A 72,089-nucleotide genomic window follows, 5' to 3' on the forward strand; every position below is an offset into this window, starting at 1 on the left:
TCCCCGGGAAGAAGGTTGAATTGCTGGTGTCAGTTGTTAAGATCACATCTAATTCTCACTAATGTAGTCTACAGCATAGAAACACAGATAAAGGCATGGAATGGTTTCTGTAGAGCACAAAACAAATTCCAATAAGCAACAATAACTACCAAAAAAACAATAACAACAAAAAAACAACACTAACCCCGAGACCTGGTGTAGTAAGGGCTAGATAATGCTATTACAATACAAAGTGTAACCCACACTAAAAAGAATGCCATATACTCAGCAGTCAGACAGGTGGTTGTAGTTCATGCAGCCTACTTAATTATTCCCTTTTACTGTCCGACACTCTCACATAAGACAAAACAGCTGATGGTCCACCACCCAGTACTATACCAGTCTACAGCAACCCACCCAACACTAACAGAACAAATGCCGAATAACTGAAGAGATTTACCACATACCTCTGGCCAACGGAGGACTCTAATAGAGCAGTGTCCTAGTCAGGACACTGCACGTCCTGACTAGCAGAACCCCTGTCACTTCTTGGTATCTCGCAATGGCAGTGAGATCTGGGATGACATTAACAAAGCTCATCCCTCCAGATCTCTGCACCGCTTCTCCCTTTAACCTACGCCTGCTCAGGATCATAAACGCAAACAAAATATCTCAGAACGGACAGCCCAGTACAGTAAACAGCGAAGTGGACTATGAGCAGAAGAGGTGCCGTAGAGTGACCTGCAGAGCTGCTCAAAGCTGACAGCTTACTGAAAACCATAACCTGAGTGCCTGCCACTCACGCTTCTTCATCCATCACACTGCTAACTGCTGCGTCCTATAACACGATCATCGCACCTCGGTGGTCATCACACACAACATGGAAACGCTTCCCACACAGGATCAAAAGAAACACTTCCAACCAAACACCTTACAAGGTGTAGCGACTACCCATGTAGGCAAGTGCATCAGCTCCCACATAGGGGTAATAAGCGCTATTTAAATGTTGCAACGCAATACAGTACCCAATGGTTGCTCAGGATCTGTGTTGCACGTCTGCTCTGAGATGTGTAAATCAACAAGGCTCTCCTAGCATGCTCCATTGGGGGTGTCTGGCCATTAAAGGATTGCTATTGGCTTTCGTGGCAGACGCCATAGCTGGTGTCTTTCCTGAGACATTTGATGTCTGATGGAAAACATCTCCCTGCTGATGGCCATTCTGGAAACGGTGCCCTGCAGATGTGGGTTAGGGAGCGTTAATACCTGATGTCTGTTCCAGACTTCTCAATTGTGAATGTCAGGTGGAGATTCTGGCATTGCTGATGGCTGTTCGATCAAATCTGCTTCCGATGTCTGTCCTGAGACATTTAAACCTAGTTGTCTCTTCCAGCAAGTATCATTGCATGTGGCATACATGTCTCAAGCGGCACACGACAGTGGCAGTGCCCTTACTGTGACGTCAGTGCCAGATGTCTATTCCAAAATGCCTGGGTTCCATCCAGATGTCTGAGCTGTAATATCTCAGCGGTGATGTCAGTGAAATGATATTACATTCCTGGTGTCTGTGCCACAATGTTAAACTGCGGGGTCTGATGGGGTGCACTGGATTAGTAAGGGCAGTTTTGGCTGCAGCCTTCGGTTCTGTGGCCTTTAGTGTCTGACATCGGCTCCAGGAGCACGTCTAGAGTTGGGTACGTTACGTTAGACAATTACGTTGCTATCTGGTGCACGGATAAAGGGTTTATCATAAATGCATGCGCAATAATTGAGCGCTGGTGCAGGCTGAAAAAGCCTCGTGGTGGGTGTGTGATTCGAAGGTTGAGTTGCTGGTGTCTGTTGTTAAACATTTCGCCCTTTAATGCACTCTTCGCCGATCTGATTTCTGTTAGGGACACCTGTGCCACAGAGCCCGTTGTGATAAGTGTCAGATAAGGGGTGTGTTGTAAACTCTCACTGTAACGTGCTGTCACAACCAGCCTCCATACCATTGTCCTAACCACTTTCATCAGCTGTCAGGATGGCCGAGCGGTCTAAGGCGCCAGACTCAAGAGCTGACTCTTCCCACCAGCTGGGTGTTCTGGTCTCCAATTGGAGGCGTGGGTTCAAATCCCACTTCTGACACAATTATTTTTAGTTATACCTATTTTAATTATAATCCCAGCGGATTACGGCCTTTAACACTGTACATGAAGTAAACGGGCACTGAGACCTCACTAAAAGTACAGCTGTCTGTGTGTGATATAGAACGCTTTTTTAGGAGGCGGAGCTAAATCCGGTTCGTAGGTGCTTCAGGTTGGAAGGCAGTGAGATCCGAGCGAGATATATTGGGCAAAGAGCAGGAGGTGTATTTTCTTTAGCCTCACTAATAAAGGTAACAAGCATTTACAATGCAACGGTCTCGCCTTTGCAAAAGTTAGAGCTATTGCCATTGTAAATGACAAACTTTTTATTTATGTGTTGGTTTTGAAAACAGAGAAATAAATGGCATTGTCATTTACAATGGCAATAGCTTAATCTTTCGCAAATGCGAGACCTATTGCATTTGCACACACACACACAGAGCCACACACATACACACACAGAGGGCCACACACATAGAGCCACACACACACACACAAAGAGCCACACACACACACAGAGCCACACACACACACAGAGCCACACACACAGAGCCACAAACCAGGCTGCTTTTGGTGGGTCCTATCTGCGTTGGCAATTATCACCCCACTCTCGGTATTCTTCCCCCGGGTGTTGTTTACTTTGCAGCAAATTCGGAAGAAGACGCAGGATGTGACTGTAGCCTTCATACTCCTCTTCACTTCCTATGTACATATGTGCAGCTACTTTTACCACGTTAGGAACACCCCTCTAAACTTCTTATAACACCAAAAGTCTTTTCACCCATAGGCCATTGCCTACCAATCACTCCCAACAAATAAAGTGGCCTCCTACTCGTTCTACCAAAAGTGCTTTGAGGTCATGCTGGGGTATGAGGCGCTATGCAAATGCTACAATTCAATACACCATTGAAGGGTTGACACAGAAGAAGATATAATGAAAAGGGGATGAACAGTGAAGGATAAAAGCAAGAAAGTACAAAATGGAGCGAGATAAGTAAGGACGGTGAGAAACAAGGACAGGAACCATGGGTGCGTACAAAAAAATAAGAAATCGAGAAAAAAGTGAGAAAGAAAAATAAACACTCGAAAGATAGATTGAAGAGGGTTGGGTCATGTTTTTTTTAAAAGTTGTGATCAGGGTGATAGAGTAGCTGAGAGGCGCAGGGTGGGATTAAGGAAAGGAGCTGGGGCAGCTGGAGGGTAAACCAGGCAGGAGCAAGTATGTCAGAGACTAATAGAGACCATTGGAGGAACGAGAAAGGATCAGAAAAGGGGCAGATAAAGGAGGTATTCGAGTCAGAGGGCAACAGGACAGGGGCGTAAATATGTCAGATTGATGGTGTGTGTAAGGGCAGATGGAGAGGCAGGAGAAGGGCAATTAGAGGAACAGATATGGGGCAGTGGGGATAGAGTGTAAAGAAATTATGCTTAATGGAGTGGATGAGTTTCGTGGTCAAGGGTGGGCTGGGGCAGGTACAGATGCAAGAGAAGGGGCAGTTAGAGGAACAGATTGGGCAGAGAGTGGAGAGACTGACACTGGGGTAGATGAGGGCAGGCACTGCCGGGGTCAAAGGCAGACCGTAGGGTTGGGACCGGTACGGATGCAAGAGAAGGGGCAGTTTGAGGGAATTTAAGGAAGAGATCGGGCAGAAAGTGATGCAGCACATAGTAGAGAGAACTGACACTCACTGGGGTAGATGCAGGCAGTTACTGGCGGACTCAAGGGCAAACCGAAAGGCTGGTGCAGGTACAGATTCATGAGAAGGGGCAGTTAGTGGAACAAATGGGGCAGAGAGTGGAGAGACTGACACTGGAGTAGATGAGGGCAGGCACTTGGGGGGTCCAGGGCAGAGCGGTGGTTGGGGCAGGTAGGGATGCAAGAGAAGGGGCAGTTAGAGGGAACTTTAGTGAGCAGATGGAGCACAGAGTGTAGAGAACTGACACTCACTGGGGTAGATGCAGGCAGGCACTGGCCGAGTCAAGGGCAGACAGTAGGGTTGGGGCAGGTTCTCCCCCTCTCACAACCCTCGTCTCAACTCCCAAAATACCTTCAACTCTGAAGAAACACAGCTCTTAGTAGGCCACCCTCCTGTGATCCTAGCCTTAGCCTCTGCCAACACCAGATCGTCTTCCTACGCTTGACTCCATTCTTCTGGTGGAATTACACTTGTTCCCTCACCCAAACAGGCCCCACTGAATAGTTCAAATATCCCTATCTTGTACTTTTGTCCAAGGAAGAGGCAATCTGTTAAAAAAAATCGACCACCTTATTACGAACTCCAGTCATGTACTGGACACTCACCACTACGCAATTAAGGTGTCATGCATTTAGGTTGGCGAGGACAGAGGTGACTCGGGGTAAGCAGATCTCTTTGGAGGAAGGTCGTGCTCCTCTCCACATGGGATGGGTGACCCAAAATAGAAAAAACCTCTTGCACTTTTGCCCTGTGTGTGGTGAAGTCGAAGCGCCCTGCCGGCAAGGTCGCAGGGATTTCTAGATGCGCACTTGTATCTCTCGCAACTTTGATTCCAGCCGCCATGATCACCGCTGTTGTGACGTCAACGCCTGCTAGCACCAACTAGATCTGGGAGCCATTGCACACCAATAGCTTCTTCAGTTCTAACGTCCCTGGGGAAGCGCCAGACACCTGTGCCTCCTGCTCTCTCCACGTCTCGGGAACAACATTCCCCGGTCTGTAAGCACCGACCCCGCTCACTCACCCCCTGTACAGCCAGAGAGGGACTGCGGTTGGTTGCAAAAGAGTGTAAGTTCCGTGCAGTGGCCTGTTATTGGCTGGAGCTTCTTACTCGCGCCCCTCCTCCTCCGAGCTCTGCCTCTCGCAGTGTCAATGGCTCCTCCTGCCACAGAAAATTGGGGCTGAGAGCGGAGATTGAGGCGAGCTGCTCCCGTGTTCGCGGCAGGTAGGGCAGAGGGAAGGGGGGAGGCGAGAGCGGGAAGAGGAGAGCTGCGGCAGAGGGAAGGGGGGAGGCGAGAGCGGGAAGAGGAGAGCTGCGGCAGAGGGAAGGGGGGAGGCGAGAGCGGGAAAAGGAGAGCTGCGGCAGAGGGAAGGGGGGGAGGCGAGCGGAGCCGAGCAACTCCGGAAACACCACCATGTTTCTCCGTGGTCCAGCAGAAATGCCTCAGACGCAGCGACCCAGGCGGTGCAGATTACTCGCCTCCTTTTATTGAATACTGTTGAGCTGATTAACAGCTTTTAAAGCGGTTTTCCGCATCTTTTGCATTTAGCGCTGTGTGCTTTTAAATGAGACAGTAATTTTCTTACTCTATGGTGCTTCATTATTTCACGTTCAGCGAGTGTTTCCTACCTGCCTCCTCACGCTCCAGACCCCGGTCTGCCCCGGCTGAGTGCCGTTTGCGCGGAGGGTCGCCTGCAGAGCGCCATTCACCCGCCTCCTTTCCCCACTTCCGCCCTGCCTCACACAGTGCAGGTCAGCGTGCTAGTGGTTGTTGACCGTTTTGCATAAATTCCTGTGTCTTGCGGGTCACCATTGACAGACGCAGCGACCCAGGCGGTGCAGATTACTCGCCTCCTTTTATTGAATACTGTTGAGCTGATTAACAGCTTTTAAAGCGGTTTTCCGCATCTTTTGCATTTAGCGCTGTGTGCTTTTAAATGAGACAGTAATTTTCTTACTCTATGGTGCTTCATTATTTCGCGTTCAGCGAGTGTTTCCTATCTGCCTCCTCACGCTCCAGACCCCGGTCCGCCCCGGCTGAGTGCCGTTTGCGCGGAGGGTCGCCTGCAGAGCGCCATTCACCCGCCTCCTTTCCCCACTTCCGCCCTGCCTCACACAGTGCAGGTCAGCGTGCTAGTGGTTAAACGCCCCCTCCACATAAAATGGCGGATTGGCGGAAGCGCAGCGGACGAGCGCAGCGGGAGCGCCGACGTCGCGCCGAAGCCAAGCCAAAGTCCTGCCCGTCTGCGCCCGTCCGCGCCGGGCCGCGCTTAGCTGCCTCCCACCTTGCCCCTACGCTCCGCTACTCATCAGTGGACCTATGTTCTCTACAACACCCTGTCCCGCTGCCCCCTGAGGCCTTCAGGAGGGCTCAGGATTGCGGTATTTCCAACTTCCCTTGCACGGCGTTCCCTTCCTCGCCTGGCCCTGTTCCCTTTCCCGCCTCCGCTGACTCCCCTTCTCCCACTCCTACCATTGCTACCCTTAAGATCCTCTACCTCAATACGCGCTCCATGGTGAGACACCAACTTGAGATCTTCCACCTATTAGATGACACCAACGCAGACATTCTCTTTCTGTCAGAGACTTGGCTGACAGAAGACTCTGTACCCGATATCCTAGCCGCTCTTCCCAACGGCTACTATATCCTGCATGTAAATCGGCCCGGAGGGCACGTTGGCGGTGGGGTCGCAGACATTATCCGCAAAGAACACGCCTTTTCCATCCTAGACTGCACCCCTATCCCTCACTCTCAAACCCTTGTTATTCTGCTTCGCTCATCCTCCACCTCCCTTGTCTGTGTCCTTATGTACAGACCCCCTACCTATATGCCCTCCTTTGCTCTCTCAGTTGGGGAACTCCTTTCCCAGCTTCTTATTAATCACTCCAGAATTCTTTTTCTGGGTGATTTTAATTATTGGCCTTCTGATCCCCAAGAGAGCCGACTGTCAGAACTGTTTACGGAAACTCTTACCAGCCTGAATTATCAGCAGTTGATCTTCACTCCCACTCATTGCAAGGGCCATATACTCGACCAGGTCTGGTTGGTCAATATTGACTCTTCGCCTCCACTGATCACCCCTTGTACCTGGTCCGACCATTATCTTGTCTCCTTTTCTGTCGACCTGCACAGTTTTCACTGTCCTCCGCGCCCTGTTGGCATTATGGCCCGTAACTGGAAAAACGCCAATATGACTACTTTCCATTCTCTCTTGGCAGCCTCAACTCCCCCTGCTCTTGAATCCGTATCCCACCAAGCCTCCTCTCTTGAGCTCTGGTTGAAAGCAGCTGCCGATGTCGTAGCCCCTCTAAAGTCCATTAAAATCTCTCGCCCCCATGACGCCCAGCGATAGGTCAAGGACCAGCTGAAACTTGATAAACTGGCCCTTCGCCAGGCTGAACGTCGCTGGCGCCAGAAGTACGACCCTGTACTCAAGACTGAATTTACTACTTTACTAAGTAAATATAAATCTTCTATTCTTGAGGCTAAGACTTCTTACTTTTCAGGCAAGATTCTGGAGTCGGCTTCAAAAGCTAAGGACATCTTTTCAATCGTCAATGAGCTCTCCCTCCCTGATCGCATCACCCTTCCGCCTGCTCCCACCCAGGCACTGTGTGATGAGCTCAATTCCTTTTTCCAAGACAAGATCTCCACAATTAAAAACAATATCTCCCCACCCTCTCCCTCCAATTCTTTCCCTCTCCCTTCCGAAAATGTCCAGAACTTCTACACCTTCCCTCCCATTTCTATCACTGAATTTCACAGTATCCTCCATAAAGTTAGCTCTGGCTTCCCCAGGGACTGCTGCCCTCCTCACATCTTTAAAGAAATCTTTAGGCTCTGCCCCGATCCTGCCCTGGCCCTTCTCAACTCCTCGTTGACATCAGGGGTTGTTCCTGAGGCTTTCAAGCAGGCCATTGTGTTACCCATCTTGAAGAAGCCTAGCGCAGACCCTCTTGTGATGAGTAATTATAGACCTATCTCTCTCCTCCCCTTTCTGGGAAAGATCTTGGAGACATATGTAACCAAGTGCCTCAGCTCCTTTATGGAAACTTCCTCTTTCCTTGACCCTCATCAGGCTGGCTTTCGCCCACTACATTCCACAGAGACGGTGATTGCGGCAGTAATGGACACTCTCCAAACTGGTGCCGACAATAACATCCCCCAGGCTCTTGTCTTGTTAGATCTGTCGGCGGCTTTTGACACGGTCGATCACACTATCTTGATCGACCGTGTCAGCAACGCCGGGATCCGTGGGGTCGCCCTTGATTGGGTTCGATCCTTCTTGCAAGGCCGCTCTCAGGCTGTCCACCTCTCCACCTTCTCCGCCCCTTTCACCCCCCTCACCTGTGGTGTTCCCCAAGGCTCAGCCCTTTCCCCGCTTCTCTTCAACTTATATATGCAACCACTCCTGGCATCCCTTCGTCACTCCCCAGCCACCATATATAACTATGCAGATGATCTGCAACTGATTTTCCCCCTGGACACTTCCCCCACCTCCCGTCTTAACATCCAAACCACAATGCTACTAATCTCTGACTGGATGGCTCATAGCCAACTCAAGTTGAATCCGTCCAAAACGGAACTCGTCCTGGTGGGCGGCCCCACCAACCCTTGGGATGACAACTTTTGGCCCCCTTCCCTTGGCGCCCCCCCTCGCCCGGTCAGTACCGTGAAAAGCCTAGGAGTGATCATCTCGGAGGATCTATCTATGAAACCTCAGATCTCTGCAGTTACATCATCCTACTTTTTCCAGCTGCGCAGGATTCGCAAGATCTGTAGATTCTTAACCAGAGAGGCACTCATTCTAACCATCTTGGCCTTGGTCATCTCCAGGGTTGACTTCTCTAACATCCTGTATGCGGGGATCCCCGCCTACCAGCTTCAAAAACTCCAGTTAATTCAGAACCAGGCTGCTCGCCTGGTGTTTCGTCAACCCAAACACCAGCATGTTTCCCCCCTTTTGAAGAGCCTTCATTGGCTCCCTGTGGCCAAACGGTGCTCCTTTAAACTCGGTTGCACCTTATTCAAATCCCTTCACAACCACGCCCCTGAGTTCATTTCTTCTAAACTCAAGCGATACCTCCCATCCTGCAACCTTCGATCTTCTGCCGATAATCTTCTCTGCATTCCACTGATCCGCCGAAAAAAACACGGCGGCCTCCGGTTTTCTTTTCTAGGTCCCACTTTTTGGAATTCCCTCCCTTCTTCCTTTCGCCATTGCCCCACCTACGAATTGTTCCGCAAAACCCTGAAAACTCACCTTTTTAAGTTAGCCTTTGAGTAATGCTCCCTGCCTTAGTTTGTTATGTCTGTTATGAGCGCCAAGAAACCGTCTCGGTGTACGTGCGCGGTATAAATTTTTTAACATAACATTTAACATAACAAACACAGCGTCATTTATTTTTGGATTCGGGGGCGTGTTTTTCTTTCTCTCCTATTCCCATTGGCTGGAAGATAAAAATCCAGCCAATGGGAAGAGGAGAGAAAGAAAGTAAAACCCCCCCCCACCCGAATCCCAAAAAGACGGGGCTTAAACGGAGTGATGCCCCTCTCCTCCAATGGCTGGCCTTCATTTAGGAAGCCAGCCAATGGAGAAGAGGGGCGGGTTCAAACCCCACTCTGCAAAACATCAGTTCTCCCCAGCGAGACTGCGCAAGCGCAGCCTTCGCTAGGCGGAGACCTAACCAGCGAGACTGCGCAAGCGCAGCCTTTGCCAGGCGGAGACCTAATAACCAGCGAGACTGCGCAAGCGCAGCCTTCTCAAGGCGGAGACCTAAAAAGGAGGAGTGTTTATGAAAAATGTTAAAAAAATCTACACGCCCAACGTCTAGGACGTTCTTTGCTTCTGCCTCCTCATGTTCCTCCCTGCTCAGTCTCCTGGACACACCGCCCTGGCTCTGGATAGACGCCTCTGCCTCTGCTGGGTACAGATCTCGCTACTTCCGCTTGCCTCTGTGTGCCTTCCTTAACATCAGTGGCGGCTGGTCCATAGGGGCGTTGGGGCAGCGCCCCTCTAGGCAACCGGGCAGCAAGAAATGTAAGCAGACAAATTGACAGCTTTGACAATTCATCTGTTTACATTTCCGGCCTGACCTGCGCTGGCAGCTGCTTCACAGCCTAAAATGCGCATTAGTCAACAACACATGAACAGCGCACGCAGGCGAGTTGAGCAGCAGGAGTTCAGACTTCAACTGCGCATCTGCGAGGGGTGCTTTTTATTTCAGCACCCCCATTCCATTGACATTACATTAGGCATGATGCGCATGCCTAGTGTAGTGCAGGAGTATGCAGATAGGCTTTTGCTCGGGCGGTGACGTACAGTCGCCCCATGGCCTGTAAAATGCCAGTATACAGCCCAGTAGCCGTCCACAGTCCATCCAGTCTTCTGATTTGCCACTTGCAAGTCAAGCAAAAGAGCACGGAGAAGTTAGTTCCACGTCTTTGAGAGGAGACGTGATGACATGCGAGACCGGCGGAGGAGATGCCTGGTAAGTATGTTTTTATGTTATTTATTCATTTAATTACGCCTCTCCCCCCTCCCCCCCCCCCCCCCCCAGTCATGCAGGCCGCGGCTGGTTAGGTGAGCTGGCCGGAGTTAGTAGGAGACTGATCTAAGCTATCCTGCAGCCGGTCCCATCAGACACCCGAGCCTGGGGCGATGGTGACAGGAAAGGAATCTGTGCAAGACAGGGGTGAAGAACAGCTGTGCATGGAACTAGTGGGGAATGGGGTCATACGCAGCCACTTGCTTGCTCGGAGCCGGGTCCACATCTGAGCTCCGGCCATGCTGGCATCTCCTCTCCCACGAACAATCAGCAGTGCTCTAACTGGGCGCTATTGCACCAGTGCACTGACACCAGCAACTGTGCGCCAGCACAACTCTGTACTATTATTCATACAGCACACTACCACAGCTGTGCACTATGTGTGCGGTGTACCTCTTCGTACACAAGTGACAGTGCGCTAACAAATATGTGCATGTCACACCTACCAGTACACTGCATCCGATCACTGTCACAAGGAAAGGTTCTCTGCACCGATTGTGTACTACCAACAACTCTTTATTATTCAAACTATGCACTACCACAAATGTGCTACGATTCCCACAGTGTGCCCCCACAGCTGTGCACCACTACAACTCTGCACTATTCAAACACCGTACTATAACAAAAACACACTATTCCGATGTTCTACCTCTCCAACTGTTCACTAGCATTGATCAATTGTTAGTGTGCTGCAAAACCGGTGCACTGCCTACCACAACTTAACATGCACCATCACCTTTGAGCACTCCCACAAGCAAGCGTCCACAGCTCCAACTGTTCACTACCAAAATTCAGTGTGACTGCAACTGTGCACTGACATCGTTGTGCACTAGTCCATGCCAGTGAAAGTTATCACTTCTTTAAGCAACTGTACACTAGTAATTAAGCAAACCTTCACTAGTAACTGTGTGACAGTATTGCACCAGAGGATTAACACAAGTAAGTTCTAGTCCAACTGTGCATGACCACGACTGCACACTATTCTAACAAAGTGCCACTGCAGCAGTGCACTGTGCGAGTGACAGTGCTCGAGGAAGATGCACTACCACAAGTAACGGTGTGTCACCACATCTTGGACGTTTCGAAACGTAATGTCTATTACTTTGTGCATCACTACAGATGCACCAGCCCAACTATATCCTGCCCCAACTTTGCACTACTCTAAGTAACTGTGTACTGTGCACTGCCCCATTGGGACACCACAATAAGTAACTCTTTCTACTGGCATCTGGGCATTGTACACCACTATGCACTACCACGAGCTACTGTGAACTACTTCACCTGTGCGCTATGATTAGCACATGCATATAACATGCAGTTCCTCAAGTAACTGTGCACTGCCAAAACAACCCATTGTAACACTTCTCAGGTCACTTTTAAAGCGTGTGTGCCTTTTTCATTTCTAAGCTGGAGCTGTTGCAGGCAGCGCCTCTTTCAGACAGCCTTTCGGCTGCGGGTGTCCACGGTGGAAGAGTCACGAAAATGGTTGACAGCCAAGGAGTTATGCTCTTTTGAATGTGGGATGTCCTTTATTGGAATAGACATAGACACCCCTGGCCGTCGCTGCACATTGCTCGTTCCTTTAGAAGTGGAGCTGCGGCATTTGCTCCCTTGTGAAATGGATCCAAATATCCGAGTCAGGCCCAAAGCGATAGATATGTGCTTACTATGTACAGTCAGGCAACAGCAGCACAAGCTTTACACACACATAGCAGGTACAGTACAGCAGCTCATGCTTCATAAACACTACATGTACAGTACTGCCACAGCAGTGCAAGGTTCACACACACACAGAATGGTCACAGAATTGTCTCAGTAAAAGAAGCGGCAATGCAACCTACACATACACACAATCACAATTACATATACACATTATAAAAGGTACAGTTGTGCACGCAAGTCGGTCACTTTAAGGAGGCAATTGATAGAACTTTTTTAAATTTGTGACCCCATGTCTAATTGTATGTAAAATAATTTTGTATTAAAGTGCACTCTTTTTAAACATTTTCACAGAGGGGACAACCCCCAAACCTCCTTTTGTTGATCGGGCTTGCTTGCTTTACTTGGCTCCGATGTAACTCTCAGCCCCAACTTTTACGTCCCGCTACTTAAAAGTAACCATCCGCCACTGCTTAACATACCGGGCCTTCAAAACTGACCTCAAAGTTCTCCTTCTTCAAAGACACTTACAAATGTAATTCACACCCTCTCTATTATCTGAAGGAAGACCCTCCATTATGGAGAATCGTTTTCTCCAAGACTATGGAAGTGCCTTCCCAGTGTGTTCTGCCATTTATTGCAGTATTATCCTTCTACCTTTGTTTGGTACTCGTTTGTAACATGCACACATCACTTTTCTCTTGTGACACACTGTTTGCTACCTCTTACATTTTGTTTGCTTTAGATACTTGCACAAGTGCCACCACTGCCTTCATAACGTTTGCTCTTGTGTTTGAGTGTCTGCCATATATTGCAGCACAATACCTCTACTTGTACTTTGTACGCTTTTTGAAACCTGCACACATGTCACTATTTCCTCCTGTAATGCACCGTTTGCCACCTCTTGTATTTTGTTTGCTCACAATTGTCATTTTTGCCTCATGTAACTTAACGTTTGCTTTTGTAATTTGTTCACTTGTAATGTTCTCCTCATACATCAGTTGTGTTCCTATTGTGAAGCGCTCTGAAACCTTCGGGTAAAGTCCGCGCCAAACAAAAACGCATAAAATTAATAAATTAAAAAAAAAAAACAGGGGCGCCCGCTCAGGATAGCAGCAGTCGGGGGTAGAGATCCCGAGTTGGGCAGACTTCTAAACCTGGGATCAAGTCACCAAGTTCACAAGCTGCAGGAGGATGAGGTTCATCCCTGCAGTTTTATTCACTGTTTGAGATTGTAGCGCCCAGAAGACTATTGAGTACGTGCAGCAGAAGACGCAGCAGATTGAAAACGCAAGGCCTGTGTTACTCCGTTGTGTATCGCGAGGATTAGAGTTAAAGTTAAACGGTGCGAAATTCAGCCCTGGCCCCTTTCAGATCGTTGGAAAGCGAAGGTCTGGGCGGAAGTAAAGTTGAAGAACACACACAAATCGCCCAATAACAATCTGCATCTCAACGAGCTGATGACATCACCCGCCTCCCTGCCTATCAGCTGTCAGGATGGCCGAGTGGTCTAAGGCGCCAGACTCAAGAGCTAACTCTTCCCACCAGCTGGGTGTTCTGGTCTCCAACTGGAGGCGTGGGTTCAAATCCCACTTCTGACACATTAACATTTTAATCTACTTCAATCGTGATCCCCCGGTATCACCCTCCCAATCCCCTCCCCCTTTGAAGTTAAGGTGTCGATCCCGGGGAATATGTGCTGAAAGTATGGGGGTGTGTTTGTTGTATGTGACTGATGAATTAAAAATTTGCAAACATTCGTGACAAGAATTTTCAATTCTATTAAGGAGGCGAGGATTATGCTTTCTCCATTTCTTTACTACAGACAGCAGCCAATAGTAATACAGTAAAGAAAAACAGGAACTACAACACCTATGAACACCTGGGCTACCATAGAGACTGTATCACTATATAAACCGGATAGAGGATATCACTTCCTCTTTCTTTGCGTAACAGTTAATCAGAAAAAAGTCAAAAGTCAACTCAAGTGATCCGGAGCCATCCAGCAGGAAACATCCCAAATCCAAAGGAAGGCGAAACAGGTGAAGAAAAATCCAAGGCACCAAGCATTCGGAAGACTCAGCATGCCGCTACAAGTCTGGAAACCAACAGCGAAGGCCGAAGAAAAGCAGAATGGACTGCAGAACATCCTCACTTCTGATCAGATCCTGAAAGAAAGGCAGAGCCGTAATACACCATCCCAAAACCAAGGAACTCCAAGGTATAAAGGGTAGGGAAGAAACATTGCAGTAAAAGAAACCAGAACAATGTCATAACATATACAAGCATTACAGTAAAATATGCACATAAAACATATGGGTGGGATAATCCTCGCCTCCGTGTCCTTAATAGAATTGAAAATTCTTGTCACAAATGTTTGCACATTTTTAATTCTATGGCAGGACAGGAGGCTCTGATTATGCTTGTTCAAAGCTGAGCCACCACAACAGAAGCAATATCAACAATTGGCTTGAAAGAAAATGTTTTGAAAACAGAATCGGAAGACCAATCAGCGGCCTTCATAATATCAGTCAAAGTCACTCCAACAGAAAAGGCTTTAGATGCCATGGCTCCCCGAGCGGAATGGGCTCCGAAAATGGAGACATCAATTCCAGCTTCAGACATGAGCCAACGCACCCAGCGCGCCAAGGTAGCAGGCGCCACAGGCTTAAGGGGCTTTTGTAAAGCAATTAAAAACTGACCAGACAAGTTCTGCAAATCCTTCATGCATTGTACAACACATATTATTGAATTCTGCGGAAAAGCAGGATACGTGACAGAGGAGGTATTGCATTTAATATGCCTAGAGATGGTGAAAGTGACTCCGTCCGGAGAGAATGATCGACCCGCCAAGTCTAATGCCCGAACATCCGAAACCCGTTTGCAGGATACCAAACATAAAAGCATTGTCAACTTCGCTGATATTTGTTTCCGGGACAAGGAAGCGTTAGCAGGCCAAGACTCCAGAAAATCGTAAAACAATAGAGACATCCCAGAGAGTCACATACTTAGGACAAGGCGGTGTTACCAGCCTGATACCCCGTAGAAGTTTAGAAATTAAGGGATGTTCACCCACAGGTTTCCCATCTACCATGTCATGGCCCGCAGAAATCGCAGAGCGAAAAGAATTGACCGTCCTGTAAGCAAGACCTGAAGAAGCCAGAGAAGTGAGAAAATTCACCACTACAGTAACATCTGCTGAAGCGGGATCCAAATCCCGTTCAGAACACCAGTTACCCCATCGTCGCAAAGCGGAGACATAACACTTGTGGGTATTGGGGCCCAGGCCTCCCCGATAAACTTTGCAGCGTCTCCAGATAATCCTGAGACCTGCCAGCGTTCCCCGAAATCCGCTACGCGACCAACCGGAGCTGTCCTGACAGAATTAGAGGATGAGGGTTGAGCAGGGGATCCAACAACAGGGTCCTCTTCTGAGGAAGAAGGAGCGGCGTCGAGCAACTCATCTCCATCAGATCCGGAAACCAAGCTCGAGCCCTCCACAGAAGAGTTATCAGAATGATTTCCGACAGAAAGTGCTTTGTCCGAGCCAACACCCTCGGAATCATTGCGAACGGAGGAAACGCATAACAGAGGTGATGAGGCCAGTGCTGCAGAAACGCATCCGTGGCCAGAGCCTCCGATCCGGACGCCAACTGTAAAACTTGGGCAGTTGAGCACAGAGGCGAGAAGCGAACAGATCTATCAACGGACGACCCCAAATGCGGGAGCGAGTCCGAAACACCCTGAGGTGAAGCCTCCAGTCGCTGAAATCCAGCAGATGGTGTGAGTACCAACCGGCCACCTGATTGTCGTGACCCGGGAGATACTCTGCAATAAGAGTGATCTTCCGCTGGAGGCAATAATGCCAGAAATCTTTGGCGATCTCCGCCAAGAGTCTCGATCTCGTCCCCCCTAGTTTGTTGACGTACCGAACCGCAGAAATGTTGTCCATGCGGAGAAGTATGCAACAATTTGTCGCTTGCGGGGCAAGACAACGGATCACAAATGAGCCCGCCAGGAGCTCCAGACAATTGATATTAAGATCCAATTCCTCGCGAGACAAACGACCTCCCGTCGTCACTGACCCGCAACGGGCTCCACAGCCCCGAAGACTGGCATCCGATTCCAGAACGACATCCGGGGTAGACCCGAAGAGGGCTTTCCCGTTCCAAGCTTCCATGTGTTGAAGCCACCATAGCATCTCTGATTTGGCTTCCTCCAAAAGAGGAACCAGGTCGGAATAACGCAGTCCCTTCTGTAAATGTCTGATCTTGAGCCGTTGAAGGGCCCGGTAATGCAATGGACCCGGAAAGAGTGCCTGAATGGATGATGCCAAAAGGCCGACAATCCGAGCAATCGATCTCAACGACACACTCTGTTCGGAAAAGAGTGATTTGAACTCCCTCTTGATGGACCTGATCTTCTGGGATGGCAGAAGGAGCTGACAAGAGAATGAATCCACTAGAAATCCCAAGAACTCGATCGACAGAGTGGGAAGCAAAAGAGATTTTTGAGGATTCACTAGAAATCCGAGAAATTGCAAACGGTCTACCGTCCAATTCAAGTGTGTTTGCAACTGAATCGGACATTGTGCCATCAAAAGAATGTCGTCGAGGTAAATTATTAGACGAACACCGCGCGCCCTCAGAGATTCCACAACCGGCCGTAGAAGCTTCGTGAAGCACCAAGGTGCTGACGAGAGGCCGAATGGGAGTACCGTGTACTCGTACCATGTCCCAAACCACTGAAACTGGAGATACCTGCGATGTGGTTGAAACATTGGGACCGACAAGTACGCGTCTTTCAAATCCAGGCGAACCATCCAGTCGCCCTCGTGAAGAAGATCCCTGAGTAGATGGATGCCTTCCATCTTGAAGTGGCGATAGACCACCCCGCCGTTGAAGTCCCGGAGATTGAGAACTAATCGTGCTCCGCCCCCTCTCTTCTGCACTAGGAAGATGTTGCTCACAAACCTGAGTTGGAAGAGGACTGATTACCTCCCTGTTGGGACTGGTTGCCACGCTGCTGGCCGGAACCTCGGCCGAACGAACGTCCCCTAGAACGTCCGGCCCGCCCAAAAACCGGGCGGAAAGCCCTGCAAAGAGAATTCTGCGCCTTATCCAGGCCACTGAAAGTTGCTACGAACTTTGTCAGCTCTTTAAGAAAAGGTTGTCCGAACAGCAGACCCTGAGCCAAATGACCCGATTCCGAAGAGGCCAATTCTGTCAACTTCGGATCCATCTTCAAAAGAATGGACCGCCGACGCTCCGTGGACAGAGCACAAGTGGCGTTTCCCAACATGCATACTGCTCGCGGAGCCCAACCAATCAAATCATCAGGGTCAATAGAAGAAATAGACTCCTTTGCGAGATACCCCAGATCCAGCAATTTGGTCAGAGGACCAAGTAAATCCAGAAGCTTATCCTGGCATATACGCCAGGAACGGTCAATACCCTTAGAGGGATCTTTGGTAAACTTCTTGAGGTAAGTCAGAATTGTGGGATTCACCTCTGGAGTACAAGCTAGCTTGTCTGCCAAATCTGGTCGGGGACATTCTGAGCGCAGACGAGTGCGCACCTCTTGATCAAATGGTTCTCAGATATGATCCTGAACATATTCAGCAACTGCAATGGAAGGGAGCCAAGATTTAGAGTTAGGGTGGACAATGTCCGCCGGTTCAAAAGTTAACACTTGAGGTCTGGACGGAGCGTCCACATAGTGCTCCTTTTGGGCTTTTTTGGCAGGGGGAGGTGCATAAGGGTCTGAAGAAGAAGAAGATGAATCATCCATGTCATCAGGAGTATGAGACGCCTCAGAAGATTTTTTAGAAATACGGGTCGATTGCAGAGTCTTTGCCAATTTTGAAAAACCTTGAGTATGTGGATTTTTTGGTGATTTATTGGTTTTCTTAGATGAGATGGAAGGTAGCCAACCCTGCTGGGTGGCATAATCCGTCAAATGACGTTTGAGAGGTCCTATAGCACGAACCAGCACCGTTTTAACTGATTGTTGCACCCCCTGGTCAAGGGCGGTCACCAACGTGTCCTCAAAGGACTCCTGGTCATTGTCGACCACACAATAGTCATCCTCCTCTTCACCATACTCAGCCATGGTGAAATATGCACAAAATATACAGCAAAAATGACAAAGAATCAATAAAGAATATTAAATTCTCTCTGAAAGCCCACAGAGGAGAACGCTAGTGGCCAAAATATAATGCAACCTGTGTTATGGGAAGCACTATTCACTGACTCACTACACGTGATAATTTCTTCTTTCGTCTTAGTACATTAATAGTCAAATTTCAACATATGAAATCTATCCCAAAGCAAATTCATGCGAATCTTCTATCCGCAGTCTCAAAAATCAGACTGCTGATGTGACCATCATACAAAACATACAAAGCAAAGTGTGAAAATAACATATGAATAACTCTCATCAAACCAATGGGTGTACTTCTTTTCTTCAGAATTGCTTTTATTCTTCTTAATTATCAGAAGAAGTGCCAATCAGAATTCTTCAATCAACTCTCCATCATTACACAAGTGAAGTCATATCCCAATGCATTTCGGTATGCACCTTCATCAGGGGAATGTACTACAAATAACAAAGAATTCATCAAATCATAACCACAAGATATATTACTATTTACAATCACAATTATGTTTGATTAAAGTATTACACAGAAACAAAAGATCTCATGATATTTAAAACACACTCTGTGCGTGATTGACCCTCATGCTCTCAAAAGTCCATCAAATATTCTCCATTAACCTTATAATCGAAACAAAAAACCGAGTGAGCAACCCCATGTGACCTACACCTCTTGCTAGGTGCCTGCATGCAAACCCAAACCATCAGAATATACATAATCTGCCTTGTGTCTAAGAATACCATGTCCATGTCCGCTTACCTTCATAAACTACAATAGAAGCGGCATTAATCAAAGTTCATGTTCTTCTTTTCTGTAACAACATGCAAACCAAACACTGAACTTGCTGCTAAGGTAGGAAAATTGATAGAGTAAGATATATCTCAGCACGACTCCACTTACTTATATATATCTCTCTCCTGCTCCCCCTCTCAACACGATGCTACTTATACGCTGTTAATAGGTCTGTGCGATGAAGGAGGAAAACCTCCTCAACACGAAGCCACTTTATCGCTGTTAATCTGTAAAACGAAAGAGGAAAACCTCCTCAGTCTCCTCGTGTGTGACATACAAATAGCCACAATTACTTTGTTAAACAGAGATTCTTTCCTACCTCGCTCGAACTTGGTAATAGCTTCTCCACCCGTGTCTTGCTCTCCCGCTCCATCATTAGACCGGCATATTTGCGCCCGCCATCTTGGATAGGTAGGCGCAGGTTAGGGTCCGTTCTCTATGTCTATTGACGTTGACGTCAGACGCCATATACCAGCTCCGTGTAAACGAGCCGGTCTAATGATAGAGCGGGAGAGCAAGACACGGGTGGAGAAGCTATTACCAAGTTCGAGCGAGGTAGGAAAGCATCTCTGTTTAACAAAGTAATTGTGGCTATTTGTATGTCACACACGAGGAGACTGAGGAGGTTTTCCTCTTTCGTTTTACAGATTAACAGCGATAAAGTGGCTTCGTGTTGAGGAGGTTTTCCTCCTTCATCGCACAGACCTATTAACAGCGTATAAGTAGCATCGTGTTGAGAGGGGGAGCAGGAGAGAGATATATATAAGTAAGTGGAGTCGTGCTGAGATATATCTTACTCTATCAATTTTCCTACCTTAGCAGCAAGTTCAGTGTTTGGTTTGCATGTTGTTACAGAAAAGAAGAACATGAACTTTGATTAATGCCGCTTCTATTGTAGTTTATGAAGGTAAGCGGACATGGACATGGTATTCTTAGACACAAGGCAGATTATGTATATTCTGATGGTTTGGGTTTGCATGCAGGCACCTAGCAAGAGGTGTAGGTCACATGGGGTTGCTCACTCGGTTTTTTGTTTCGATTATAAGGTTAATGGAGAATATTTGATGGACTTTTGAGAGCATGAGGGTCAATCACGCACAGAGTGTGTTTTAAATATCATGAGATCTTTTGTTTCTGTGTAATACTTTAATCAAACATAATTGTGATTGTAAATAGTAATATATCTTGTGGTTATGATTTGATGAATTCTTTGTTATTTGTAGTACATTCCCCTGATGAAGGTGCATACCGAAATGCATTGGGATATGACTTCACTTGTGTAATGATGGAGAGTTGATTGAAGAATTCTGATTGGCACTTCTTCTGATAATTAAGAAGAATAAAAGCAATTCTGAAGAAAAGAAGTACACCCATTGGTTTGATGAGAGTTATTCATATGTTATTTTCACACTTTGCTTTGTATGTTTTGTATGATGGTCACATCAGCAGTCTGATTTTTGAGACTGCGGATAGAAGATTCGCATGAATTTGCTTTGGGATAGATTTCATATGTTGAAATTTGACTATTAATGTACTAAGACGAAAGAAGAAATTATCACGTGTAGTGAGTCAGTGAATAGTGCTTCCCATAACACAGGTTGCTGTGAATTATGTTCATTTTGTACTAACTTGACTGGGGCTAGTCAAGATATGGGTAAGCACCGGTTTTAAATAATGAAAAAAGGACACAAACTTGTTTAAATAAGGAGTGCATATTACATATTATTGTTTGCAAAATATAATGCAACCACACAGGGGGAGTGACAGAAAAACCCCAAGCAAGCCCTGAAGCAATTAGATAATGATTAAAATGTGGAGGGAACCGGCTTGCAAAAGAATATGCCACTCTAGGCCAAAAGCCTCTAAAAATTTTACAACCCCCACTCTTAACTGGGCAGGGGCGTCAGTTTGGGGCTCCCTGGCAGGCTGTGGGCGAAAGGCTTCTTCAAAACGTTGCCTCAGGCGTGTCTGTCACCGCACTACAAGCGGAGCGTCATAGAGGGCTTCTGCGCATGCGCAGAAGCCCGTCTGCACACATTCAGGAAGGAGCGTCGCGCGACTGAAGCACGCGACCTCCAGAGCCCCGTTCCCACTCCACCGGCAGCAAAACACAGGCACAGAGCGCCCGAGTATAATGAGAGGCGACCCGCGCTCTCAGAACCATAAGCGCCGCAAGCCGGAGCGGCGGAACAGAAGAGTAAACAGTCCCGGCAAAATACAATCAACACAACAGGTGAGCGCCGAACGAGCGCAAGTGAAAAACAGTGACAAAGCGAGCAATGAAGCAAGCGCTAAAACAGTACAGTTATTAAATGCCATAAACAGTAACAGAGCATACATAAAGCATGAAATAGAGAGAAAAACTTAACTCGGCTGCGAAGCAGCAAAGAAAGAGGAAGTGATATCCTCTATCCGGTTTATATAGTGATAGTCAAGTCAAGTCATAAAATTTGTATAGCGCACTACATACCCAGAGGGTTTCAAGGCGCTTAGGAAGGGGAGGAGGATTATTTGTCAAATATCCACGTTTTAAGCTGCTTTCTGAACGCTAGGTGATTCTGGGTGAGGCGAAGGTAAGCGGGGAGTGAGTTCCATGTTTTGGCAGCCAGGTAAGAAAAGGATCTGCCTCCCATGGTGGTCTTGTTGATGCGAGGTACAGTGGCGAAGGCTTGGCTGGAAGAGCGAAGTTGGCGGGAGGGGGTGTAGAAGGACATTCGAGAGTTGAGGCAATCTGGTCCGATGTCGTAGAGTGATTTGTGTGCGTGGGTAAGCAGTCGGAAAGTGATCCTCTTATTGACGGGTAGCCAGTGGAGGTCTTTAAGGTGACCAGAGATGTGTTCATTGCGTGGGATGTCTAATATGAGCCTGGCTGAGGCGTTTTGGATTTGTTGTAGTTTCTTCTGGAGTTTAGCGGTGGTACCTGCGTAGAGGGTGTTTCCGTAGTCCAGTCGGCTCGTGACTAGAGCGTGGGTGACTGTTTTCCTTGTTTCGGAGGGGATCCAGCGAAATGTTTTTCTGAGCATGCGAAGAATGTTGAAGCAGGAAGAGGATACGGCGCTGACTTGTCTGTTCATTGAGAGTGAAGAATCCAGGATGACGCCAAGGTTCCGTGCGTGGTCTGTCGGGGTGGGTGCTTTTCCGAGGGCTTCCGGCCACCAGGAGTCGTCCCATGCAGAGGGGGATGTACCTAAGATGAGGACTTCTGTTTTGTCTGAGTTCAGTTTCAGACGGCTTTGTTTCATCCATTCGGCGACTTCTTTCATTCCTTCGTGTAGGTTAGTTTTGGCGGTGCTGGGGTCCTTGGTGAGAGAAAGGATCAGTTGAGTGTCATCCGCGTAAGAGATGATGTTGAGGTTGTGTTGGCGGGCGATGGCCGCGAGGGGGCTCATGTATACGTTGAAGAGGGTGGGACTGAGTGAGGATCCTTGAGGTACGCCGCAGATGATTTCAGAGGCCTCGGACTTGAATGGTGGGAGGCGGACTCTCTGGGTTCTTCCGGGGAGGAACGAGGTGATCCATTCCAGTGCTTTTCCTTGGATTCCGATGTTTCTGAGGCGTTGTAAAAGGGTGCTGTGGCAGACTGTGTCGAAGGCTGCAGAGAGGTCGAGGAGGATGAGGGCGACTGTGTCTCCATTGTCCAGTAGAGTTCGAATGTCGTCTGTTGCTGCGATGAGGGCGGTCTCAGTGCTCAGTGATACAGTCTCTATGGTAGCCCAGGTGTTCATGGGTATTGTAGTTCCTGTTTTTTCTTTACTGTATTACTATTGGCTGCTGTCTGTAGTAAAGAAATGGAGAAAGCATAATCAGAGCCTCCTGTCCTGCCATAGAATCCCCATTGGAGGCGGATCGGCAACCAAACCCCTCCCAGGAGCGTGTGGAAGAGGCGTGTGAGCTGCTGCTGGAGAACAAGCATTGGAAATGCAATAGGTCTCGCATTAGGAAAGTTTGAGCGATTGGTATTGTAAATGACACTTTTTTTATTTGTGTGTTGGTTTTGAAAATAGCAAAATTAATAGCTTTGTCAGTTACAATGTCAATAGTTTTAACTTTCGCAAATGTGACACCTATAGCATTTGTAATGCAATGTGTGTTGTATTTACGTGACTTAGATGTATTGATATTACAAATAACAATGGCTTTTAATTTTGTAAATAATTAATACTTAAATAAAATGTATTGTAATTTATAATGGCAATAGCTTAAACGTTTGTAAATAACTTTTGTGAAGATTATGTTCAGTGTATTTTATTGTGACGAAAATTCAAGAACATTGCATTTGCACCTACACACACACACAGAGCCACACACACACACACACACACACATAGATGTGGTGGTGGTGGATCTAGGGGATATGGTGGTGGTGGATGTGGTGGTGGATGTGGTGGTGGTGGTGATGGTGGATGTGGCGGTGGTGGATGTGGGAGTGGATGTGGGGGTGGATGTGGTGGTGGATGTGGTGGTGGATGTGGTGAAAGTGGTGGTGGATGTGGTGGATGTGGTGGTGGAAGTGATGGTGGGTGTGGTGGATGTGGTGGTGGATGCGGTGGTGGATGCGGTGGTGGATGAGGTGGTGGATGTGAGGGTGGTGGTGGATGTGGTGGTGGTGGATGCGGTGGTGGTGGTGGATGTGGTGGTGGTGGTGGATGTGGTTGTGGTGGATGTGGTGGTGGTGGATGCGGTGGTGGTGGTGCATGCGGTGGTGGTGGAAGTGGTGGTGGATGTGTTGGATGTGGTGGTGGATGTGGTGGATGCGGTGGTGGTGGATGCGGTGGATGTGGTGGTGGTGGATGTGGTGGATGTGGTGGTGGATGCGGTGATGGTGCATGTGGTGGATGTGGTGGTGGTGGAAGTGGCGGTGGATGTCATGGTGGATGTGGATGTCATGGTGGATGTGGTGGTGGATGTGTTGGATGTGGTGGTGGATGTGGTGGTGGATGTGGTGGATGCGGTGGTGGTGGATGCGGTGGATGTGGTGGTGGTGGGTGTGGTGGATGTGGTGGTGGATGCGGTGGTGGTGCATGTGGTGGATGTGGTGGTGGTGGATGTGGCGATGGATGTCATGGTGGATGTGGATGTCATGGTGGATGTGGAGGTGATGGATGTGGTGGTGGATGTGGTGGTGGATGCAGTGGATGTGGTGGTGGCGGATGCGGTGGATGTGGTGGTGGTGGATGTGGTGGTGGTGGATGCGGTGGTGGTGGTGGTGGATGCGGTGGTGGTGGAAGTGGTGGTGGATGTGTTGGATGTGGTCGTGGATGTGGTGGTGGTGGATGTGGTGGTGGTGTTGGGTGTGGTGGATGTGGTGGTGGATGCGGTGGTGGTGCATGTGGTGGATGTGGTGGATATGGTTGTGGATGTGGCGGTGGATGTGGCAATGGATGTGGCGGTGGATGTGGTGGTGGATGGTGGATGTGGTGGTGGATGTGGTGGTGGATGTGGAGGTGATGGTGGATGTGGTGGCGGATGTTGTGGTGGATGCAGTGGAGGTGGATGCGGTGGATGTGGTGGTGGTGGATGCGGCGGTGGTGGTGGAAGTGGTGGTGGATGTGTTGGATGTGTTGGATGTGGTGGATGTGGTGGATATGGTGGATGCGGTGGTGGATGTGGTGGTGTTGGGTGTGGTGGATGTGGTGGTGGATGCGGTGGTGGTGGATGTGGTGGTGGATGTGGTGGTGGATGTGTTGGATGTGGTGGTGGATGTGGTGGTGGATGTGGTGGTGGATGTGGTGGTGGTGGATGGGATGGTGATGGTGGATGCGGTGGTGGTGGAAGTGATGGTGGTGGGTGTGGTGGATGTAGTGGTGGTGGATGTGTTGGTGGATGAGGTGGTGGTGGATGTGGTGGTGGATGTGGTGGTGGATGTGGTGGTGGTGGATGCGGTGGTGGATGTGGTGGTGGTGGTGGATGTGGTGGTGGTATATGCGGTGGAAGTGGTGGATGTGGTGGTGGATGCTGTGGATGTGGTGGTGGTGGTGGATGTGATGGTGGATGTGATGGTGGATGTGGTGGTGGATGCGGTGGTGGATGCGGTGGTGGTGGTGGATGCGGTGGTGGTGGTTGTAGTGGATGTGGTGGTGGATGTAGTGGTGGTGGGTGTGGTGGTGGTGGTGCATGCGGTGGTGATAGATGCGGTGGTGGTGGATGTGGTGGATGTGGTGGTGGATGTGGCGGTGGATGTCATGGTGGATGTGGAGGTGATGGTGGATGTGATGGTGGATGTGGTGGTGGTGGGGGTGGTGGATGTGATGGTGGATGTGGTGGTGATGGTGGATGTGGTGGTGATGGTGGGTGTGGTGGTGATGTGGTGGATGTGGTGGTGGTGGATGTGGTGGTTGTGGATGTGGTGAAAGTGGTGGTGGATGTGGTGGTGGAAGTGATGGTGGTGGGTGTGGTGGATGTGGCGGTGGTGGATAAGGTGGTGGATGAGGTGGTGGATGTGGTGGTGGAGTGGGGCTACTTATTTTTCCTCCTCAAGATAGGTGGGCCAAAGGTGTTATATGTGCCAATTGAGGTAGCTCAATATTCGTGATTCCCTTCATGAGTTCCCAAACTTGGCCCCAACAAAACCCACAGGGATATTGCACCTCCTTTAAAAAGACCTCTATTGGATTAGTCAAACTTTGCTAAATACACTGCAGTGTAAGTTAGAGCACTGAAACAATTCCTGAGATTTGCCAGGAGCTACCGAATACCAGGGGGGTCCAGATAAAACGAAAGGTTTGAGATATTAATTGAACAAATTCTGACTATTTCGTACTGCCAGGGGCAACCTGCAGTAAAATCTGCCAGAAACGAGGTATCCACCCAGTTATTCCCCAAAATGTTCAGGCATTTTCGAAATATTGTGGCAATAGTTGCCTGTACGGTTAATACCCAGCTGCATATTTATCTATAAATTTGTAGATTTTTTTTTAACATCATTGCCTTTTAAGTGTGGACTAATGAATGAGGAACAACATTGAATAACAATTGCATCATATTTTGCGTATTTCCGTTTGGTTCCCACCAGCCCTATGCTCTCAATACCCGGCCACAATGTAAAGAGGAAATCCCCCATCTCTGATGCCGTATTACCGCAGCGCACTTTGGAAAAGTAACGAAGAGCTGTCGTGAAGGTGCCACTCACGCTTACTCTTCATTCACGTCTCAGCGACGCTGTTAATGGGGCCGAAAGAAAGCAGTACGCATCTTACACCTGACGCATTATTGTTGGGGCGAGATACACAAATGCCAACATGTAGTGTTGCTGTGTAGAGAGGAGGGACTTTGCTCACGTCTTGCTCTCTTTATGGCACATGCCTGGGTAAGCTCTTTAATGAAACACCAGTGGTACGTGCCTTATTGGTGATTTTATTTAACATATTTATTATAGTATATTTACTACAAGACAGAGCCCGCAAAGCTGATCCGTGTATGCAGAGACAAAAGCCATGGTATGCTGAGGAAAGTTGTTACTCTGCCCCTGCTTGGCTTTGTCTCGCCTGCCCTGTGATGCCTCGCCACCCCCTTCCGTGAATTTGAAGCGGCCAACACTGTCTTGATGAAAGACCAGGGAGGTAGAGACCGGGGAAAGGGAGTGTGTTGTGTGTGGGGGAGGAGCGAAGGCGAGGTCCTGCCCTTTATAAATCAGCGTGCAACCACTAGATCGGACACACTTGTGTCTCTGCACATACATCGCATAGCCACACACCTTGCCCAGCAGACTGTTCAAGAAACTTAGAGCTCACCAGGAACACATTTGCATTGGGGGGAGGAGAAATGCGACACTGCGGGCAGGGGAGGGGGCGGAGCGGGTAAAAAAAAAAACCAAGACGGAGGGAAGGCAGAGAAGGGGAGGGGGGAGGAGAAATGCGACACGGCGGGCAGGGGAGGGGGCGGAGCGGGGAGAGGGTGTGAAAGCAGCAGGGGCCTGGAGTGCGGCTGAGGGAACAGACGGCGATTTGGTGATGTGCACGCGCATTTTAGGTCAATGCGCTTGCGCATTGACCTAAAAGCCACAGGCACAGCACCAAATCGCCCAGTTAGGTAAAGTTTGTTTAAAGCCCTATAGTCTCGCTTCTCTATCAATGCGCATTCGCATTGATAGGTCACGAGACCTAAAAATCAGGAGGCAACTTGCAAAAATGCAAGGCATTTTCTTGCTACTCCCACTAATATAGACCCAAATAACGGAGGGTTTGTGATAAACGTGAATACGCTTTTACAAAAACAGACTGCTACGAGCTTGAACCCACAACCTTGCCGTAAAGATATTCATGCTGTGCCTTCTGAACTATTTACAACAAGGGGTGGTGAGGGACAGAGTCTCTGAATTAAGCAGAAAGCTCTCACCCAGTCAAGAGATCAGGGCTAGATCCAACACCGTTTTTTAGCTCACTGCACCATCCCAGTTTCATAACCTGGCTGTATGCAAATTAGTCTGTTCCTGTCCCAGTGCATGATGGGAACAGGGCAAACCAAACTGCAAAGGCCAATTCTTACACTGGGAAGGAAACAAGCTCCCGGGGACCGGTTTCTGGCATTACAGCCGCCTTCGGCCCGGTTTGCTTGAATCCTGATGGTGCAATGAGCAAGGGACTCACATCTGAGCATACCCTACCACGCAGGAACAAGGGGGCTGGGATTACAGAGTCTATTGCGTTCGTTGCTTCTGCCTCCTGGTGTACCTCTCTGCTCAGTCCCCTGGACCCACCGCCTGGCTCTGGGTGGACCCCTGTGTCTCTGCAGATCCACTGCTGGGTACAGATCTCGCTGCTTCCGCCTTTCTCCGTGTTCCTTCCTTAACATACCGGCTGCAGGCAGGGCTGGATGCCTCCTCCAGGAACACCCAGGGGCGCCCGCTCAGGATATAGCAGCAGTCGGGGGTGGAGATCCCGAGTTCAAAATCTGGGATCAAGTCACGAGCTGCCGGAGGATGGGGGTTCATCCCTGCAGTCTTGTTCACCGTCTGAGATTGTAGCGCCCAGAAGACTATTGAGTACGTGCAGCAGAAGAAGAAGCAGATTGAAAACGCAAGGGCTGTGTTACTCCGTTGTGTATCGCGAGGATTAGAGTTAAATTTCGAACCGCTCGAAGGCTACTGTCACTGCAATCTCTGCCTGCCGTAGCTGTGGAGTGCTGCGAACCACTGTTCTGACCAAGGATCACCGGGAGAGGAAATCTACACGGGCGCGCAGCGGGACTGCGAGGACCAGGGGGCCAAGCTCCATCTCAGTGGCCGCACCTGGGTCCTCTTCCCGCCCCGCCCCCGCCTACTTCAACGCCTCGCGGCTCCCGCTCCGCGGGAACCGCTCGAAGGCTACTGTCACTGCAATCTCTGCCTGCCGTAGCTGTGGAGTGCTGCGAACCACTGTTCTGACCAAGGATCACCGGGAGAGGAAATCTACACGGGCGCGCAGCGGGACTGCGAGGACCAGGGGGCCAAGCTCCATCTCAGTGGCCGCACCTGGGTCCTCTTCCCGCCCCGCCCCCCGCCTACTTCAACGCCTCGCGGCTCCCGCTCCGCGGGAACCGCTCGAAGGCTACTGTCACTGCAATCTCTGCCTGCCGTAGCTGTGGAGTGCTGCGAACCACTGTTCTGACCAAGGATCACCGGGAGAGGAAATCTACACGGGCGCGCAGCGGGACTGCGAGGACCAGGGGGCCAAGCTCCATCTCAGTGGCCGCACCAGGGTCCTCTTCTCGCCCCGCCCTCCTGCCGTTCCCCCTCCTATCATCAGTATCTGGCTAATCTATTTAAAGGAAGTAAGTCGCGCGCACGCGGGACGCGCGCGGGACCTAGCCCGGGGCTAAGCCCGGGCCAAGGGCGGGCCCGTTTTAGCCCGTTCTAGACCGGGCAAGACTGGACTGGGCCTCCCCACTAACATTTTCTTATATCTGTTACTGTATACCTAGGCCTTCTAAACCTCACTGTATAGTTTCTGGTTGTGTATTCGATATAACTGCATTATTTAAGTATGTCTCCCAGAATCACCCGAAACAGTAAAGCTGCGCATACTGCCCAGATCACAGGTCCCATTGACCAATTCATTGCTAAAGCACATGACGCTATTAACCAAGGTGTGCTATTATTAGAGAGAAGGGTATCACAAGATCTTGCTATGGCCAGGCGCTCTTCACTGGGCTTACTGGCCTCAGCTATAACACCACAACGTCCCTTGGTGCCTGACTCCCAATACGAAACCCCGTCAGTACCAGGGACGGTGGATTTATCAGTATCCATAGACCTTTCTGTAACACAAATATCCCAGCTTTCTGCTCCTCACCCCTCAAGATCACTTGAGAGAACTCCTATTCTTTTTTCCAACTTGGAGGTGAATCCTCCATCCCCGAACACCAGGGGTCAACGGGAAGGTGCAATCCCGAAAAACAAAAAGAAAAAAAAAGATAACCACCCTACCCAGAACGCCACAGACTCCCAACAGGTTTTTCAGCCCCAATTTAATGATGATCTACATTTATCAACACACCCTGTACCACTACCGGAAATCTCAAATCAGCCTAGCATCTTAATACTGCCAGAAACAATTGATCTTTCATCTGACAATCGTAGTATCGTCCCAGAAGGTACCACAGGCAAAGGGCGAAACTCTTTCCCGCAAGATATGCCTATTTTAGCCTCCATAGAGGCTTTAATTAAATTACATCTTAACCCCATTAAACTGGTTCTATCTAAGATCGAGAAATCATTAGCCTCATTGACAACTGAATTAAAAACTAACACTACGACAACTAAGCCAGCAGCTCCAGTGACTCGGCAACCTAACTCAATACCTATTCCAAAACCGGTAAAACCAGGGGCTACTCTCCCCAAACAAACTTTACAACTTCCTAAAGTGGTGACCACCACAGCGGTGGTTCACCAAAAATCTGCCCCCATAACCAGCCTTAACCCTCAGCAAACCTCATCAAATTCAGCCACAAAACAACCTGTTATTCCTTCTGCTCCCGCCCCTCCCGTACAAAAGGCCACTTCTTCCGGTCCACCACCTGCTCGCCCCGCAGCTAAAACTCCAGTCAATAAAAATGCGGCCTATAATACAAGGCGCAATGTCCCTCGCTCAGCCCATCTCCCCCCAGAAGCTACACCGTATGTAGCTATTATGACCGGGGTCCCAGCGTTGCATGTCAACTCTGAAGAACCCGGCTGGTCCTTAAAAAATAAGGTTCTTCATTGGCTGTCATTGAACCGCCCACTTCCCCCATTTGTCAACAACGGCATTGTCTCTGTCCGTAGAGTTCCCTGGGTAGGGAAAGAGAAAAAAACCATCCCAGGTGATTGCATCATAATAACTTTCGAAGACCCCCAAATTATAGAATATATCTGCCCATGGGGTGCCCAAACCTCCTCGGAAGGAATTGGCACGAAAAGGTTAGCTTTCTTCTACCCCCCAGCCAACCTCCCCCCACCGGCCCCTGAATGGAACTGGACTCAGGTAGGGAACCGACATAGAAACACGGATTAGATAAACTGGCAGGGACAAGGAGGCAGAAACACCATGCCTTCTTTGGATTGGAGAGGAGTCCCCACGTCTAACAGGTTTGACTGTTTGGAGATGGTGGACTGACTACCAACAGCCAAAGTCCTGGCCGCTGGTAACCCCTCCACTTTAGAGCCCCGACTCTTGATGCCAGTAATCTCCCCTGTCATTCATAAACCGTCGCCCATACCTATGTCCCCATTACCACCAGCCAAGTTAACTGTTTCAGAGGACATTCGCACCTCCCAACATGTTGGTTCTCAGTTTCACCCCCATCCCAATAATCTGTGTGTAAATCATCATGAAAGTTTGCCCCGATCTCCCAGCACTGAGACGACTTCAACACAAGGCAAACAACCTCATAATGGACTGTTAGCAACTCCCAACGGACCACCAGCGACCACCTCACTGCCGATATTATTCTGGAACGTAGCTGGTCTGCGACCCAGGATGCTATCGGCATCATGGTTGGCTTTTGCTACCTCTCATACGATAATGTGCTTTCAAGAGACGTGGATAACTGACCCACTCCACATTCAAGGTTACGTAACATTCCACTCTTCCGCTACTCCCTCAACACACGGCAGACCAAAGGGGGGACTTGTGGTATACGTATCTAATAAGCTCGAAGTTAAGAAAATTTCCCTGCAGTGTACTTCCTTGTATTACCAGATCCTTTTGATTACTTTCAAAAATGGTATTTCATACGGTCTCATTAATTTCTATAATAATCTTTTACCTGTAGAATGTGTTAAAATTGTTTCTGAAATTTCACTTTATGTAGACAACCTACGTGCAAGGTTTGCGTCAACTACATGTAACGTAATTTGGGGAGGGGATTTCAATGCACAATTGTGTTCCCACTACATGAATTCTGAATGTGGCCTCCTAGACGAAAACGATTGCCCTATGACACATTTTACTCACTCCCCTGTAGGAGATTCTTTTAATGGTAGTCTAATGTCTTTGGAATTGTCTTTTGCTAACGAACTTACTGACCCCCCCGTGGAATTTAATCCTACTTTTCACGGAAGGGGTTGTTTTAGCACCATAGACTTTATATTATGTTCTTATTCATTAAAGGGTACTGTCTCACAGTTTAGTACAGGATCTGAAATCTCAGGAGACCACTTCCCCAACACAATAGTACTATCTCTAATTTTGAATGCCCCCCAACCTTTTAAGAAAAGCCTTTTGGCTCAAGAAACACTGTCCATGGCCAAAAATAATGGGTACTGTGTGAAATGGTCAAGAATCGAACCAGTAGAAACAACAACCACTGTGATCTCAAACGCACTCCCATGGATCAACACATGTTTAAATGAGACATCCTCCCCAGCGCAAATCATCACCAGTTTTGGGGAAATTCTGAAAGTAATCCAGAAGGCCCTCTTTAGATCTCGCAAGCAGGACCGCTGCAAGGAGCCAGGTTGGTTCAATACGGCTTGCAGGAAAGCTTTAAACGCCTTAAAAAAAGAGCTACATAATCCAATCAGGGACCGAGTAAAAATAGCTAAACTAAGACAGGAATATAAGCAGGCTCAGCTTAACTGTAGGAGAGACCATAGGAATGACTTATGGGCCCAACTACACGAGAGTTGTAATAGAAAAGACAGCGTTCTATTCTGGCAAACGGTAAACGCTCCCTTCCTGAGCGAGGGTAGCTCCCATCAATATTTGGATGTAGCTGTGTCTGCGGATGAGTGGGTGTCCCACTTTTCAAAAATCTTTAGTGACCCCATCGCAGAAAGTGCCACTCAACCAAATTTTGTACCCGAGCCCACTGAGAAGGGGGAATATCCCATTGACCTTAACTTCTCTCTTGATGAAGTTATAAGCGCACTATCTTCTTCAAAAGCCGGAAAAGCCCCTGGTCCTGATGGTGCACCACTAGATATATTTCTTTTTAACATCGAGTTGTGGTCGCCTGTAATTACCCAGCTAATTGCGGCTGTATTAAAAGAAGGACTCTTGGCCTCTTGGTCTTCCTCCATACTGCTCCCAATCTTTAAAAAAGGCGAGAGAAACAACCCTACGTGCTACAGGCCCATATCCCTCCTGGATTCACTAGGCAAAGTTGCGGGCCGCTTAATTTTGGACCGCCTCCAGGACTGGGCGACAGAAAAAAACATCTTAACAGACCTCCAGTACGGTTTCCGGGAGGGACTGGGCACTGTTGAGCAAGCACTAAATCTAACACTTCTAATAGGGAAATATGCTGGAGTTAAACGGGGAAACCTTTTCATGGTCTACGTTGACCTCAGTGCGGCGTTTGATTGTGTAATCCACGCCAAGCTCTGGTCTATTTTGGACAAGTTGGGTGTCGACCCACCTCTTCTCAAATTCTTGCGGGAGCTCTATACTGGCGCATCGGCTCGCGTAAGATTTGGCACAGGTGGTGAGTTGACCCCATCTTTTCCAATAAATCGTGGAGTAAGACAAGGCTGCGTCCTCGCCCCCTTTTTGTTTAATTTATATACTAACGGCTTGGAAGCGGCCATGCTGGAGGGGAGCCGGGATCTACCTACCATCAATAAGCGCCCAATACCAGCTCTCCTCTACGCGGACGACTCCGTAATATTTGCTAGGACCCTAGTGCAACTCCAGAAACAACTAGATAAATATTGCACTTTCATGCTCTCACTTGGGCTAAAGGTCAATAAGACCAAGACCTTTGTCATGCAATCAGGCCCCAAGGTAAAAAGCTTGAAACATCTTTGCATAGACCAATCAAAACTGGAACGCGTCACGGAATACCCCTACTTGGGTATCCTCGTAGACGATAAATTATCATGGAAAAGGCAATGGTAAATAGAAGATTGCTCTACCAACGTGCAACTTCTGCCCTCGTTTCCTTTTCCAGAAAAGTGGGCAAACCATCTCCCCCAGTATTGCTTAATATCCATCAAGCAAAATGCCTGAGCATTGCTACGTACGGAGCCGGGGTCTGGGGCTACGTAAAAACAGATGAACTACAAAAAATACAAAATGGTTTTGTAAAATATCTTCTGGCTCTCCCGCAGAGCGCCCCCTCTTTCGGATGCCATATAGAGCTTGGGATAGATTATCTAACAGATTATGTTAGGTGTCAACCAATGCTACTATGGCATCGCATATGGACAAAGCCCCAGTGTCATCTTACGCGTGCCCTGATCTCAGATTGTCTCGAGATGTCGGCCTGGAAAAACATTCCATGGCTGTCTTTCGTGATTAATTTCCTGAAAGACCTTGACTTTACTCAGTACATAATCGAGCCTTCAGCCATTACTGAGATGAGTAGAAAAACCCTGAAAGCACATTGTCTTACTCATCTAAGGGAACTCCGTATGTCCAGTGAAGTATCCAAACAATCCAATGCCCACATTCTGATGGTTCAGACGTCTCTAGGCACCCAACCATATTTATCATATTACATATCTAATTATGAAAAGTACCTATTAACAAGGTTTCGATTTAATTTGTTTTTCCGTTTAGTTACTTTCCCTAAAATGTCTACCTGGTCACAAGATTTGGATAAATGTCCATGTGATAAGGTCTCCCCCCAAACAACAATGCACGTGGTACTGTTTTGCCACTACTACGCAGTACCACGCAGGCGCTGGGTCTTACCTTTGTTACGACAAATGGGGTTGAGGTCCTGTCGCCCGGCGTTCTTAGCCCTGCAACAGCTTGACACGCAATTTGTGGCAAAGAATTTAGCTGTGTTTTTGAAAACTTGTATAGCCATCCGTAAAAACTTGGAAATGAACTTGTCTGATTGTCAGTACTAGTGCTGTAAATGTATATAAACTGTACCCCTAAAATGTATTAACAACAATTGTGATTTTTAATGTATTGTTTTATTACGATGTACTTTTTATGATTGACAAAACGGTTAATCGAATAAAAGAATTGAATTGAATTGAATTGAATTGAGTTAAAGTTAAATAGTACGAAATTCAGCCCTGGGCCCCTTTCAGATCGTTGAAAAGCGAAGGTCTAAGTGGAAGTGTAGGTGAATAACACCCCCAATATCATACTGCTTCTCAACGAGGTGATGACATTACCCGGCCTCCCTCCCTATCAGATGTCAGGATGGCCGAGCGGTCTAAGGCGCCAGACTCAAGAGCTGACTCTTCCCACCAGCTGGGTGTTCTGGTCTCCAATTGGAGGCGTGGGTTCAAATCCCACTTCTGACACAATTACATTTTAATGTACTTTAATTGTGATCCAAGCGGGCTCACCACCCCCTTTACTTCCCCAGGCCCCTTCCCCCCCTTCGAAGTAATCCCGGGGGAATAGTGGTTGTGGCCGTGTTTCTCTGTGACTGACTAATGCCCAGTGGAGGCTGGGCTGCTACCATTGGCCCCTCCCAGGCTGGTAGGGGCGTGTGGAAGAGGAGGTGTGTGAGCTGCTGTAAGAGGCAGCTGCTAGAGAGATTTATCAGGTCGCAAATTGTAGCAGTTTGTTGTTTTTCTCATCTCCACTAATATAGATAAAAACCGGAGCGTTTGTAAAAAATGTAAATATGACCTAAAAAATATCCGTGCGCCCAACGTGGGGCTCGAACCCACGACCCTGACATTAAGAGTCTCATGCTCTACCGACTGAGCTAGCCGGGCAGCCGTGATAATGATGTAACCTCAATGTTTTAATATATGTCTGTATAGTGGCCCCTGCTGTCCGTACAGAAGGAACCAGTCATTGGCGGTTACAGTCAATTTCACAGTCGCTGCCTCCACTCATGTACCTCTCTCTCTCTCTGCCCAGTCTCATTGACCCCCCCTCCCTGGCTCTGGATGGACCCCTCTGCCTCTGCACCCACCGCTGGGTGCAGATCTCTGCTTCCGTCTGCCTCTCTGTGCCTTCACTTGCCAGCTGCGGGGCTGGGTGCCCCCTTCGGAAACACCAGGGCGCCTTTCATAACACGCGACGCTCTCTAGGCTGTTGCCGAGAGTAGCGCCTGCCTCTAGGCGCCCGTCTGCGCTGCTCAGAATCCAAGCCGTCAAGGGAGGGATCCGGACTTGGTCCACCTTCTAAATCTGGATCCAGTCACTAACTCGACCAGCACGAGCAGCCGAAGGCGACCCTGCAGCTGTACGCACCGTTTGAGGAGACCCTTGAGACTACCACGTGCAGAAGAGGAAGATTGACTCAGGGCTGTTGCTCCTCCGTTCTGTAAAGCGAGGATTGGGGTCAAAGGGAGGGAAAGTTCAGCCCTGGGCTCCCCTCAGGTCGAGGAGAAGAGGAGGTCTGTGGGGGCCGGGTACACCTGAATAACACACAGAACACCCCCCAGTAACAGTCTGCATCTCACAGATCTGATGACATCATTCGACCTCCCATTCTCTAAACAGCTGTCAGCTGTCCCTTCAGATGTGGGTTGAGGGAAAGTTAATTCAGCTGCAGCCTTCGGTTCTGTGGCCTTTAGTGCCTGACATCCGCTCCAGAAGCACGTTTAGAGTTGGGTACGTTACGGTAGACAATTACGTTGCTAGCTGGTGCTCGGATAAAGCGTGTATCATAAATGTATGTGCAATAATTGTGCGCTGGTGTGGGCTGTAAAAGCCTCGTGGTGGGTGTGTGATGTTAAACATTTCGCCCTTTGATGCAGTTCTCGCCGGTCTGATTTCTGTTAGGGACACCTGTGCTGCAGAGCCAGTAGTGATAAGTGTCAGGCAAGAGACGTATTGTGTCGTCACAACCAGCCTCCAGAGCATTGTCCCGACACTTTTCAAGCAGCTGTCAGGATGGCCGAGCGGTCTAAGGCGCCAGACTCAAGAGCTGACTCTTCCCACCAGCTGGGTGTTCTGGTCTCCGACTGGAGGCGTGGGTTCAAATCCCACTTCTGACACAATTCCTTTTGCGACTTGTTAATATTTGCTCTACTTTTCCTTCCTATGTGCAGTTTGTGTGGCTTTCACTTGGGATTGGGGCGCAGCAGCGGAGTCAGAGGAGGAGCGTCTCCTAAAAGTTTGAGGCCATGACGTTTACTGTTTCTAGCTCCCACCCCGTGCAGGCGGAAAGAAGTTGTAAACAGTTTTGCATTACCTGTGCCTTAATGTAGAAATACCAGAGTGCAAGGCTGTGTGAGAGGTTCAAAGGTCTGGATGTGTAAACTCAACATGAGGGAAAGGAAAGCCCCCGCAGATACATGCCATGTGAACGTGGAGTCAAGCTCAATGCCCAAGAACGTCAGTCTAGTCGTTGGGCCTGTCGTCTTCTCTTTTGCTAAGGGGACTCCGAGTGTTTCGGTCAGGTCCTCGAACGCCGCCAATGTACTGGCGCACGTCGGCGATCCCGCCGGCCCTGTGAACAGGAAGTCGTCCAGGTAGTGCAGCTTCCCGCCCCCTTGATGTCTGTCGTGGAGGGCCCATTCCAGGAAAGTGGCGAATTGTTCAAAATAGGCACAAGATATGGCACACCCCATGGGCATGGCTTTGTCGACGTACGTGTCCCCTTCCCATTGGAAGCCCAGCAGGTGAAAGCTGGTCGGATGTACCGGTAATAAACGAAAGGCAGATTCGATGTCCGCCTTGGCCATGAGAGCCCCTTTCCCTGACGCTTTGACTAGCGCGATAGCGTCATCCACTGACGCGTAACCCACCGAGCATGCTTCCTGGTCGATGCCATCGTTTACGGACCCCCCCTCGGGGTATGACAAGTGGTGTATCAGCCTGAATTGGCCCTTTTCTTTCTTCGGAACCACCCCTAGTGGGGAGATGACTATTCCTTCGCACACTTCTTGAGGGAGGGGGCCCTCAATTCTGCCCAAGTTCCTCTCTTTTTCTATCTTCGCGCCCACCACCCGGGGATGCTGCCTGGCTGACTGTAAGTTATTCGCTCCTGTTAATGGCAGTGCGCCTTGAAACGGGATAATGAAGCCTTCTTCAAAACCCTCAACCAGCGTCTTTGCGTCTGTTTTGTTTGGATACCTGTTTGCTAAACTGCGCAGCTGTTGTGTATTAATGGGGGACCTAGCCAGCTGGCACTGCTTAATGTCCACTAGTGTCATGCCCCCACTGGCCTTCGGGCTAGTGCTTCTTGTGTTTCTCCTTCTTTTCGCTCTTTGCTTCCCGCTTGGAGCCTTTGCATGTAGCTGCCGCGTGCTTTCCTCCGCAGCTTGAGCACGCATGTTGGAATTTGCACGAGGAGCCCCATGAACAGTCCCCCGCATCATACCGCCAGCACATGGCCTTGGTCGCGGGGGGGGAGTTGGACCGCCTAGGGAAATGTTTCTGGTGACTTTTGTTCTTCCCCTTGTGGTACGAGCTCCGAAAGGACTGATCGTATTTCCCCGTCCAGGCTCTAACTTCTTTGGCCGCGAGCATCTTATGAATAAAACCTGAAACGTCCTCCTCGTTCCACTCCATCTCTGGGTGCCTCTGCATTTTTAACCTAAAACCCTTATCGTATTCCAACCATGCATCCCCGGGGAATTGCCTCTGCGCAGAATGTATGTTAGCCTCATACAGCCATAGGTCGGCCGCGCAATGCGGGAACCTCTCTACTATGATACACGCCATGATCCTAAAAGCGTCTAGCCAATTCTCAAAGTTCCGCTCCTTTCTAGCCCCTCGCCTCTCCCTTTTCTCGTCCTCTCTCCTGTCACATGTGGTCAGGTCGAGGCCCTCTAGCTGTATTTCTAGGAGCGAGAATATATCGATGAACTCCTTGCGCCATATCCTCTCTTTCACTGCGAGAGGAATAAGGCACGCAAGCCCCGTGGCTTTCGTCGTCAAGGAGGCAGGACCGGGGGATGGTCTGGCGTACAGGTCACTGCCTAGCCCCCCCGATCCCGGGCTCCCGGACCCAGTATTATACCCCCAACCGGGTAATGGGGAAACCTGATCCCCCTGTGGGGACAGGCCCACCTGATCCTGCACCCTTGACTGTCGGGCCCACCCCGGCTCCATCATATGCCAAGTTAAGCCCCCTGACTCGTCGGTGCGTTGTTCCCTGGGCCCCCGCCGCCCCCTGCCCTGAGCTGTTCAGTAGCGACGGAGCGAGCGATTTCAAACATTCTTTCACAATGGTACTAATATGCTCACCATTAACCGTTCTGTCGTTCGTATCCTTTTGCTTGCTGTCGACTGACTTCAGCGGCGGGAGCTTCTGGCGCACTTTCTTTGGGGGATTCCTCTTGGCCGTCCTCTTCCTCGGCGAGGTCTTAGGCTTCTTGGGTGCTGACGGGCCTGCTTCCTCCTCCGCCTGGCCGTCTGGCCTATTCTCCTTCCCTTTGGCCAAATAGGGCTGGAGCCATTCGTCGCCGTGTACCGCCGATATCTCGCGGATCTTCTTCAACACTTCCGCCATGTCTCCTGGCTGATCTTCCGCCATGTTGTCCCCCAGGCCTAGGTCTGGTTTCAGCGGGCTGGTCTGCGCCGCTGGGTCGGAAGGAATTCCGGACCCGCCTTTGAACTTCTTTGCACGTGCGTGCTGTGTGTCCGAAGAAGCGGCTCGATGCGCGCTTCAAGCTAGACAATGCTTACCGCGCTGGAGCTTGGAAAAGGTCGCCGAGCTCGTCTTCTCTCTTCGACGCTTCGGATCCCGGGGAGCTGGGTGGAGAACTTGACCGGCGCGCTGCTCCGTGCTGTCGTCCTTCTGCTTTGTCCGTCCTTCGCCGCCTCCTGTCGCAGTCGGTCTTCTTCAAACGATGTCGTTGTCGCGCCGCTCTCCCAGCTCCTTCGAAGACGTTGTGATTCTGGCTGGGGAGCGGCGGTGCTTAAATCCCCTTGAGCCCCCTATGGGCTCCAGGTGAGACCCCCATTGATTGGGGGGTTCAAAGGTAGCAAGGTTAGCCATTGGTCGCCCCCCATGGGCGCCGAGGTCACAAGGTCACTTCCTGTCGGGGTGGCTGGTGCGCACCCCGTTTCCGCCCCCCTGAGCCCCCTATGGGCTTCAGGTGGAAACCCCTTTGATTGGGGGGTTCAAAGGTAGCCAGGTTGGCCATTGGTCGCCCCCCATGGGCGCCAACGTCACAAGGTCACTTCCTGTCGGGGTGGCTGGTGCGCACCCCGCTTCCGCTGGTCCAGGCCGCTTCGGGGCGCCCAGGACCAGTTCCATCCCCCTGTTGGCACAGCGTGGGTTATGGCGCCGGCCTTTGAGCCTCCCCCACCCTGCGGGTGGGTGCGGCGGCCTCTGCAATTAACAATGTTTAATGCGACTGGTTTGCAATGTGAAAATCAAACTATAGTTATTTAATACTATTTAACCCCGGGTGATAGTGGTGTCCTTCATAGTGGTGTTCTCATGGCCTGCAATGATATTGCAACACATGCAAATACGTTTTTTTTCTTCCTACAGACTTACATCCTGTCCTACAGGCTCACATCCTGTCCTACAGGTTTGCATCCTGTCTCAAAAGCCTCTACAATATTCCTAAAACCCAGTATGCCTGACTTTTACTTTAAAGTTTCAACTATCAACTCTCCTTCTGCATTCAAAAGACTCTCTTCTTTGTTTCCATCCTTTGCATGCCCGCGCTCTCAGAGAACAGTCGTCTCCAAATCACACGCGTTTTTGCTTTAAACCTTACTACTGTTTCTCTGCAAACTGCCCACAGTTATTTCAAAGATCACAACCTCGCATTTCATAGTCATGCCTATCAAATCTGCAGCCTAGCAATACCCTCTCTCCTGTAGCTTATTTACCAATACTACCAACCAATGCATGACACCCACACATCCCCTTCTCCCACTTAAGATCACATCTAATTCTCACTAATGTAGTCTACAGCATAGAAACACGGATAAAGGCATGGAATGTTTTCTGTAGAGCACAAAACAAATTCCAATAAGCAAAAATAACTACCAAAAAAACAACAACAAAAAAAACAACACAAACCCTGAGACCTGGAGCAGTGTGTTGCACAGCGTAGAAGCACAACAGTGTGTCATCAGTTGTAGTAAGGGCTAGATAATGCTATTACAATACAAAGTGTAGCCCACACTAAAAAGAATGCCATACACTCAGCAATCAGACAGGTGGTTGTAGTTCATGCAGCCTGCTTAATTATTACTTTTTACTGTCTGACACTCTCACATAAGACAAAACAGCTGATGGTCCACCACCTAGTACTATACCAGTCCACAGCAACCCACCCATCACTAACAGAACACATGCCGAATAACTGAAGAGATTTACCACATACCTCTGGCCAACAGAGGACTCTAATATAGTCCGACACTGCACGTCCTGACTAGCAGAACCCCTGTCACTTCTTGGCATCTCGCAATGGCAGTGAGATCTGGGATGACACGAACAAACTTCATCCCTGCAGATCTCTGCACCGCTTCTCTCTTTAACCTACGCCTGCTAAGGATCATAAACGCAAACAAAATATCTCAGAACGGACAGCCCAGTACAGTAAACAGCTAAGTGGACTAGGAGCACAAGAGGTGCCGTAGAGTGACCTGCAGAGCTGCTCAAAGCTGACAGCTCACTGAAAACCATAACCTGAGTGCCTGCCACTCACGCTTCTTCATCCATCACACTGCTAACTGCTGCGTCCTATAACACGATCATCGCACCTAGGTGGTCATCACACACAACATGGAAACGCTTCCCACACAGGATCAAAACAAACACTTCCAACCAAACACCTTGCTAGGTGTAGCGACTACCCATGTAGGCAAGTGCATCAGCTTCCACGTAGGGGTAATAAGCGCTATTTAAATGTTGCAACGCAATACAGTACCCAGTGGTTGCTCAGGATCTGTGTTGCAGGTCTGCTCTGAGATGTTTAAATCAACAAGGCTCTCCTAGCAAGCTCCATTGGGGGTGTCTGGCCATTAAAGGATTGCTATTGGCTTTCGTGGCAGACGCCATAGCTGGTGTCTTTCCTGAGACATTTGATGTCTGATGGAAAACATCTCCCTGCTGATGGCCATTCTGGAAAAGGTCCCTTCAGATGTGGGTTAGGGAGCGTTAACACCTGATGTCTGTTCCAGACTTCTCAATTGTGAATGCCAGGTGGAGATTCTAGCATTGCTGAAGGCTGTTCTATCAAATCTGCTTCCGATGTCTGTCCTGAGACATTTAAACCTAGTTGTCTCTTCCAGCAAGTATCATTGCATGTGGCATACATGTCTCAAGCGGCACACGACAGTGGCGGTGCCCTTACTGTGACGTCAGTGCCAGGTTGTTGAAAAGAAAGTCAGGATCAAGGTGAAGTGTGAAGTTGAAGTTTATTAAATCAGCCCCACACCTTAAGGCGGTGCGTAGGTCAGTTAGTCAGAATCATAATGGCAGTTGGTGGCAAGGGAACGGAACCTGGACAGGATGGAATGTTGGGGAACCAATGGGGAGGGTAGGGGACAATGGATGCTCTCGCGCAGGAGAGCTGGCACACACCACTTGTCATAGGGTCCCGGGGGGAACCCAGAACTAGGTTACAACACATCTTCCTCTCTTGAGGGTTATAACAGGTAAGCTCAACGTGTGGTAAAGTGAACTTTGGAAAAAGAAAGGAACCAGTAACATTAGCCACAAACATGGTCTCAATAACATTTGGGATGGAGGGTGGTGCACCCTGATGTTCCCTTGGAAACAAAGGCAAGAGGAACACTCTGCAATGAGAAGAGTTTGGTGATGGGTAAACTAGTCAGCATTTGTCACAACAAGGACTTAGTAACATAATGGGATTGTGGACGGTAGTCCCAGATGTTCCCTGGGCTTCAAGGGCATGAGGAACACTCCCTGTGTCAGAACGGGATTACTTGTGGGTTCTGCCAAACCTACCGCTGAAGCAGTGACCACCAGACTGGGCTTAAGAGACAGAGTGGGAGTCACCATACAGCTCTGTTAGGTAAACGGGGTGCATGTCCAACCAGTCCAACTTGTTTCTATCATCATCAACCCACATGTTATTGCATAGGGCCTTAAAGGTGGGAACATTGTAGGTGTTTGAGTGTGTCCCATTCCTCATAGTCTGACTTTACTTCGTTTAACTTGCCAATGTTTCGTGTAAACTCACACACAGTTCGGTTCGGTCCCCAACATGGGTGTTGAACTTCCGTGAGGGCTCGCTGAGTCTTTTGGTCCACAGATCTTATGCTGGCCCGCAAATCCAGTATGCATCAAGTCAATTCCTACGTTTACCACATGGTGTGGGAACAGTACCGGTTTGAGTGCCTTCCTGTTCCCTTTCACTGATTCCTTATCATTCACTCCGCCTTGGCAATCCACTTTGATATTGTGCTCCTGTCTGCAATCACTTGTACTGACTGCTCCATCGAGGCGAGTGACCATGGCTTTAGGATCCTTTTTCTTGGGATATTTCCAGCACCAAATTGCACTTCGTTTACGCCTACGCTTACTCGTGCAACAGGTATCCCTCACGTTGTCACCCTCGGTGATGGGCCTGGCATCGATTCTCTTGTCGTACTCTGTACCAGTGTCACTTGCACTTTCCTTTCCAACAACTTTCGCTCCTACCATGCATGTTTCCACACAGACCTGTCCTCCTTCCAATTTCATCAAGTAAGTTCCACTTGAGAATGTGATTGTGTCCCCTGTGTCACATTCTCTCCAGCCTTCCACAAGCCTCATGTTTTTCCTTAACTGGACTCTGGGGTGAGGACATAGTACGTGTTTGTGTGCCTCTTTACTTTCATTACCTGACTCTTCATTGTATAACCAGTCATAGTGCTCTCCTTGCATGTTACACCTAGACTCTACCAAACACTGTCCATCATCTTCTTCCTGGCCACAGTAAGCGGCATCGTTCCTTCTTGTGATGGTTTTTGACACATTAAGTGCAGTAGAGCGCCACACTTCCCCATCTTTGTGGCAGGTAGAATTGCACCAGTCCTCCACAAGCACTGTGGACTGAGATACCATACATGTTTCTTTATAGGCCGGTTCACTTTTATCAACCAGAACTTCTTCACTGACCTTTTTCTTGAGTTCTTTGCTAATATTGTCCTCATCATCATAACTCATGGGTGCATTTTGTTTTTCTTCGAATCTGTAAATGGCTGCTTCATTTTTCCATTCATTGCTCTCACACCACATCTTGGAGCTTGTAATGAGTCTGATGTTGTTTTGTGCCGGCCTTTTCAAAGGTTCAGAACGGTTGGGATCTTTCATTATTTTGCATTTCATCTGTTCATCCCACCCCTGTACTGAGGGTCCTTCTTCTGAAATATAAACCACGCTCCATGTGCTTCTCTTCATATGGCTTAATTTTGCTTCTCTGCAACCCATTAAGTTAATGTTTTCTCCTGTGTATGTCTTCGGGAACGTGTCAGCTTCTTCTGATTCATTCCCTAGTGTCACACCCAATTTACTCTTCCATATACCTTTGCTTATCACTGTACAATTTGAACCTGAATCAGTGATAACGTCAATTTCAACTCCACTTATGTCCATGGTACTCTCAGGTATGGTTTCACTTATGTTCAGTTCATTATTGCAATCACCATTTTCCCTGTGAATTTTGTCTCTTTGAGCGTTGGCAAACAGATTTTGTTTGTAATGTTCACTTAAGTCATTCATCACCTCCACCAATGCATTTCTGTTCGCTCCCTTCATGACTTCTTTTTCTGGTGGGGGTAAGATGCACAATGCACTTTTATCCATGTTACTGCTGCAAACAAATTCAGCTTATGTAATTTCTCTTTGTGTGTTAACCAAACCGTCGACACTTCCTATATTGCTGTGGATGATGCGCTAGTTCGGTTAATCTTCCTTACACCTTGAAGTTCAGTTCAGATTCTTCTCACATAGCTCATTTTGTTAATCTTCCGAATTTTACTTAGGAGTGGGCGTTCAGACTTTTTCACTTAACTGGTATACCTTTTCCTTAACGTTTCCATATATCTGCCCATTTGGTGTAGAAGAAATATGTATTTTTGTTTTTAAACACTTTTATCTTGAAGTGTTGCTGGTGAATTCCGCCCAGGGGGTACTATGCTTAATCACTTATTTGCTGTACCACTCAATTTTCATTATTCTTTGCAGAACTAGGACGCACGTATATATTACAGCTGTTTGTTTTAGGATGCGCAACAAAACAAATGATGTCACTTTTCTTATCACACACACACAAGCAGTTCTAGGCGCAAACTTATTAAAGGATAATGTCGCTTCCCTTATCCCTTATCTCTTTGAATTCACCCACAACAAGCAGTTCATGGCGTTAACTTATTAAAGGATACAGATTCCTCTTCACAGTAAATTCCACTGTCAACACGTTGACCGTGTTCCTTTTCCTTCTAATCGATAGAGTTCACTCACTATACATCGATTTCCGTGTCTTCTCTTAAAGAAAAAATATTGGTTTATTTTCCTTGACACTTTCCCGATGTTCTGCACAACTAGCGTTGCACGCAATGGAATAAGTGCGTGTTTCTTTAAATTCTCCGAGAATTCACTTAAGATGGCACCCAACGCGATGTCGTCACTCGCGCTGATGCGCAGTTCTCCTCCTCCTCACAAGGCTCCCTTCAAGATTTCCTCACACGATAAAATCGAAGTGAGTTTAAAGCCTTATATTCTTTTCTCTTTGTTTATTTATTTTCTTTCTTTGTTTACAATCACGATGTTTTACTCATATGCCATTAGTTATCAATGTGAAGCTACTTGCTTCCTGCTTAGTTCTTAAGAATTTTTCAGTTCAATGCGCCAAGGACTTCAACCTAAACGACAGCACTCCGGTTAATGCTTACAGATAGCAACTCAGAATATAAAGTCACTTAATTATCTTGAACTTCTCTTTTCCTGTATTGCTTATTCTTTTACACCGTGTTACACTCGCACCTCCGTTTCCAAATTGTTTCATTCGATTGTCGAAAGTCTTCCCTCAATGACAGATGACTTATGAGAGGTGTAATCATTAACCAAGGCCACAGGATGGCAGTGCGTTATAACGCTTACTTTGAGCTCAAAGGGATCTGAAGAGAATTACACCATCCGAAACTTTTACAGATCGCCGATTCATATCAACTTATAAATGCAGAAACCCGGCTGCCCAGGCTCACCTCATGGACTTGCTCAGCTTCCAGTGGTCTTGCGTTTTTCTTTGCCTTCACAATTACCACAAAAACGCTAGAAGTTTCGTTAGTGTTCACTGGTCACAATCAATTTATGTACAGTCCAAGGTTCACTTTTCACTATCGCTTTTCAAATACTTGCCGAGATTCACGGAGGCTGCTCAGTTTCCTCCTGTACTTCACGGCTCACCACAGCAACTTGCGCAGAGTCCAGTTAACCTTAACTCGAGTCTTACACCGTCAGTTTCACAAGACGCCCGAGTTTCAAATGGTGTTCACTGGTCGAATCAATCTGCTCAGCGTCCATGGTACATTTCATATTCGACTTACTCACAAGTCGATGGCTATTTCACGCTCGACCCGCTCAAAAGTCGACTAGCCGAAATCACGGAGCTTTTCTTAGCTCTTGACCTGTTGCACCGTGCCTTTAGAAGAGGTTGCTTCCGCATTCAAACTGGAAGGCAGTGGGTTCGCGGTGAGGGGCTGAGGTCCTCGTCGCCACTGTTGAAAAGAAAGTCAGGATCAAGGTGAAGTGTGAAGTTGAAGTTTATTAAATCAGCCCCACACCTTAAGGCGGTGCGTAGGTCAGTTAGTCAGAATCATAATGGCAGTTGGTGGCAAGGGAACGGAACCTGGACAGGATGGAATGTTGGGGAACCAATGGGGAGGGTAGGGGACAATGGATGCTCTCGCGCAGGAGAGCTGGCACACACCACTTGTCATAGGGTCCCGGGGGGAACCCAGAACTAGGTTACAACACAGGTGTCTATTCCAAAATGCCTGGGTTCCATCCAGATGTCTGAGCTGTAATATCTCAGCGGTGATGTCAGTGAAATGATATTAAATTCCTGGTGTCTGTGCCACAATGTTAAACTGCGGGGTCTGATGTGGTGCACTGGATTAGTAAGGGCAGTTTTGGCTGCAGTCTTCGGTTCTTTGGCCTTTAGTGTTTAACATCGGCTCCAGAGGCACGTTTAGAGTTGGGTACGTTACGTTAGACAATTACGTTGCTAGCTGGTGCTCGGATAAAACGTTTATCATAAATACATGTGCAATAATTGTGGGCTGTAAAAGCCTCGTGGTGGGTGTGTGATGTTAAACATTTCGCCCTTTGATACAGTTCTCGCCGGTCTGATTTCTGTTAGGGACACCTGTGCTGCAGAGCCAGTTGTGATAAGTATGAGACAAAAGACGTATTGTGCCGTCACACCCAGCCTCCTTACCATTGTCCCAACGATTTCGTACCAGCTGTCAGGATGGCCGAGCGGTCTAAGGCGCCAGACTCAAGAGCTGACTCTTCCCACCAACTGGGTGTTCTGGTCTCCAATTGGAGGCGTGGGTTCAAATCCCACTTCTGACACAATTACTTTTAGTTATACCTATTTTAATTATAATCCCAGCGGATTGCGGCCTTTAACACTGTACATGAAGTAAACGGCCACTGAGACCTCACTAAAAGTACAGCTGTCTGTGTGTGATATAGAACGCTTTTTTAGGAGGCGGAGCTAAATCCGGTTCGTAGGTCCTTCAGGTTGGAAGGCAGTGAGATCCGAGCGAGATATATTGGGCAAAGAGCAGGAGGTGTATTTTCTTTAGGATCACTAATATAGGTAACAAGCATTTACAATGCAACGGTCTCGCCTTTGCAAAAGTTAGAGCTATTGCCATTGTAAATGACAAACTTTTTATTTATGTGTTGGTTTTGAAAACAGAGAAATAAATGGCATTGTCATTTACAATGGCAATCGCTTAATCTTTCGCAAATGCGAGACCTATTGCATTTGCACACACACACAAGGAGCCACACACATACACACACAGAGCGCCACACACACACACACAGCCACACATACACAGACACACACAGAGCCACGCAAACACACAGAGCCACACACACACACAGAGCCACACACACACAGAGCCACACACACACAGAGCCACACACACACAGAGCCACACACACACACAGAGCCACACACACATACACAGAGCCATAGACCACGCGGCTCTTGGTGTGTCCTATCTGCGTTGGCAATTATCACCCCGCTCTCGGTATTCTTCCCCCGGGTGTTGTTTACTTTGCACCAAGTTCGGAAGTAGACGCAGGATGTGACTGTAGCCCTCATACTCCTCTTCACTTCCCTCGTACATATGTGCAGCTACTTTTACTACGTTTGGAACACCCCTCTAAACTTCTCATAACACCAAAAGTCTTTTTACTCATAGGCCACTGCCTACCAATCACTCTCAACGAATAAAATGGCATCCTACTCGTTCTACCAAAAGTGCTTTGAGGTCATGCTGGGGTATGAGGCGCTATGCAAATGCTACAATTCAATATATCATGGAAGGGTTGACACAGAAGAAGATATAATGAAAAGGGGATGAACATTGAAGGATAAAAGCAAGAAAGTACAAAATGGAGCGAGCTAAGTAAGGACGGTGAGAAACAAGGACAGGAACCACGGGTGCAGACAAAAAAATAAGAAATCAAGAAAAAATGTGAGAAGAAAAATAGACACTCGAAAGATAGATTTATTTTAAAAGTTGTGATCAGGGTAATAGAGGAGCTGAGAGGTGCAGAGTGGGAATAAGGAAGGGAGCTGAGGCAGCAGGAGGGTAAACCAGGCAGGAGCAAGTATGTCAGAGACTAATTGAGGCCATTGGAGGAACGAGAAAGGATCAGCACAGGGGCAGATAAATGAGGTATTCGAGTCAGAGGGCAGCAGGACAGGGGCATAAATATGTCAGATTGATGGTGCGTGTAAGGGCAGATGGAGAGGCAGGAGAAGGGCAATTAGAGGAACAGATATGGGGCAGTGGGTATAGAGTGTAAATAAATTATGCTTAATGGAGTGGATGAGGTTCGTGGTCAAGGATGGGCTGGGGCAGGTACAGATGCAAGAGAAGGGGCAGTTAGAGGAACAGATGGGGCAGAGAGTGGAGAGACTGACACTGGGGTAGATGAGGGCAGGCACTGGCGGGGTCAAAGGCAGACCGTAGGTTGGGGCAGGTACGGATGCAAGAGAAGGGGCAGTTTCAGGGAATTTAAGGAAGAGATCGGACAGAAAGTGATGCAGCACAGAGTAGAGAGAATGGAAACTCACTGGGGTAGATGTGGGCAGTTACTGGCGGGGTCAAGGGCGAACTGAAGGGCTGGGGCATGTACAGATGCATGAGAAGGGGCAGTTAGTGGAACAAATGGGGCAGAGAGTGGAGAGACTGACACTGGGGTAGATGAGGGCAGGCACTTGCCGAGTCAAGGGCAGACAGTAGGGTTGGGGCAGGTTCTCCCCCTCTCACAACCCTTGTTTCAACTCCTAAAATACCTTCAACTCTGAAGAAACACAGCTCTTAGTAGGCCACCCTCCTATGATCCTAGCCTTAGCCTCTGCCAACACCAGATCGTCTTCCTATGCTTGACTCCATTCTTCTGGTGGAATTACACTTGTTCCCTCACCTAAACAGGCCCCACTGAATTGTTCAAATATCCCCATCTTGTACTTCTGTCCAAGGAAGAGGCAATCTGTTAAAAAAAATCTACCACCTTATTACGAATTCCAGTCATGTACTGGACACACACCACTACGCAATTAAGGTGTCATGCATTTAGGTTGGCGAGGACAGAGGTGACTCGGGGTAAGCAGATCAGAGGTGAGAGCGAGACGAGGAGAGCTATGGCAGAGGGAAGGGGGGGGAGGCGAGAGCGGGAAGAGGAGAGCTGCGGCAAAGGGAAGGGGGGAGGCGAGCGGAGCCAACCAACTCCGGAAACACCACCACGTTTTTCCGAGGTCCAGCAGAAATGCCTCGGAGAAACACAGCGTCATTTTGGGATTCGGGGGCGTGTTTTTCTTTCTCTCCTCTTCCAATTGGCTGGAAGATAAAAATCCAGCCAATGGGAAGAGGAGAGAAAGAAAGTAAAGAACACACCCCCGAATCCCAAAAAGACGGGGCTTAAACGGAGTGGCGCCCCTCTCCTCCAATGGCTGGCCTCCATTTAAGAAGCCAGCCAATGGAGAAGAGGGGCGGGTTCAAGCCCCACTCTGCAAAACATCAGTTCTCCCCAGCGAGACTGCACAAGCGCAACCTTCGCTAGGCGGAGACCTAACCAGCAAGACTGCGCAAGCGCAGCCTTCGCTAGGCGGAGACCTAATACCCAGCGAGACTGCACAAGCGCAGCCTTCGCTAGTCGGAGACCTAAAAAGGAGTAGTGTTTATGAAAAATGTTAAAAAAAAGAAATCTACACGCCCAACGTCTAGGGCGTTCTTTGCTTCTGACTCCTCATGTTCCTCCCTGCTCAGTCTCCTGGACAAACCACCCTGGCTCTGGATGGACGCCTCTGCCTCTGTTGGGTACAGATCTCGCTACTTCCGCTAGCCTCTGTGTGCCTTCCTTAACATCAGTGGCGGCTGGTCCATAGGGGCATTGGGGCAGCGCCCCTCTAGGCAACTGGGCAGCAAGAAATGTAAGCAGACAAATTGACAGCTTTGACAATTCATCTGTTTACATTTCCGGCCTTACCTGCACTGGCAGCTGCTTCACAGCATCAAATGTGCATTAGTCAACAACAAACGAACAGCGCACGCAGGCGAGTTGAGCAGCAGGAGTTCAGACTCCAACTGCACATCTGCGAGGGGCGCTTTTTATTTCAGCACCCCCATTCCATTGACATTACATTACATTAGGCATGCTGCGCATGCCTAGTGTAGTGCAGGCGTCTGCAGATAGGCTCCTGCTCGGCCGGTGACGTACAGTCGCCCCATGGCCTGTAAATTGCCAGGATACAGCCCAGAAGCCGGCCACTGTCCATCCAGTCTTCTAATTTGCCACTTGCCAGTCAAGCAAAAGAGCGGGGAGAAGTTAGTTCCACGTCTTTGAGAGGAGACGTGATGACATGCGAGACCGGCGGAGGAGATGCCTGGTAAGTATGTTTTTATGTTATTTATTCATTTAATTACGCCTCTCCCCAGGGCTGGAGCTGGGCATGGGCAGTGTGGGCAGCCGCACAGGGCCTCGCGCTCAGCAAAACACAGGGGGCCTCCCGCCCCTGTGAAAGGTCACACTTTCACAGCCCACTACAGGGCCCCCTGCCTCACCTGATCACATTACAGGTGGGGGGAGGTGCAATCAGAATGGGGGGCGGCACAACAGCTGGGCCAGCAATTATGTTGGCTCACAATGTCAGGGGTGGGGCAGCGCCTCGGTTAAGAACCGGCCATTCTCAGCTCTGTGTGTGCATTTTGTATCCAGGCAACAGAGGCCCCTTTGCTTCTTTCGAGCACTAGCCGGACACAGGTAAAAGGAGGTGGGTGAGGGGAGGAGGGAGCAGCCAGATCAACTGGCTTTTGTTATACTTCGAATCTTTGACTTGTACTGATCTGACACAGGGGGGCAGTATTACAGACTGTCGCGTTCTAATCTAGGACCCTGATCGATACTGTGACCTTATGCCCCTATACGGCTATAATCCCTTTGTACCCCTATATTGGCATAACCGATCAAATGCAATATTCAGAAACTCGTCTCTGGCCTCACATGAACAGAGCCACATCTCAGAATCGCTTCCTCTGCAACTTCCTTTGCAGCTCATTAGTGCAAATGACACAGCGGAGGCCACTATCTAAGATTCCTAGATTAACACTCCGAGTTCTTCAACAAGATAAAAACTCAGCAACCTGGGAAAGCCCCGCTTGCTCTGCTTTGATTAGTAATAGAACTCTAATGAGCACTGATAGACGATCACTTCCTAGTGACATCTTTATTGACGTCTTATGTCCAAAAACTTACGTCAAACAAGGCACCTTTCAGGTATAAATATTACCAACGTTGCCTTAAGCAAACGCTGAAGTTGCTGCTTATGATACCATCGCTGCTATTGCTACTACTATCGCTGCTAACGAGCGAACGATGGTGTGGTGAACATAGGAGCTGAACAGCCGCCCCCCTGCAAGAGCCCAGCAGATGCAAGCTGCCCGCGGACGCTGCCCCTCCTTCTCCTCTTTGACGCGCTGAGAGAGACGCTGTCTTTTCTCCTGCCGAGAATTCCAGCTCCGGCGTTTCCAGCCTACTCTTGCGAGTGACTGGGATATCGAGTCCCTGGAAGGAGATACCAGACCTCCAACATTCTATTTCAGAGGTATGGTGTTGGCTAAACCGTTAGAGAGAATTCTTGAAGCAAACCTTGGCAAAACCAACTTAACTAAAGCTACTTACTTACTCCCCTCCCAAGTATTAGGCTTAGGTCAGGTACACTGGGGTAGGCGTAGTTAGAAGCACCAGTTGAGTACGTTAACCTAATGTATATATGAATGTATATATGTTTTATTCATTTTAAAGCATTGTATGGCTAAGAAACCATATCAATGCTTTTACAGTATTATTTCGCAATACTCATTTTACTGTACGTACTTTTTATAATAACAAGTCTTGCAATTGTGGCAATTCATTTCTCTTGTACGAGAAGAAAGACTGTTCAATAAATAATACCTTTTATTGAAAACGCCCGTCTCTCTATTCTCTGCATATTGTGAAAGTAATCTGCACAACAACTGACTGAGTAAAATAACTGTCTATTGTTTCACACGACCCTAGAGATTGACTCTTATCTGAGGAGCAAAGTTGTCATGTTGCACAGTTGTTGGAAAACTGAATCCCTTCTTGGCTGTGCCAGGGAAGCTGGTCACTTCCTATTCAGTCAAGAATGTTTCCAGTGACCTCTGAGCTAGTTGGTAACAAACTCAATTAAGTTTAGCATAGTCAGTAGAGGCCTGGAAGATTCGCACTTCTACGTCGATACTACTGTTTATGTTATTCCAAGGCGCAGGGCCTATTGGGAAAATAGGAACTACACTACATGGCGCCCAAACGTTTGGTAAGGCGATAAACGAACGCAAGACGTTAGAGTAACTCAGTCGTGCATTTTTCACACAGACCCCTTTCTCCCGTAAATACTCCAATAGACGTCTGGAGTGGGTGAAAGGTTAAAATCCGCCCGACCTTAGTAGGAAGAGATTCCTATGTAAAGCTCTGGTTTATTCAACGTTGAAGGATACAGTGTTCCAAAATATTGTGCACCTAATCTTTGTCTCCTTGGAGACCTGCTCTGCAAAAACTTTCCTGACAATAAAATGTCAGTGTTCGAAAACTGGACCGTTGAAACCGCAGTAGATGCAAATCAACGGGACGCCGGTACTACTGAACCGGGTGCAATAATCATCCCGGCACATTTAAGAAAATCTATAACGTCAAAACTTATAGACAATGGACTGACCACACAAGGTGGCACAGTCGTCTTCGTGATAGAGGCACACGAATATCGGCAGACAGAGGTATTCTATTCATGGATAAAATTTCCAGCGGCAAACACTGCAACACATGAGTTCCACTATTATAAAATAGAGGATCCACCGGGAGAGGACGCTCCTTTCGAGGAGATTGAAATCCCATTAAAATTCCAAGAGCACCTGCTCTGGTTTAATGGCGCCCTAAAACATAATGATCATATTACCAGGCTCGGTCCACTAGGTAGACCAGGAGCAACGTGGCCGGTTCTAGCCAGCTACACACCACATCCGGACATTGAAAAAAATGTCTAGAGAAGAACTTTTAGCACAGCTAAAAACATTAATTAAAATACATAGGCATTAGTCCAATATGTAATGCGGACTGCTACAGTCCAAACAGCTGTTAATGTACCACAGCTGACCCCTCATCAGGGGAACACTAATAAAATTACACCACAGAACATACAGTCATGTCTTGGTAAAACACCCATATAACTGGAAAAAATTCCTTTCTGGTTAGCGCAGAAAATTAGTCAAATAAAGGCAGTATTTCCGAATACTACCCCTATTGAGAAACATAGGATCCTGACCATCTGCCTTCCTATGGGAGTCGCACCACACGTGGAGGACTGTGACACTTGGGGTACAGTCTTTGCTTCCATTTACATAAAAACGCATAGTGTTCCGTCAATGGCGGTAATACCAGAAGTGCTAAAACAGATTCAAAATGAATACGGTCCAGAACCTGCTTTAACTCTTGGTATGAAATTACTGAAAGACTTCAAGCAGGTCTCGGCTATATTATTAGCCAACATAAAAGGATAAGCAGCATCTGTGGCGATCCGCCAGAAGTTGAAGGAAACAGATATAACAGATCAACCAATTGAGCTTGCCAGAATCATAGAGAAATGCTATGAAGAATTAGGTAGAGACAGCTTGGGTGGAAAACCAGTAAAGCCCCAACTGCTCGAAAATCCTGAAAAATTATTTATTAAAAATAATTCAAACACTCCTAAAAAGAGCTGGGATGGAAATAAACAATCTACTCCCAAGGAAAAAGTTTTCCAGTCCAGAGGAAGGTCTCCTCGACGGAGGGAAAGAACTCCGACTCGAGAACACCAGTCTCCCCAGAGGGAGCCCTCTGAGAAAATATATAACCTTAGAAATAGGGATAATTTGAAGAAGCCTGATAGATATCAAAGTATTGATACACATCCTTCTCGATCTTTTTCGCAGAAATCGGAAAGAAGAGGACGGTCAGACCCAGGAGAGCACACCAAGTCCAAAGACAAGGAACCTGCTCAGAGTAAAAAATCTCAATTTCCGAAAAAGAAGGTAGCCAGTATTAGAGTAATCAAACATGCCGAGAATACTGAGGACACAGTTGAAAAACGGGGAGTGGGCACAGACAATGCTAGACAGTGCAGCAGAAATCAGTATAGCCCGCAAGATCTTGATGAGTCATCTGGAGACAGTGGACACGAATGAATACATTCAGGTTGAAACTGCCGACACCAGACTTAGGGAGCCCCATAAGATATACGAAATAACATTGCATATAGAGGGTGATAAGACTAGGAAAATAAGGGGTCTATTTTGGGATAAACTCTCAAAAAGCTATGACATTCTGTTAGCTGAAAAAGATTGGCCCCCAGAGTTTGACAGGGAGTGCCCTCGTGGCGAAGAAATGATTATGCCTGCCTTCTCGAATCATATTCCGATTCACAAAAAATATACTTATGCAAGGAAATGGGCAGTAGCCCAGGCACCGGCATTATATAAAAATCATGTAGGATGGCATGAGGACTCTCCTCCTCACAAAATCCAGTTAAAAAGTGAACCGACTGCCCAAAGGCAGTATTCCATTAAGCAAGAAGCTAAAAAACAAGTCAGGGAGATTTTAGATCAACTTGAACACCAGGGGGTGATTGAAACATGCACCTCTCAAATGAACAATCCTTTGTTTCCTGTCTCCAAACCAGACAATTCATATCGTCTAGTTTTGGACTACAGACACCTTAATGCATGTTGCAAAACTTTTGCAGTACAAAATTCGCATAGTGCTGCACTAATGAACAACATAGTTAGGAAAAAATATAAAACGACATTAGACATTTCTAATGGTTTCTTTTGTCAAAACATTGCACCAGAAAGCAGATACTTGACCGCTTTCTAAGTAATGGGGTCTCAGAAAAATTTCTGTAGGCTCCCACAGGGGTTCAAGAACAGCCCAGGACTATTCTCAGCTAGAGTAACAGAGTTACTACAAATATATGATGATGAGGCATTATCTTACGTAGATGATATCTAACTCACAGACGACAACTTTGGAGACTCACTTGAAAAGAGTGAACACCATTATACTTGGGTTCGCAGCAGAGGGTTACAAATTCAACTTTAAAAAGTCCCGAATTGCCCATCTGACAGTATTATTTTTAGGATACGAATTATCAAGTGAAGGGAAAAGCCTAGCGGACAACTTCTTAGAGAAGTGCGCTGTACTCCAAGCTCCAACAATGCTGAAGAATTTACAATCGATTCTAGGCTTTCTGAATTTCGGTAGAACCTACATTCTAAATTACGCAGAGAGGGTTAAACCTCTCTACGAACTAATTAAACCTGATTTTAAACAAATCAATTGGACTCAAAAACACACAGAAATTTTGAGATCACTGCAAACAGACATGTTAGCAAAAACAAAATTAGATACACATGACAACACACGCAATCTTGTAATCCGAGTCATCCCAGGAAGATGCAGATTCACGTACCTGACCTCTAATGAGGGAGAAAAGGTACCAATAGCTTACAAATCACATTTGTACACAAAGGCTGAAATAAAATTCAGTTCAACTGAGAAAATTCTAACTGTGGTTCAGACTGCTGTAGCAAAAGAAAGGCCCCTAGCACGAGGTAAATGAATAATAATCGTTACACCTGTACCTGCTTTAGAAGCGGTAACTAAAGCAAGCATTCCTAATGCTAAAGCTTTGCATCCGAGATGGATCCAGTGGGTTAATTCTCTTGCTGCAACAAACGTAGTTTACGAATTTGATCCTAACTTAAAGACACAGGAATTTTTACAACATGAATATGAATGTCCTCTGCCAATTGAAATCCTGCCTCTCGAAGAATACGGAAGTATTATATATACTGACGGATCAGCACAACCCGCAGTTGGGGGCAAACAAGCTTACAGTGCTGCGTACGCGATTGTTAAAGGTCGTTGGCACAAAGGAAAATTTAGACCAATGGTCACTAAAACACAATCTCTAGGAGATTGCTCAGCTCAACGAGCTGAATTGGTAGCATTTAAGATGGCGCTAGAAAATACCGATCGCGAATTCCCCACACTAATAGTGTGCGATTCTTATTATTGCGTACAATCTTATAATGAATACTTGCAGAATTGGGTGGAAAATGGTTTCAAAGATGCAAAAGGTGGCACAATAAAGCATAAAATGCTTTGGGAACAAGTAGTTCTTTTACAGAAAGAACTACAAAAGACTCACGTGATACACACTCTGAGTCATCAACGTGATGGCGTTCACGTTGCAGGGAATTCATTGGCTGATGAAGCCGCGAAGGCAGCTGTGCAAACGGCTTCTGTAGCTGCGATTACTCGGTCACAAACAACAGAGACACCGCTCAAATCGGCCCCCAGGCTCTCAAAAGCAGCCCTCAACTGGAACTTGGACCCCGGCCCCTCGGGCATTGCCCAAATGCCCCCGTTACCAATCCGACGCTGCCTTCTACCTCTGTTTGGTACTCGTTTGTAACATACACACGTCACTTTTCTCTTGTAACACACTGTTTGCTACCTCTTACATTTTGTTTGCTTTAGATACTTGCACAAGTGCCACCACTGCCTACGTAACGTTTGTTCTTGTGTTTGAGTGTCTGCCATATATTGCAGCACTATACCTCTACTTGTACTTTGTACGCTTTTTGAAACCTGCACACATGTCACTTTTTCCTCCTGTAATGCACCGTTTGCCACCTCTTGTATTTTGTTTGCTCACAATTGTCATTTTTGCCTCATGTAACTTAACGTTTGCTTTTTAATTTGTTCACTTGTAATGTTCTCCTCATGCATCAGTTGTGTTCCTAGGCTAGTATGTAGCGCTGTAACACCTTCGGGTAAAGTCCGCGCTATACAAAAACGCATAAAATGAATAAATAAAAAAAACAAAATAGGGGCGTCCGCTCAGGATAGCAGCAGTCGGGGTAGAGATCCCGAGTTGGACAGACTTCTAAACCTGGGATCAAGTCACCAAGTTCACAAGCTGCCGGAGGATGAGGTTCATCCCTGCAGTTTTATTCAACGTCTGAGATTGTAGCGCCCAGAAGACTATTGAGTACGTGCAGCAGAAGACGCAGAAGATTGAAAACGCAAGGCCTGTGTTACTCCGTTGTGTATCGCGAGGGTTACAGTTAAAGTTAAACGGTGCGAAATTCAGCCCTGGGCCCCTTTCAGATCGTTGGAAAGCGAAGGTCTGGGCGGAAGTAAAGTTGAAGAACACACAGAAACCGCCCAATAACAATCTGCATCTCAACGAGCTGATGACATCACCCGACCTCCTTCCCTATCAGCTGTCAGGATGGCCGAGCGGTCTAAGGCGCCAGACTCAAGAGCTTACTCTTCCTACCAGCTGGGTGTTCTGGTCTCCAATTGGAGGCGTGGGTTCAAATCCCACTTCTGACACAATCTTTTTTGCGATTCATTTATATTCACATCTGTGTTTTTTTCCCACTTCCAATAATTATGTGGCTTTTACTTCGTGGAGCGCGGGGCAGTACCGCTAGAGGACGAGGAGCGCCTCGTAAAAGTTTCAACAAGACGCCATGAAGAGATTCTCCGCCCTTGTAGAGGCAGAAGGAAGTTGTGAACTGAAATCCTGCAATGGGTTGGTTAATTTCTATCAAGAGACTCATAAAATGCAAAAGAGACTATTAAAAAAATATATATATATTAAAATAAAAAGTAATACTTGAGAACTAAAACTTGCACGCGCCCAACGTGGGGCTCGAACTCACGACCCTGAGATCAAAAGTCTCATGCTCTACCGACGAGCTAGCCTGGCTACTTCGTGTATGATTTCAGGTGTTTTATGTCTTCTACCTATTTCATTATGATATCTCTGCTTTTGATTATGTATGTATTTTTCTCTTTCTCCCATCTTGTCTGCCCCTGTCTTATAGACCCATCTGTCTCTGTCTTTCTGGACCTACCGCTCGATACATACATGCATCTTTCTGGGTGCATACATGCATCTTTCTGGGTGCATACATGCATCCACTCTGTGTACATACATGCATCTGTCTGGTAACATGCAGGCATCTGTCTGCATTCAGCCTCCCGTCTCCCGCTGGGTACTACATGCATCTGTTTCTCTGGATATGTTTCTGGGTACATACATGCATCTGTCTCTCTGGACCTGCTGCAGGGTATACCTACAGCTGTCTGTCTGCTTCCAGAAGCCTGTATCTATGGACCTGCCTCATAGAACATACGTCTGTCTGTCTACAGCCGGCTTCCTCTCTCGATCTGTCGAGATGGTCGATCCATCTCTGGGTACATACGTGCATCTGTGTCTCTGATTCCAGATGCCTGTCTCCCTTTGTCTTTATTTTAAATGAATTTTTCTGAAGCAACCCGCCCTGTGCGCGCGCCCACCTATTAATCCCTACTGCAGCCTGTCACCCTTCAGAGGCGAATAATTGTGCGGACGCATGGATGTGATCTGCGAAAATAAGACGAAGTTGTTTTTCTGCAATCTCAGGTAGATTTCCTTCTTTCACTGTATTCAGAGATGTGAGAAGCATTCATTCATTCATTATAACTTTATTTCGATCAATATGACCTCAAAAGTACAATCAAAAATACATTCAAATAAAATTAAACAAAGAGATAAAAAGGAAAAAGGAAATGGCAACATGGTAATAACCACATAATAAAATTACACATTTTTGAGTGAATGATGATAAAAATGGGTATCAATGTATACAAGATTTGAAAAAAGACCAAAGAAATAGAAATTCACGAGCCTGATAATACCGGACGACTAGTCATAACTTGTGGGGAATGGACTGGACTGTAAACATGAATTCATACATGGAAAGTGCATAATGCAAGTAATAAATACGTAAATAAATAAATACATTAATTTAAAAAGTGATAAAAAGATGGACAGATCATGGCATGTAAAATAGAAAAATGTAACATAGTCCGCACATTGGGATTGCTCTCTACTAGAGGTATCCTCTACACATGGAATTTTAACAATAATGTGGAGGTGACCTTGGAAGATCATGGCTCCCCAAACACTAAGTAAATAGGTTTTAGTCAGTCAAGACAGCAAGGCTATGAATTTGAGACCATCACTAAATAACCATGGAACGATGGACTGCCCAACTTATTAAAGAGTGTAATAGTTACAAATCAGTTCTAGGGGCATTTATTTCCCGTTGTGAAGATTTAAGATAGTACCTGCGGGGGCACCACATGGAAAATAAAAAACTTGCGACTGAATAAACAATGGGGATACTTGTATCGTACTTAAGGATCCTAAACGCCTCCGAACATTGTCTAGTTCCAAGGTTCCTACAAGTCTGCACCAGCCAACGTTTTCTAGCTTTATAATGGCCAGGGCAGCTGAAGAAGACATGAAGTACTTTCTCATCAGGGCAATCACAAGCCGAGCAATTCAAAATGTGCAGACCCTTCCATTTGTGGGTGAAGGACCGGAGTGGCAACACCCCGTACCTGAATTGGAGATAAAGTTTTCTGGCGGCTGCTGGTTTGATAATATCAAGGGCCGGCTCAAATGAAGACCTATCTTTTATCTCTAGGAATACTGAGGTTAACTTACCTATCCGGGGACAGCTATAAAGCTGTCCCACATTATGCTCCTCAAAAAGGGTCTTCAACTGTTTTCTAGAGATTGAGGAGCAGGCAAGCTCAGGATCCGCCCAGAGTTCCCGTCGTGATGTGTGCTAACCACGGCTAATTTGCAGCCCCCCTCAGGTTCATAACCTTCAAAAGTTCCTCTCTATAAACAGAGTTCCTGAGTTACCCACAAACGGCGCCAGTACATTAGGGGCTTGAGATTTAATAGGTCTGAGATTGCCATAAACCCTAAATCTAATCAGAGTGGGGTAAACGGGGTACTCTGCGGGAGATTCAACAAGTGTCTTAAAAAGTTATTCTCTACCTGTGATAAATTCTCGGGACCAGAGTGGCCCCATAGTTCAGCCCCATATATATAACCCCTCCCCGAGCTTGCACCTTATAGATTTCGATGGCTGGGCTAATTGATTTCAAAGTAGACTTGGAAAAGACCTTCATAATCCTACCTGAAGATTGAGACAGTTTTAGGGATGATTTTTTAATATGTTCCTCCCATTCCATTTTATCTGTAAAAGTTATCCCCAAATAAACGAAGGAGGAGACTCTCTCAAGAGGTTTACCATATAAAAGAGGATTAGAACGTGTACTTTTGGAGCTATTGAATGCCATAAATTTGGTTTTCTGCAGGTTAATGTCTAAACCTCTTTCTCTACAGAAAAAGTCAAATTTATTTAGAATCCTCTGACGCCCCATAGGCGATTTGGATATTAATAACATATTGTCAGCAAGCATCATTGCCGGAATCAGTCGAGAAGCTAATTTGGATGCATCTAAGTCTTTTTCAGCTAGAAGGGAGTCTATTAGACCATTGATATATAAACTAAAAAGTGTGGGAGCAAGGATACAGCCCTGGCGGACACCACGCTTAATCGGAATCGGAGCAGTTAGTTTACCATCCTTGCCAAACCTAATCTGCGCAAAATTGTCCTCATGTAGCCTTTTAATGAGATGGGTTAAGTAATCTGGAACCCCCAGCTCATGTAAGACTGCCCACAGCTTTCGACCATGGACCCTATCACTCATCCATCCTTTCACTCATCCATCCACCCTCCCTTTCTTTTTCCATTTCTCTTTCCATTCCCCTTTCACTTAGCCACCCATCCTTTTATCCACTCTTCACCCATCCACCCACTCATGAATCCATTAATCCACCCTTCACTCATCCATCCACCTGTTTACCACCCATCCATCTATTTACCCTCATCCATCCTTCCACTCATGCATCTATCCATCCTTTTTCATTATCTATCCATTCACCCTTTCACTAATCCATCCAGCCATTTACCCATTCCTTCACTTATTCACTCACCCAACTTTTCACATTAATTATGAACTGAGCCTTTGTTTACTGAGTTGCAGACAGAAGAAACCCATATAGAACTTCACCCTCGCTGTAGTTCTTAAAGCAAAGGGTGGGTTGGGGGAGGGTTCACTATGCCCTGCACATAGGCAATCTGAAAACTTAGAAGTCATGAGTCATGCTTGATGCACAGCGCCAGGACGTGAGGTGACTGTGACATGGTGGTGTTTCCAGGGCTTTAAGTGGGATGAAAAAACTGGGGGTCTCTCCAATGGGTGAGTCTGATGTAATAAAGGGCGGGTTTAAAACACCTAAGCTAAAAATATGTGCTGAGCATAAGGTGCCGCCCGACTGGTATTTTGCTGTTTCTATCATTGCATCCAGTAACATTAGACCTACAACAAGCCATGACTATTGGCTTTGTCAATGGATGCTAATTGCATAAAATAAATAAAAAAGCAGCACCTATGGTCTCGTTGTGTATAATATTAAAAATGTTTCAGTTCTGAAATGATGAGACTGTGTAAGAACTATAACCTCTTCTTTTTAACTTCCTTCACGCTGGCTTCGTTTCCTGACCTGCCTCATAGCAGCATGGGCGTTTTTCTACATTTGTTTTGTACATATCTTCCATCTAATCCTAACAGAATTATTATTATTATTATGGAAATTTCTAAAGCGCCTGGTTACGCGCACCGGCGTGTCCCCGCGCTATGGTGATAGACAATGAGGAGGCCTAAATTAGATTCAGCTAGACAAGTATTGAACGGAACAAGTGGGTTTTGAGAGCTCTTCGGAACTTGACCTCTGAAGGTTCCAGACGCAGCTCTAACGGGAGCATGTTCCAACTCTTGGCTGCAAGGTGCCTGAAAGATCTACCCCCCCATGCGCGCTTTGTTAATTTTGGGGATAGCTACCAAGCCAGCACCAGTGGATCTAAGCGTCCGCTTAGGTCTGTAAGGTGTGATAAGGCTCAGTAAGGGACTGGGCGCCTTACCCACAATGATGCGATGACACGTGCATAACGCCTTAAAGGCGATCCTTTCCCTGACTGGGAGCCAGTGGAGAGGCTCCAAGGCAGCTTTAGAGGCTGCTCTTCTAGGGAGCCTCAGCACCAGCCGGGCTGCGGCGTTCTGTAGCACCTGAAGGCGATTCAGACTCAGAAAGCCCTGCCCTAGCCGGCTGCAGGAGGAGGCCATCACATGCTTTAACAGCTCAAACTGGCCCATTGTCATTCTGTGTGTGGCAATCAGCCAGCATACAGAATGACAATGGGGTGGGGTGTGGCTGCTCTTGTGCTGTATTGTTACTTATATGGAGGCAATAACAGAAGCAGCAAAATACCAGTTGGGCGGCACATTATGCTGAGCACAGATTTTTAACATTAATGTTTTAAGCCACGCCCTTAATTATATTGGCCCTTTGAAAGACCCCCATAGGAAGCTGGCTCTTTTTATACTATAACAAAATGAGGTATACTGTGCACCGAGTCCAGTGGAACCCCAAAGGTAGGCTGAGGTAAAAGTTGATAGCACCTTACTCCCTATTTGTGGTAGTGTGGTAGAGCAGTAATGCTTTATCAGAGGATAGTGTTAAGCATTTATTGTACACACTCAGGCAAGGAATGATATCACACACTCTGAACATAAAGATCCGCAATTTTAATAATGAACATCAGCAAAATCTGAACCTTTCGCAGAAGCCAAAAGGCATTTGATGGTTGTGGCTGTTTCACTTCAAGGCTGACCTGACCTGTATGTTTTGTGTGAAATCTGATAGCATTTGTTGTCTGCAGGTGCATCTTGCAGCATCTCTATGTTAATGTCGCCATATTTGTGCCTGTGAACTCAGACCAATTTGTTTATATAAAAATATTATTTAGTTATTTTATTCCTAAAATCAAGTCAGACCGGGTGCAGGTAAGTGAAATAATACTTTGCAAAATCCTATGCAGTGATTTACAGTTGAATACAGGTTCAAATGCAGTTGGTTGATTTACAGCTAAGTAAACAGCTCGAAATTACTTTTCAGTTACTTTACAGATTACTGTGCACATTACTTTTTAAGTTACTTTTGCTAATCAGTGTGATATGCCTAGATATCTCACTGAGTCAGTTCCTAGACAAAAGGTAAGTAATTAAGTTTTTACACATATGCAGTTTTTCAATGTTTCATACAAACAAACTCCAAATTTAGAAGAATTTTTAAGAAAAGCAGTCAAGGCAATCATATGGAAGGAAATAAAGTTAACGGTTTGCAGGTAAGTACTGGTTTGTGGGCATTGGTATTCTGGGGTTAGAACCAGGGTTCCCCCAGGGTTGAGGATGCACTCTCAGAACACCCTCAGCGGCCACAAGGCGAAGCCAGGTGCAGAGTTCTGCGTCCCAATGTTATCCAATAGGGGATAGGGGGCCTCTGATTGGTGGCTGCTCACAAGCAGGCCACATGGTTGTTGGAGCAAAGCTCCTGGTGTTAGGCTCAGGGCAAAGGGGGGTCCGAGTTAGCATACAAGGTGCACGGGAAACATCCTTTACGACGCAACTTTTGCAACGCAGTGCCTTTACAACGCGGTATTTCCAACGAAAACCATTACAACGCATTGCGCTGGGGGGCGCTCTAGGATAGGGAATAGTTTTAATTTACTATCCAACACCTTCCCTAGTGTCCACGGGGACTGGAGTTGGAATAGTAAATTAAATTATTCACTATCCAGCACCCCAAAGTACTATGCGTTGTAAAGGTTTTCGTTGTAAATACCGCGTTGTAAAGGCATGCGTGGTAAAAGTATGCGTTGTAACGTCATACATCCAAGGTGCACCCACAGCAGCACAGGGGCGGCCGGGTGCAGGGTGCAGTTTTGGCATTGGGTGCCCTGTTGTTTTCAATAGGGATTGCCGGTTTTGTTTTTTGGCTGCAGTCTCGGTCTAGGAAGACGTCCGGGGCAATTAAGTTAGAGGGCTCAGAGATGTAGGTGCACCTCGAGTTCTCTTCTCCAGGGCGCAGGGCGGCTGGATGCAGGGGTGTCTTTTGAGGTCAGAATTCTTTCGCCTTACCGGGCCACCCTTGGTTGGGGGGGTTCTCCTTGCAGAGGCTGCAGGTGACATCAGGGAGTCCTGGAGGGGTCAACCCACGGTGGACTCAGACTCTGGAGCTCTGGGGGACCTCGCAGGTACCAGTGAGCCACCCAGATTCGAGCTGTAGGCAGTAGGTGGTTCCAGGTGTCAGGCTTCTTTGTCCTTAGCAGGCTCAGAGTCTGTTAAAGGAGTTTCTTTTGAACAGAGCTGCTGTTCACAGGAGATCCAGCTATGCTGAAGGCAGGCAGCCTTCCCAAGGGTTCTGGAGGTCACTGTCTGCAGGACAAGGCAGCTTTTGGCGCAGGATCTCTGGAAACTAAAGACGGGTCGGTAGGGCTGGGGCCAAGTCAGTTCTTCTCTGCAGTCTCCTCTGCTGGACGTCTTCTTTCGTCCTTCTTTAATCAATCAATCAATCAGGGGTTTATATAGCGCGCTACTCACCCTCGAGGGTCTCAAGGAGCTGGGGGGGAGGGAGGGCAGCTCTGGATCAGTCGAAGAGCCAGGTCTTGAGGTCCTTCCTGAATGTGTGCACGGTCGGGGCGTTTGATGTTCACTGGGAGCTCGTTCCAGGTTTTGGCTGCGATGTAGGAGAAAGCTCTCCCTCTTGTTCTGTTTCTGCGGATGCGGGGAACCTCTGCCAGAGCGAGGTCGGCGGAGTGAAGGTTCCTCATGGGTACATGGAAGGATACTCTCTCGTTGAGGTATTGGGTCCGATGTAGTTGAGGGATTTGTAGGCATGGGTGAGGAGTTTGAAGGTGACCCTCTTCTCGACTGGGAGTCAGTGGAGGCCTCATAGGTGTTTGGTCATGTGCTCGTGACGCGGTGTCCCGAGGACGAGTCTGGCTGCGGAGTTCCGGATGGTTTGGAGTTTGTGTAGAAGAGTTTTATTGATTCCGGCGTAGAGGGAATTGCCGTAGTCCAGTCTGCTGGTTATGAGTGCGTGGATGACGGTTCTTCTGCAGTCTGGGGGATCCATTTGAAGGTCTTGCGGAGGATGCGAAGGCAGTTGAAACTAGTGGAGGTGACGGCATTGATTTGGCAGTTCATGGAAAGGGAGGAGTCAAGGATGATGCAAAGGTTCCGGGCGTGGTTTCTAGGGGTGGATGGGCTACCGAGGGCGGTGGTCCACCAGGTGTTGTCCTAGGCGGAGGGTTGGAGTAATATGTCTTCTTGGTTCAAGGCTGCCCCCTAAATACAGAATTTAGGGGATGTTTTAGGGGTCTCGAGGTCAGTAGCGAGTGGGCTACTGACCTTAGGTTGACTACACCCTTGGTGTGTTCAATACACATGGGGCAGTGGGCACAATCCCTAATCTTGATTGGAGAGTGTCTGCCATCTGCAATTAGGGGTGCTGTGGAGTTCATAATGACAAACTCCCAGACCATATACTTTTTATGGCTTTACTGCACTTGCAATGCCTAAAAATAGGCTTAGACACTGTAGGGGTACAGTGCTCATGCAACTGTACCCTCACCAGTGGTTTTGTGCACCCAGCTAGAGGCGTGTCTTACCTATTCCATAGGCAGTGGGTCGCAGGCATGGCACACAGGAATGTTTGCCATGTCAACTCTTCACTATTCTCTGCACCAAAACACACAGCCTGCAATGGCAGTGTGTGTGTGTGTTAAGGTATATGACCTCTAAGGGTGATACAATATGTGCTGCAACCCTTAGAGGCCTTTCCTGGTCACAGTGCCCTTGGTACCCTGCATTCAGACAACTCAATCCTCATTCTCGCCCTTCGCTTTCATGCTCACCCTGCACTCACATCGATCACAATGCACTCACAGTGATCACCAGGCACTGAACTGACATTTGGGTTACCCTAGGCACATTACGCTTCGCGGGTGATACCTGACCTACGGGATTTTTACTTTGGCAAGGTTGCGCCATATTAAAACTTAGTTCGCTGGTAACCTTTAGTCAATTTTAATCACTGCATGCACATCTTACATTTTGATTTAGGACTCCCCCTGCACACCCACCAAAAATCAGTTCGCAAAAGATCTCCGACAAAGTGACCCTTCGGGGACCTGTAGGGCATTGCAGCGCCGGCCCGATGAGGACCAACTGCCCCATGATGAAGCAAAACATCCTTCGGGGTGTGTGAGGTCAGCAAGGAACAAGACCTGTTCCTCCCTTTCACTAATGAGTCCAAAGCCTAGGTTCCCTATTTCCCTTTCTCTTCTTTTGTCTTTTTTTCATAAGGGAGTGAATGACACTCTGAACACCTCCCTAGGAACTGTGGGGCATAGTATCAACGCTGTGCAAAAAATATCGCACAGTGTTGATAACGTGGAAAAATCTATCGCCGATTTCACATTGCCTATTGGCAGCGTATTCTCAAATCTAAAGCCAGCAGGCGATGTGAAATTGTCGATAGGTCGCATTAGCGCGTCAAAACAAGCGCTGTTTTCACACACTAATGTGTGCCTTGATAATATGGGGGGTGCTATCCAACACTTTCTCTACTGTTGCACTCGCTGGAGTGGGAATAGTAATTTTTACCCTAGCGCTATCCAACGCTTTCCCTACTGTTGCACTCACTCACTGGAGTGGGAATAGTACATTTTACTCTCCCTCTATCCAACACTAAAAATATTGAATATTTTTTAATATTATTAAGGTAACATATATATGTATTAAAAAATAAAAATGCATGTTTTTTTAATTTACATGAATTATTTATCAATTTTAATGTTATTTAAGTATTTTTAAGTACATTTTACTTAATTATATTCATTATTTCATTATTTTACATCACTTTTAAGACATTTAAAAAATTCAATATTTTAACAAACTATATTATTTACAACAATATTTTGGATTCAATATTTTTGTACTTACCTGTTGGTAGATAGGAAGTCGATATTCTGTCATTCTATATTTTTTCCTCGATATTTTGGCAGGTCGATATTTTGCTCCTCGATATTCTGTCAGTGATCCCCCCTTCCACCTCATATAACCGAGGTTACCTGGTACAGCCTGCACCAGAGTAATGGCATCCGAGCAATCAGAATTCTGCACCCCGCCGGTCCTCCCCCCCTCATTTGAGACACCCTCAGTAAAAATAAAACAACAAAAGAAAAAGGTTTTTTATATTCTTACTTAGTCTTTAGGCAGTGTTCAAGAATGTCCAAAACTTATCATTACTATCTGTAATAAGGTTTTTAAGCTAGCATGCTCCTTAAAATAAAAGGAAATGAAAGGAGAGATCAAAAAAGCAGAAGATATAGAGTGAGGAATAGGAGTGAGGCCCCTTAAAGGCAACGTTTTCGAGGCAGTGGACCGCTAATTTTTTTCCCCTTTTCAGCTAATGATCTCTTGTAGATTTGCCTGGGCCTGTATTTCAGAAAATTAGCTGTGCATGTTCCCCTTATACACAACCTTTAGCGGGGCAGGGTTTTGTAAATACACATTGGTCCCAAGTTATTGGAAGGGGGAAAAGAGCTGCATCCGCCTCCATCTACGCTCGACAGTGGCATGAGCGAAGTTGGTTTTTGTAAGTAATGTGATTCAGTTGAATTGGCAAAGGAGGAAATTACCAAAGTATAGGAGCATTGCACGCGGGTGCTGAGGAGTAGACGAAGTATGTTTTCAGGGTGGTAGAGGACATCTATGTGCTCGCTGGATCTCTTTGTACCAGTCCCAGGTGTGTAGTTCCGGGTAGGCCCCCTTGAGGAGCATGATCGTGAAGTTCCTGGGATCATTACTCTCTGCACGTTCCGGAACACCAAGAATACAGAGGTTATTTCACCGTTGTCTATTCTCCTGCTCTTCCATCTTCCACATTAGGTCCTTGACTATGCCCTTTGAGCATCTCCTTGCGTCTTCATGGTGACTAGGTCCTTCTCAAGATTTTCTGTCCATACTTCATCAGAGGCCAATCTATCTGCGATTTCAACACAGTGTCTGCCATCTTCCTCACGGCTCCTTGTAGCTTTTTGGCTGCTAGTCGTGATCTCCGATTGTCTGGCCTGACCTCTTCCTGGAAGCTCTTGATTAAGTGTACTACTGCTGCGAGCGCAGAATCATTCTTGGCCCCTGGCCCTTCTTTTTCTGTGTTGCCTGTGATCCTGTTAGGTCGTACATATTGAGAGGCAGAGTAATCCCATCTGAGATCCCCAGCACTTCCTCGATCAGGCATCTCACACCTCTTGCTCCGGTTTCCCTTTTTTATTTGGAGTTTTTCTCTGGCCATGACCTTTTGTAGGTGGATCTGAATCCTAGCTGCTATTCCAATTATTCCCCTCTCCCTCAGTGGAGGCAGATATGCTCACGTCTGAAATTTCTGATTCGTCAGTTAAGGAGTAAAACTTCTCCAGATTGTCAGGTGTCTGGGGAAAGTGGCGAAGGGATTTATCAGGTTCTATCCCCGTTTCTTTTCCAGATACTTTGTTGTCAGCCGGAAATTCTCCTCTGGTTGCCTCTCGCTTTTCTCTTGTGTCTTCTTCGTGTTTCTTTAGATCGACCAGAGATTTTAGGCTGGGAGTTTTGCTGCTGATCATTTTGTGGTCTATTTCCAGGCTGAGAGTTGGCGTTGATTGAAGGTCAGGGCATGTTGTGATCAACCCCATTGCGATGGTTGCAGCTCCAACGTTAATGACACCAGTTTGGTCATTAGGCCCCTCTTCCCCTTTCTTTCTCGCCTCTTGAGCCCTGTGTATTTTTCCTTCACTTGGGCCAAAGATGTTGGAAATTAATGGTTGACAATTACTAGAGTCCCTGGGGTTTTGCATCTGTATTTTTCGGCACACCTGTTTTGCCTGTATTCACTGTATTCTCACCTTTCTCCCCCTTATCAGTCTTCTCTCCCACCTTGCTTTTAGCTCTGTGTGCATCAAGCCGCTTTTGCCGATTTTCGGCGGTCACGGTGCTGTGCTGTGATACAATAGTCATTGCGGTGTTATAGGGCTGCATACTCTTTGATTTTAGTGCTTTTGCTCCCTGACCTGCCATCCTTACTTGTTTGTGGCCAAATCCCTGGTTGCAACAATGTATCCTGCAAGCGCAGGAAGCTGCCGGAATACCAGTGTGCCGATCGGGAACCTGCCGTGTGTGAGGAGCTTCCTTCGGAGCCAGCAGGGCTCTGTAGATCGCCGATAGTATCCTCCTGAGTGACAGCGTGGAATCCTGCCACAGGGCTGAGAGCGTCAGAGATGCTGGATTCAGGCGAACTGCATCGGGAGTAGACAGAAGGAGAGGTTGCTTCCACGCTTCGCCAATTCTGGTTTGCTCATGTTGGCTGGCGAATGTGAGCAGGATTTGTAAGTATTGAAGCTGCTTCATTTGTTAATGCTTGCTGATGCACTCCTCTGCGGTTCAAGGGTATACTGGGAGTTAATTACAGGTTCTAGGGGTCTGAGCGGCAAAGCGTTGTGGGAGAGCCGTTACTCAGACACCATCTTGCCCCCAAATTCCCATATCTGCTTCTTGCTGGAAAAATTCAAGGTGATACTCAAGCGGGGGCCTAGAAAAAATGGGGGTACCAAACCTACATTTCCCCATTCATTTTCTATAGACCTTTTTAGGCAGTGCTACTTCAAAAACACAGCAACAGTGCCTCCATTAGGTCAGAGGAGCATCGCCCACCCTCGTACCAGCAGCAAACCTGGAAAATAAAATGGTAATAAAATGATTTTATTACCGTTTTATTTTTTAGGGCAGTTGGACAGTCCGAGCCAAGTGTTGGGACGGGGTCATTGTTGCAGACTGGCAGCAGGGGACGAGGAGGAATTGTGCACACCTAAAGTTTAAAGTGAGCATGTCACTTTGGCTGGCTATCTTGCGACAGCCATTCCGACATGCATACTTTAAACCTCTTCAACCGAAGCTGTCTTAGACAGCAGGGTGGAGAGCTTTCACATGCCTCCAGTGCTGTAGGAGCGCTGAGCCAGCCAGCTCTAACAAAACCTGGTGCTTGTCTCATGCTGGTTAACAGCATGGGAGCAGCATTAGAATCGGTTAGGGGAGCTGTCTCAGAGACCCCTTGCTGCCTTATACCCGACAGACTAAGGGACCGAAGTGGAGTAAGTAAGTGTGTTTTTTTTTTTTTTTAATAATCTGTTTCTTTATTTTTACACACTGCCAGGCTGTGTAAGAAACTCACACTTCTTTCAGCCTCAACTCCCAAGCTCTTAATCGTTGCCCGTTATAAACACTGTTTATAACGGGCCACAATTAGAAGCTTTGGGGTTGTGCCTAACGGCATTCCTGGAGTGCCCGTCTGATCGCCCTGCCACTTTTTTTAAAAGCAAACAGCCGCCACTGCAAAAACTGCTGAACGGTATTACACCGAATTTGACAGAAAGCTTGATCATGGTTCGAAAAGCGTGTGTTTTGTGATCTGATGTAAAACTGTTCAGTAGTTTTAGAGAAATTAAGCATCAAAAATGTTTGTACAGCTGGACATTTGGGTTCAAGGTAAGTGTGGTCCAAAAATCCGTTCCTCTCGCGGATTTTGCGGATTTTAGGAAATTACGCGATCCGCGAATATCGTGAAATTGCCGAAAAATCCGTAAATCCGCTCACAGGTGGATTTTTTTTTTTGGCCCACAGTAAGCACAGTTAAGGCAGGTGCTCGAGTTGAAGCTAACTTTGTACCCTTTTTGGAATGGCGCCGGCAAGCTGCCAGAGTTGAAGTTGCTTACTTGTAAGTTGCAACTTCAATTCTGGCAGCTTACCGGTGCCATTCTAAAATGGTTACAAAGTTAGCTTCAACTCGGGCACCTGCCTTAACTCTGTAAGTGCTTTCCGTGGGCCAAAATTTAAACCTCAACAGGAAGCACTTACAGATATAAATAAAGCAGGTGCTCGAGTTGAAGCTCAAATTCAGTAACGTTTTAATCAGCCTAAAACATTAGTGAGCAAGGTCGAGGCTGGGCAAGTGTGCTTTAACCCCATATCTGCCGTCGAAAATTAGCTGTAATACTCGAGGGAGGGCTTTGAATCCCTGAGTTTCTCAAGCGCATCCCCTGTGTAGTTCTTGTGACCAGGAGGCTGCTTTCTCCTCACCTGCTGCCCTGTTAGCTCTCTGACCTTATACACAAGAGGCATGTGAACACACATAGAAACACTGCACCACAAACTAGCTGTATCAAACATCTTCCCGCCCTTTCCCAATCCCAACTATGATGTACAGCTGACTCAAGGGACCTCGGCGCCTTTTGGTGCGGTGGCAAGTTACAGGCACACATGGTCAGTGGAGACAAATCGTCTGGCCCTTTACGCAGCTGCAGTGTAGGAAAAACACTATACATTTACCCAATGAGGTAGCACTTACTGATTAGCCAGTATAAAGTACTCCAGTTGAGTAGAGTGCAAATCGCCAAAGAATCAGCGAATTTGCAGGAAAATCCATGAATTTGCAGGAAAATCTGCGAATTTGCAGATTTTTAGCGATTTCACGTGAATTCGCGGACCGCATATCCGCAAAATAAGCCCATAGTTAGTTCAAGGGACTCTCACGAGAGTTCCATGAACACAGTAAAAAAAAAGAAAGTGCTGATTGGCCTAGGGAGCAGAAGTCACTCATTTATTATTTAGTGCTCTTAGATAGCAGTGCCTCATAAGGCCCTAGGGCATTTTAGTATAGAATATTTGTATGCTTGTGTGCCCCTAGAAGAGGCAGGTGTAACATCAAGCATATTTTAAATGTTGTGGGGGCTGCAGGACGTTATGCATTCCATATGTTCTTAAACCACTCCTAGCTGGAGATCTATGCTCTTCAGCTGGAATGCAAGGCCCTCTTGTAGTTGTATTAATGTTTAAATTTTCTGTGCTGTAAATGTTAAAAGAAAGACTCAGAGAGATGTTGGTTTAAATTTTGTTTTAAATATTATCTGTATTTATTTTAACATTTTTAACCCACAAAATGTAATAATAAAAAACTATGTTAAAAGAAAGACTCCCACATTTTTGTTATCAAAATTTTATTAAACATTTTTATAATAATCACTATTATTAAACGTTGCATTGTGTGAACACTAGATTACAAATGATCATAGACTCACTTTTTTATTTTGACTCCTTGGCAAAATCAGTAAATCTACATGAGAGCAGCCAGGATCTGTAAAAATAACTGCATGCTGCTCATGCCAGGTGTTTTGCATG

At 47.4% G+C, this 72,089-nt stretch overlaps 6 non-coding genes across 6 annotated transcripts; all 6 read left to right on the forward strand.

Moving 5' to 3' along the window:
* Positions 1-1,990: 1,990 nt before the first annotated feature.
* TRNAL-CAA (transfer RNA leucine (anticodon CAA)) lies at positions 1,991-2,100 on the forward strand. The gene is made up of 2 exons: positions 1,991-2,028; positions 2,055-2,100. It is a non-coding gene; the product is annotated as a tRNA-Leu (tRNA).
* An 11,396-nt stretch (positions 2,101-13,496) lies between these two features.
* On the forward strand, positions 13,497-13,606 carry TRNAL-CAA (transfer RNA leucine (anticodon CAA)). The gene is made up of 2 exons: positions 13,497-13,534; positions 13,561-13,606. It is a non-coding gene; the product is annotated as a tRNA-Leu (tRNA).
* Positions 13,607-34,502: 20,896 nt separating this feature from the next.
* Positions 34,503-34,612, forward strand: TRNAL-CAA (transfer RNA leucine (anticodon CAA)). The gene is made up of 2 exons: positions 34,503-34,540; positions 34,567-34,612. It is a non-coding gene; the product is annotated as a tRNA-Leu (tRNA).
* A 1,545-nt stretch (positions 34,613-36,157) lies between these two features.
* TRNAL-CAA (transfer RNA leucine (anticodon CAA)) lies at positions 36,158-36,267 on the forward strand. Its single transcript has 2 exons — positions 36,158-36,195; positions 36,222-36,267. It is a non-coding gene; the product is annotated as a tRNA-Leu (tRNA).
* A 10,392-nt stretch (positions 36,268-46,659) lies between these two features.
* TRNAL-CAA (transfer RNA leucine (anticodon CAA)) lies at positions 46,660-46,769 on the forward strand. The gene is made up of 2 exons: positions 46,660-46,697; positions 46,724-46,769. It is a non-coding gene; the product is annotated as a tRNA-Leu (tRNA).
* Positions 46,770-57,288: 10,519 nt separating this feature from the next.
* Positions 57,289-57,398, forward strand: TRNAL-CAA (transfer RNA leucine (anticodon CAA)). The gene is made up of 2 exons: positions 57,289-57,326; positions 57,353-57,398. It is a non-coding gene; the product is annotated as a tRNA-Leu (tRNA).
* Positions 57,399-72,089: the final 14,691 nt, after the last annotated feature.

This window comes from Lissotriton vulgaris, unplaced genomic scaffold (genome assembly GCF_964263255.1).
Source record: "Lissotriton vulgaris unplaced genomic scaffold, aLisVul1.2 SCAFFOLD_1548, whole genome shotgun sequence".
NCBI lineage: Eukaryota > Metazoa > Chordata > Amphibia > Caudata > Salamandridae > Lissotriton > Lissotriton vulgaris.